Below are 72089 nucleotides of genomic sequence, written 5' to 3' on the forward strand. Positions count from 1 at the left end.
CCTTCTCCAACCTATCTCCTGATTCTGCCTCCTCAACCCTCCTCTCCTCCCTCTCTGCATCCTTTGACTCTCTATGTCCCCTATCCTCCAGGCCGGCTCGGTCCTCCCCTCCCGCTCCGTGGCTCGATGACTCATTGCGAGCTCACAGAACAGGGCTCCGGGCAGCCGAGCGGAAATGGAGGAAAACTCGCCTCCCTGCGGACCTGGCATCCTTTCACTCCCTCCTCTCTACATTTTCCTCCTCTGTCTCTGCTGCTAAAGCCACTTTCTACCACTCTAAATTCCAAGCATCTGCCTCTAACCCTAGGAAGCTCTTTGCCACCTTCTCCTCCCTCCTGAATCCTCCTCCCCCTCCCCCCCTCCTCCCTCTCTGCAGATGACTTCGTCAACCATTTTGAAAAGAAGGTCGACGACATCCGATCCTCGTTTGCTAAGTCAAACGACACCGCTGGTTCTGCTCACACTGCCCTACCCTGTGCTCTGACCTCTTTCTCCCCTCTCTCTCCAGATGAAATCTCGCGTCTTGTGACGGCCGGCCGCCCAACAACCTGCCCGCTTGACCCTATCCCCTCCTCTCTTCTCCAGACCATTTCCGGAGACCTTCTCCCTTACCTTACCTCGCTCATCAACTCATCCCTGACCGCTGGCTACGTCCCTTCCGTCTTCAAGAGAGCGAGAGTTGCACCCCTTCTGAAAAAACCTACACTCGATCCCTCCGATGTCAACAATTACAGACCATTATCCCTTCTTTCTTTTCTCTCCAAAACTCTTGAACGTGCCGTCCTTGGCCAGCTCTCCCGCTATCTCTCTCTGAATGACCTTCTTGATCCAAATCAGTCAGGTTTCAAGACTAGTCATTCAACTGAGACTGTTCTCCTCTGTATCACGGAGGCGCTCCGCACTGCTAAAGCTAACTCTCTCTCCTCTGCTCTCATCCTTCTAGATCTATCGGCTGCCTTCGATACTGTGAACCATCAGATCCTCCTCTCCACCCTCTCCGAGTTGGGCATCTCCGGCGCGGCCCACGCTTGGATTGCGTCCTACCTGACAGGTCGCTCCTACCAGGTGGCGTGGCGAGAATCTGTCTCCTCACCACGCGCTCTCACCACTGGTGTCCCCCAGGGCTCTGTTCTAGGCCCTCTCCTATTCTCGCTATACACCAAGTCACTTGGCTCTGTCATAACCTCACATGGTCTCTCCTATCATTGCTATGCAGACGACACACAATTAATCTTCTCCTTTCCCCCTTCTGATGACCAGGTGGTGAATCGCATCTCTGCATGTCTGGCAGACATATCAGTGTGGATGACGGATCACCACCTCAAGCTGAACCTCGGCAAGACGGAGCTGCTCTTCCTCCCGGGGAAGGACTGCCCGTTCCATGATCTCGCCATCACGGTTGACAACTCCATTGTGTCCTCCTCCCAAAGCGCTAAGAACCGTGGCTTGATCCTGGACAACACCCTGTCGTTCTCAACCAACATCAAGGTGGTGGCCCATTCCTGTAGGTTCATGCTCTACAACATCCGCAGAGTACGACCCTGCCTCACACAGGAAGCGGCGCAGGTCCTAATCCAGGCACTTGTCATCTCCCGTCTGGATTACTGCAACTCGCTGTTGGCTGGGCTCCCTGCCTGTGCCATTAAACCCCTTCAACTCATCCAGAACGCCGCAGCCCGTCTGGTGTTCAACCTTCCCAAGTTCTCTCACGTCACCCCGCTCCTCCGTTCTCTCCACTGGCTTCCAGTTGAAGCTCGCATCCGCTACAAGACCATGGTGCTTGCCTACGGAGCTGTGAGGGGAACGGCACCTCAGTACCTCCAGGCTCTGATCAGGCCCAACACCCAAACAAGGGCACTGCGTTCATCCACCTCTGGCCTGCTCGCCTCCCTACCACTGAGGAAGTACAGCTCCCGCTCAGCCCAGTCAAAACTGTTCACTGCTCTGGCCCCCCAATGGTGGAACAAACTCCCTCACGACGCCAGGACAGCGGAGTCAATCACCACCTTCCGGAGACACCTGAAACCCCACCTCTTTAAGGAATACCTAGGATAGGATAAGTAATCCCTCTCACCCCCCCTTTAAGATTTAGATGCACTATTGTAAAGTGACTGTTCCACTGGATGTCATAAGGTGAATGCACCAATTTGTAAGTCGCTCTGGATAAGAGCGTCTGCTAAATGACTTAAATGTAAATGTAATGTAATGATTTGTGTAAGAGTATTGATAGCCTAGCATAGCATTAAGCCTAGCATTCAGCATGACATTTCTGGCATAATTAATTTTCCAGAAGAAAAAGAAACGCACACCTATTAAGACAAGGTGCTGGCTAGCGGAGTAGAAACTTGAAAATCAAAGAGAGCCGCACACTCTAGGAGCTCAGATGCAAAAATTTAATTAATTTTCCAGACACAGAAAGACCTCATCGGGTCTTCCCTGGTTGACCCTGATGAATATTTTGTTTGCTTGATATCTGGCCGGTCAGGACATTTTTAAAAGTTTACCGACAAATGTTCTGTTCCATCAGCCTGTCGGGATATTTTTTTAAGTTTACAGACAAATGTTAATTTTGGGAAATGTTTTATCCGAATGTACTTTACTTGCTTAAAAAAGTTGGATGGAAACCTGGTTACTGAGGATTCTGATGAAAGGATTCTAGTCCAGTCCTCTTCTGGCTGTGCCGGGTAGAGATTATAACAGAACATGGCCAAGATGTTCAAATGTTCATAAATGACCAGCATGGTCAAATAATAATAATCACAGTAGTTGTCGAGGGTGCAGCAAGTCAGCACCTCAGGAGTAAATGTCAGTTGGCTTTTCATAGCCGATCATTAGGAGTATCTCTACCGCTCCTGCTGTCTCTAGAGAGTTGAAAACAGCAGGTCTGGGACAGGTAGCACGTCCGTTGAACAGGTCAGGGTTCCATAGCCGCAGGCAGAACAGTTGAAACTGGAGCAGCAGCATGGCCAAGTGGACTGGAGACAGCAAGAAGTCAGCTCTGGATAAGAGCGTCTGCTAAATGACTTAAATGTAAATGTAAATCATGCTGGGTAGTCCTGGGGCATGGTCCTAGGCTCAGGGCCACCGGGATTTGAGGGAAAGAATTAGAGGGAACATACTTAAAAGTCCTAGGGCTCAGGTCCTCCGAGAGAGAGAAAGAAAGAGAGAAAGATAAAATTAGAGAGAACATACTTAAATTCACACAGGACACCGGATAAGACAGGAGAAGGACTCCAGATACAACAGACTGACCCTAGCCCCCCGACACATAAACTACTGCAACATAAATACTGGAGGCTGAGACAGGAGTGGTCAGGAGACACTGTGGCCCCATCCGATGATACCTTAGCACAGGGCCAAACAGGAAGGATATAACGCCACCCACTTTGCCAAAGCACAGCCCCCACACCACTAGAGGGATATCTTCAACCACCAACATATCTGGAGCCAACCCAGACAGGAAGATCTCGTCAGTGACTCAACCCACTCGAGTGACGCACCACTCCTAGGGACGGCATGAAAGAGCACCAGTAAGCCAGTGACTCAGCCCCTGTAATAGGGTTAGAGGCAGAGAATCCAAGTGGAGAGAGTGGAACTGGCCAGGCAGAGACAGAAGGGCAGTTCGTTGCTCCAGAGCCTTTCCGTTCATCTTCACACTCCTGGGCCAGACTACACTCAATCATATGACCCACTGAAGAGATGAGTCTTCAGTAAAGACTTAAAGGTTGAGACCGAGTCTGCGTCCCTCACATGGGTAGGCAGACCATTCCATAAAAATGGAGCTCAATAGGAGAAAGCCCTGCCTCCAGCTGTTTGCTTAGAAATTCTAGGGACAATTAGGAGGCCTGCGTCTTGTGACCGTAGCGTACGTGTAGGTATGTACGGCAGGACCAAATCAGAGAGATAGGTAGGAACAAGCCCATGTAATGCTTTGTCAAACCTTGAAATCAGCCCTTGCCTTAACAGGAAGCCAGTGTAGGGAGGCTAGCACTGGAGTAATATGATCACATTTTTGGGTTCTAGTCAGGATCCTAGCAGCCATATTTAGCACTAACTGAAGTTTATTTAGTGCTTTATCCGCGTAGCCAGAAAGTAGAGCATTGCAGTAGTCTAACCTGGAAGTGACAAAAGCATGGATTAATCTTTCTGCATCATTTTTGGACAGAAAGTTTCTGATTTTTGCAGTGTTACGTAGATGGAAAAAATCTGTCCTTGAAACAGTCTTGATATGTTCGTCAAAAGAGAGATCAGGGTCCAGAGTAACACCGAGGCCCTTCACTTATTTGAGATGACTGTACAACCATCAAGATTAATTGTCAGATCCAACAGAAGATCTCTTTGTTTCTTGGGACCTTGAACAAGCATCTCTGTTTTGTCCGAGTTTAAAAGTAGAAAGTTTGCAGCCATCCACTTCCTTATGTCTGAAACTCAGGTTTCTAGCAAGGGCAATTTTGGGGCTTCACCATGTTTCATTGAAACGTACAGCTGTGTGTCATCCGCATAGCAGTGAAAGTTAATATTATGTTTTCGAATGACATCCCCAAGAGGTAAAATATATAGTGAAAACAATAGTGGTCCTAAAACGGAACCTTGAGGAACACCGAAATTTACAGTTGATTTGTCAGAGGACAAACCATTCACAGAGACAAACTGATATCTTTCCTACAGATAAGATCTAAACAAGGCCAGAACATGTCCGTGTAGACCAATTTGGCTTTCTAATCTCTCCAAAAGAATGTGGTGATCGATGGTATCAAAAGCAGCACTAAGGTCTAGGAGCACGAGGACAGATGCAGAACTTCGGTCTGACGCCATTAAAAGGTAATTTATCACCTTGACAAGTGCAGTCTAAGTGTAATGATGGGGTCTAAAACCAGACTGAAGCATTTCATATACATTGTTTGTCTTCGGAAAGGCATTGAGTTGCTGCGCAACAGCTTTATCTAAAATTTTAGTGAGTGCCACTTTTAGTGAGTTTGGTACACATCCGGTGGATATAGAGCCGTTTATTATGTTCAACATAGGAGGGCCAAGCACAGGAAGCAGCTCTTTCAGTAGTTTAGTTGGAATAGGGTCCAGTATGCAGCTTGAAGGTTTAGAGGCCATGATTATTTTCATCATTGTGTGAAGAGATATAAAACACTTGAGTGTCTCGCTTGATCCTAGGTCCTGGCAGAGTTGTGCAGATTCAGGACAAATGAGCTTTGAAGGAATACGCAGATTTAAAGAGGAGCCCGTAATTTGCTTTCTAATAATCATGATCTTTTCCTCAAAGAAGTTCATGAATTTATTACTGCTGAAGTGAAAGCAATCCTCACTTGGGGAATGCTGCTTTTTAGTTAGCTTTGCAACAGTATCAAAAATCAATTTCGGATTGTTCTTATTTTCCTCAATTAAGTTGGAAAAATAGGATGATCGAGCAGCAGTAAGGGCTCTACGATACTGCACGGTACTGTCTTTCCTGTCATGTTTTGTCATTGATTATCATGCCTTGTCCCTGTTCTTCTCCTTCTATTCGTTTCCCTCTGCTGGTCTTATTAGGTTCTTTCCCTCTTTCTATCCCTCTCTCTCCCCCTCCCTCTCTCACTCTCCCGCTCTCTCTTCTCTCTATCGTTCCGTTCCTGCTCCCAGCTGTTCCTATTCCCCTAATCAATCATTTAGTCTTCCCACACCTGTTCCCGATCCTTTTCCCTGATTAGAGTCCCTATTTCTCTCCTTGTTATTCGTTTCTGCCCTGTCGGTTCCTTGTCTAGAATTCACCGTGCTGTGTTTGTGTATCGCCCTGTCGTGTCGTGTTTTCCTCAGATGCTGCGTGGTGAGCAGGTGTCTGAGTCTGTTTGGTTCAAGTGCCTTCCCGAGGCAACCTGCTGTTCACCTGCTGTTCAAGATCGAGTCTCCAGTTTGTCCTCGTCATTTCGAGTGAAAGTTGTGTTTTTTGATTGTATTTACTTTACTGGATTAAAGACTCTGTTTTCGCCAAGTCGCTTTTGGGTCCTCTTTCACCTACATGACAGAAGGAACCGACCAAGGAATGGACCCAGCGACTTCAGACGCTCGTTACACTGCCGTCGAGATCCAAGGAGCCATGCTCGGCAGACACGAGCAGGAATTGTCTGCTGCTCGCCATGCCGTGGAGAACCTGGCCGCTCAGGTTTCCGACCTCTCTGGACAGTTCCAGAGTCTTCGTCTCGTGCCACCTGTTACTTCCTGGCCTGCCGAGCCTCCAGAACCTAGGGTTAATAACCCACCTTGCTACTCCGGGCAGCCCACTGAGTGCCGCTCCTTTCTCACGCAGTGTGAGATTGTGTTCTCTCTCCAACCCAACACATACTCTAGAGAGAGAGCTCGGGTTGCTTACGTCATTTCACTCCTTACTGGCCGGGCTCGAGAATGGGGCACAGCTATCTGGGAGGCAAGGGCTGATTGCTCTAACAAGTACCAGAACTTTAAAGAGGAGATGATTCGGGTTTTTGACCGTTCAGTTTTTGGTAGGGAGGCTTCTAGGGCCCTGGCTTCCCTATGCCAAGGTGAACGGTCCATAACGGATTATTCTATTGAGTTTCGCACTCTTGCTGCCTCTAGTGAGTGGAACGAGCCGGCGCTGCTCGCTCGTTTTCTGGAGGGACTCCACGCAGTGGTTAAGGATGAGATTCTCTCCCGGGAGGTTCCTTCAGATGTGGACTCTTTGATTGCTCTCGCCATCCGCATAGAACGACGGGTAGATCTTCGTCACCGGGCTCGTGGAAGAGAGCTCGCATCAACGGTGTTTCCCTGCTCCGCATCGCAACCATCTCCCTCCTCTGGCTCAGAGACTGAGCCCATGCAGCTGGGAGGGATTCGCATCTCGACTAAGGAGAGGGAACGGAGGATCACCAACCGCCTGTGCCTCTATTGCGGAGTTGCTGGACATTTTGTTAATTCATGTCCAGTAAAAGCCAGAGCTCATCTGTAAGCGGAGGGCTACAGGTGAGCGCAACTACTCAAGTCTCTCCATCAAAATCCTGTACTACTTTGTCGGTCCATCTACGCTGGACCGGTTCGGGTGCTACATGTAGTGCCTTGATAGACTCTGGGGCTGAGGGTTGTTTCATGGACGAAGCATGGGTTCGGAAACATGACATTCCTTTCAGAGAGTTAGAGAAGCCTACGCCCATGTTCGCCTTAGATGTTAGTCATCTTCCCAGTATCAGATTTGAGACACTACCTTTAACCCTCACAGTATCTGGTAACCACAGTGAGACTATTTCTTTTTTGATTTTTCGTTCACCGTTTACACCTGTTGTTTTGGGTCATCCCTGGCTAGTATGTCATAATCCTTCTATTAATTGGTCTAGTAATTCTATCCTATCCTGGAACGTTTCTTGTCATGTGAAGTGTTTAATGTCTGCCATCCCTCCCGTTTCTTCTGTCCCTACTTCTCAGGAGGAACCTGGCGATTTGACAGGAGTGCCGGAGGAATATCATGATCTGCGCACGGTCTTCAGTCGGTCCCGAGCCAACTCCCTTCCTCCTCACCGGTCGTATGATTGTAGTATTGATCTCCTTCCGGGGACCACTCCTCCTCGGGGTAGACTATACTCTCTGTCGGCTCCCGAACGTAAGGCTCTCGAGGATTATTTGTCTGTGTCTCTTGACGCCGGTACCATAGTGCCTTCTTCCTCTCCGGCCGGGGCGGGGTTCTTTTTGTTAAGAAGAAGGACGGTACTCTGCGCCCCTGCGTGGATTATTGAGGGCTGAATGACATAACGGTTAAGAATCGTTATCCGCTTCCCCTTATGTCATCAGCCTTCGAGATTCTGCAGGGAGCCAGGTGCTTTACTAAGTTGGACCTTCGTAACGCTTACCATCTCGTGCGCATCAGAGAGGGGGACGAGTGGAAAACGGCGTTTAACACTCCGTTAGGGCATTTTGAGTACCGGGTTCTGCCGTTTGGTCTCGCCAATGCGCCAGCTGTTTTTCAGGCATTAGTTAATGATGTTCTGAGAGACATGCTGAACATCTTTGTTTTTGTCTATCTTGACGATATCCTGATTTTTTCTCCGTCACTCGAGATTCATGTTCAGCACGTTCGACGTGTTCTACAGCGCCTTTTAGAGAATTGTCTCTACGTAAAGGCTGAGAAGTGCTCTTTTCATGTCTCCTCCGTTACTTTTCTCGGTTCCGTTATTTCCGCTGAAGGCATTCAGATGGATTCCGCTAAGGTCCAAGCTGTCAGTGATTGGCCCGTTCCAAGGTCACGTGTCGAGTTGCAGCGCTTTTTAGGTTTCGCTAATTTCTATCGGCGTTTCATTCGTAATTTCGGTCAAGTTGCTGCCCCTCTCACAGCTCTTACTTCTGTCAAGACGTGTTTTAAGTGGTCCGGTTCCGCCCAGGGAGCTTTTGATCTTCTAAAAGAACGTTTTACGTCCGCTCCTATCCTCGTTACTCCTGACGTCACTAGACAATTCATTGTCGAGGTTGACGCTTCAGAGGTAGGCGTGGGAGCCATTCTATCCCAGCGCTTCCAGTCTGACGATAAGGTTCATCCTTGCGCTTATTTTTCTCATCGCCTGTCGCCATCTGAGCGCAACTATGATGTGGGTAACCGTGAACTGCTCGCCATCCGCTTAGCCCTAGGCGAATGGCGACAGTGGTTGGAGGGGGCGACCGTTCCTTTTGTCGTTTGGACAGACCATAAGAACCTTGAGTACATCCGTTCTGCCAAACGACTTAATGCCCGTCAAGCTCGTTGGGCGTTGTTTTTCGCTCGTTTCGAGTTTGTGATTTCTTACCGTCCGGGTAGCAAGAACACCAAGCCTGATGCCTTATCCCGTCTGTTTAGTTCTTCTGTGGCTTCTACTGATCCCGAGGGGATTCTTCCTTATGGGCGTGTTGTCGGGTTAACAGTCTGGGGAATTGAAAGACAGGTTAAGCAAGCACTCACGCACACTGCGTCGCCGCGCGCTTGTCCTAGTAACCTCCTTTTCGTTCCTGTTTCCACTCGTCTGGCTGTTCTTCAGTGGGCTCACTCTGCCAAGTTAGCTGGTCATCCCGGTGTTCGAGGCACTCTTGCGTCTATTCGCCAGCGCTTTTGGTGGCCGACTCAGGAGCGTGACACGCGCCGTTTCGTGGCTGCTTGTTCGGACTGCGCGCAGACTAAGTCGGGTAACTCTCCTCCTGCCGGTCGTCTCAGACCGCTCCCCATTCCTTCTCGACCATGGTCTCACATCGCCCTAGACTTCATTACCGGTCTGCCTTTGTCTGCGGGGAAGACTGTGATTCTTACGGTTGTCGATAGGTTCTCTAAGGCGGCACATTTCATTCCCCTCGCTAAACTTCCTTCCGCTAAGGAGACGGCACAAATCATTATCGAGAATGTATTCAGAATTCATGGCCTCCCGTTAGACGCCGTTTCAGACAGAGGCCCGCAATTCACGTCACAGTTTTGGAGGGAGTTCTGTCGTTTGATTGGTGCGTCCGTCAGTCTCTCTTCCGGGTTTCATCCCCAGTCTAACGGTCAAGCAGAGAGGGCCAATCAGACGATTGGCGCATACTACGCAGCCTTTCTTTCAGAAACCCTGCGTCTTGGGCAGAACAGCTCCCTGGGCAGAATACGCTCACAATTCGCTTCCTTCGTCTGCTACCGGGTTATCTCCGTTTCAGAGTAGTCTGGGTTACCAGCCTCCTCTGTTCTCATCCCAGCTTGCCGAGTCCAGCGTTCCCTCCGCTCAAGCGTTTGTCCAACGTTGTGAGCGCACCTGGAGGAGGGTGAGGTCTGCACTTTGCCGTTACAGGGCACAGACTGTGAGAGCCGCCAATAAACGCAGGATTAAGAGTCCAAGGTATTGTTGCGGCCAGAGAGTGTGGCTTTCCACTCGCAACCTTCCTCTTACGACAGCTTCTCGTAAGTTGACTCCGCGGTTCATTGGTCCGTTCCGTGTCTCCCAGGTCGTCAATCCTGTCGCTGTGCGACTGCTTCTTCCGCGACATCTTCGTCGCGTCCATCCTGTCTTCCATGTCTCCTGTGTCAAGCCCTTTCTTCGCACTCCCGTTCGTCTTCCCTCCCCCCTCCCGTCCTTGTCGAGAGCGCACCTATTTACAAGGTACATAAGATCATGGACATGCGTTCTCGGGGACGGGGTCACCAATACTTAGTGGATTGGGAGGGTTACGGTCCTGAGGAGAGGAGTTGGGTTCCGTCTCGGGACGTGCTGGACCGTTCACTCATTGATGATTTCCTCCGTTGCCGCCAGGATTCCTCCTCGAGTGCGCCAGGAGGCGCTCGGTGAGTGGGGGGTACTGTCATGTTTTGTCATTGATTATCATGCCTTGTCCCTGTTCTTCTCCTTCTATTCGTTTCCCTCTGCTGGTCTTATTAGGTTCTTTCCCTCTTTCTATCCCTCTCTCTCCCCCTCCCTCTCTCACTCTCCCGCTCTCTCTTCTCTCTATCGTTCCGTTCCTGCTCCCAGCTGTTCCTATTCCCCTAATCAATCATTTAGTCTTCCCACACCTGTTCCCGATCCTTTTCCCTGATTAGAGTCCCTATTTCTCTCCTTGTTATTCGTTTCTGCCCTGTCGGTTCCTTGTCTAGAATTCACCGTGCTGTGTTTGTGTATCGCCCTGTCGTGTCGTGTTTTCCTCAGATGCTGCGTGGTGAGCAGGTGTCTGAGTCTGTTTGGTTCAAGTGCCTTCCCGAGGCAACCTGCTGTTCACCTGCTGTTCAAGATCGAGTCTCCAGTTTGTCCTCGTCATTTCGAGTGAAAGTTGTGTTTTTTGATTGTATTTACTTTACTGGATTAAAGACTCTGTTTTCGCCAAGTCGCTTTTGGGTCCTCTTTCACCTACATGACATTTCCAAGCTAGTCGGAAGACTTTCAGTTTGGTGTGGCACCAATTTTCTGGAATCTTTCATCAGAGCTCAGATATTTTCTGTATACCAAGGAGCTAGTTTCTTATGACAAATGTTTTTAGTTTTTAGGGGTGCAACTGCATCTAGGGTATTGTGCCGGATTAAATTGAGTTCCTCAGTTAGGTGGTTAACTGATTTTTGTCATCTGACGTACTTGGGTAGGCAGAGGGAGTCTGGAAGGGCATCAAGGAATCTTTGTGTTGTCTGAGAATTTATAGCACGACTTTTGATGCTCCTTGGTTGGCGTCTGAGCAGATTATTTGTTGTGATTGCAAACGTAATAAAATGGTGGTCCGATAGTCCAGGATTATGAGAAACATATTAAGATCCACAACATTTATTCCATGGGACAAAACTAGGTCCAGAGTATGACTGTGACAGTGAGTAGGTCCAGAAACATGTTGGACAAAACCCACTGAGTCGATGATGGCTCCGAAAGCCTTTTGGAGTGGGTCTGTGGACTTTTCCATGTGAATATTAAAATCACCAAAAATGTGAATATTATCAGCTATGACTACAAGGTCCGAAAGGAATTCAGGGAACTCAGTGAGGAACGCTGTATTTGGCCCAGGAGGCCTGTAAACAGTAGCTATAAAAAGTGATTGAGTAGGTTGCATACATTTCATGACTAGAAGCTCAAAAGACGAAAACGTCATTTTTTTGTGTAAATTGAAATTTGCTATCGTAAATATTAGCAACACCTCTGCCTTTGCGGGATGCGCGGGGGATATGGTCACTAATATAACCAGGAGGAGAGGCCTCATTTAACACAGTAAATTCATCAGGCTTACGCCATGTTTCAGTCAGGCCAATCACATCAAGATTCTGATCAGTGATTAGTTCATTGACTATAACTGCCTTTGAAGTGAGGGATCTAACATTAAGTAGCTCTATTCGGAGATGTGAGGTATCACGATCTCTTTCAATAATGACAGGAATGGAGGAGGTCTTTATCCTAGTGAGATTGCTAAGGCGAACACCGCCATGTTTAGTTTTGCCCAACCCAGGTCGAGGCACAGACAAAGTCTCAATGGGGATAGCTGAGCTGACTACACTGACTGTGCTAGTGGCAGACTCCACTATGCTGGCAGGCTGGCTAACAGCCTGCTACCTGGCCTGCACCCTATCTCATTGTGGAGCTAGAGGAGTTAGAGCCCTGTCTATGTTGGCAGATAAGATGAGAGCACCCCTCCATCTAGGATGGAGTCCGTCACTCCTCAGCAGGCCAGGCTTGGTCCTGTTTGTGGGTGAGTCCCAGAAAGAGGGCCAATTATCTACAAATTCTATATTTTGAGAGGGACAGAAAACAGTTTTCAACCAGTGATTGAGTTGTGAGACTCCCCCTAACTGGGAGGGGGCCAGAGGATGAAGTACCTGAGGTGGTAGGTGTGGTGAAGATCTCTGATGAAGTACCTGATGTGGCAGGTGTGGTGAAGATCTCTGATGAAGTACCTGAGGTGGTAGGTGTGGTGAAGATCTCTGATGAAGTACCTGAGGTGGTAGGTGTGGTGAAGATCTCTGATGAAGTACCTGAGGTGGTAGGTGTGGTGAAGATCTCTGATGAAGTACCTGATGTGGCAGGTGTGGTGAAGATCTCTGAAGTATGTGAGGTCGCAGGTGTGGTGAAAATCGATGATCAAGATAACAATTAATCTGGTCCAGTAGGAGTGACATTTTTGGAGAAATTGGACCCCTGCCTTTAGGTTGACCCATATGTGGTTTTGGGTGGGGTGAAGAAGGAGTTGGGTACTGTTCAATCAGTGAAAGTAACCCAAAGTGGACTTGTATTTTTTGTGTTTCTTCCGCCCAGAGGGAGCGGGCGCTACGTGCCACGCGACTGGGGAGAAGACCTGTTACTTGCTTTGCTCTCAGGAAGCTAAGCAGGGTTGGTCCTGGTCAGTCCCTGGATGGGAGACCAGATGCTGCTGGAAGTGGTATTGGAGGGCCAGTAGGAGGCACTCTTTCCTCTGGTCACAGGGCAGTGATTGGGGACACTGCCCTGTGTAGGGTGCCGTCTTTCAGATGGGACGTTAAACAGGTGTCCTGACTCTCTGCGGTCATTAAAGATCCCATGGCACTAATCGTAAGAGTAGCTGTGTTAACCCCGGTGTCCTGGCTAAATTCCCAATCTGGCCATTAAACCATCACGGTCTCCTAATAATCCCCAGTTTACAATTGGCTCATTCATCCCCCTCCTCTCCCCTGTAACTATTCCCCAGGTTGTTGCTGCAAATGAGAATGTGTTCTCAGTCAACTTACCTGGTAAAATAACAGATAAATAAACAGGGCACCATTGAAAGGAGTGATTACTGTGGTGGTGGGAAGGGTGGATATGGATCAACTGAAGTTGAAGATTCCCTGTGTCTGTGACGTCTGCCTTCTGGTGCGACTCAGGCCCGGTGGCGAGCATGGTGAAACAGCAGAGTCACTGTCTTTAAAAATGTAAATAAAAAGCAACACAATAAAATAGCAATAACAAGGCTATTGTTAGGATATATCCGTTTTCCTGAAATATCCTAGATCTCTCTTTCTTGTTCCGAACCCACTACCTTGTTTCAGGTGCCAAGCTTATGGTGATGTTGCAACAGTGTGTCGGAGGGGGATTCCTAAATGTGAGAAGTTTCCAGGAGGGCATGAGACAAAGGAATGTGTAGTTTTGGCAAAAGAAGCGGAATGTGTTAACTGTAAGGGTGCCCATGTTGCTGGGGTGTGGTGAGAGAGCGACAGGTTGAGGTTGCCAGTGTCAGAGTAGTACAGAGGGTTTTGTATGTTGAGGCAGTGAAGAAAGTAGAGGAAGGGTGAAGGATCCTAAGAGGCTCCCAGTGAATAGTAGACCTTTTGCATTCATTGCCATGGTTATCAACTGTACCGCAGAAATGGAATATCAATCACAGAAAATAGTTTTGTGGTGGCAGCTGCAGAGAAGTACTTGGGTTTATGGCATTTTACTGCAGAGGAGTGACAGGGAGTGTTGGATTGTAGTGTACAGTCGTCCCAGGCTGTTGACCTGGTGGTGAAGGCTCAGAAAGGGTCAAAGTAGTGGAATGGGGTGGTGTTTTTTCAAATGTATTTATAAGTGAAGGGTTAGTTGGCAGGGTAATTGTTTTCCTTTTTATTTTGTTTCACGGTGTACTGATTTACACTCCAGTGGAAGAAGAAGAAGAAATAAAGGAGACATTGCCCTCTGCTGGGAGCCTTTAACCATAGACTGTAAAAATAACTTTGTAACCCCGCCTCTCACTGGTCACATGAGACTCTAAGGCTGTAGCCTGTCCTATCGACAGTTTGGAACAACTTTGGAAAACTGAGATTTATTACCACGTAAACACCTATTTTTCACCAAATGAAACTATGTAGAGGACTTAATTTCGGACAGTATGCAGAAATCACATTTGGGAGTAGCTGGGACGGTTTTCGAGTCCAGCGGTTGAAGAAAAGCGATCATCAGACGAAGTTTCTGTAGGGGAAAAAAGTTGAGTGCAACTCGTCTGTCTGAGGTTTGTGGGACGGGCCGTCTGGCTGGCTGGATGCGTGTTTTCAGCGCCGAGGAGTTTGGAAATTCACGAAGGAAACTAACATAACTATTTCATTCGATGGTGCAGGATAATAATGTTTTGCCAGTTTATTAAATAACGAATTACACAAAACACTATAAGAACTTTCAAAATTAAAATCCACAAAAACAAATTAAACTACAAAGAATATCCGTTCTTTGTAGTCAGTTTAGGGTTCGTCTTCCATTTAACTCTGAACCATTTCTCGTTTTGGAATCATTCGTTATCATTCATAATTAACTGTTCAGTTGTTTTAATTGGACGCATCACCTCTGGAAGGCAACATGGACGCGCGACAGGGTCAGTGCGCGCCCCCGGTGGGGCAGCAGATCGTGCACGTCCGCGGGGACTCCCAGACGGATCTGGAGGCTCTGTTTAACTCCGTGATGAACCCTAAAACCTCCGCCCTGCCCCCCTCCTCTCTGCCTATGAGGATGAGGAAACTTCCAGACTCCTTCTTCAGACAGCCGGATCCCCGATCACACTCCAGACAGGTAGGTAACCCGCCTCACACACGCACACACACTCCAGACGTGGTAGGTAACACACTATTATGGTATTTAACCAAACAAGAGATGGCTACTAGAGGGCTGCTGCTAGAGGCTACACACAGTTGGGAGGATATGAGGTGTTCAGAGGCTTCAGTGCAGGACAGGCTCATCATGGATGGATGGTGTTGGAGAACAGCCCAACTTTTCCACTGAGGACAGGATTTGATCTGGAAGACAAACAACTAAAGAGCTAAGAATGAGTTTGTTCCCAGCAAGGATTCAAATCACATTGATGTGATTTAAAAAAAAATGTTTATGTGATTGACTACATTCAGTAATGAGGGCAACTTTAGTTTTAGAAGTGGGTGGGAGGGTAAACCAGACAAGGGGTCTTGGGGTCCTCCCCCACAATTTCTTTGGTATCTGAAGCACATTTCCTGCATTTTGCATTTCTATACAATCCATTAAGACCCATGGCTCTTCTAGCTGTCTCTATTTAGAACAAACAAAAGTAAGCAAAAACACCCACAATCATCAAACTAGGTAAGAGATCGTTATTAAATATGTTTAAGTGATTGATAAGACTGAACTAGATCAAAGGAAAGTAATAATCAATATTGTGTCGTACATTTAATCAATAGCCTAACATGTGAACAGCTCTTTAAAAAGTACAAAGATCTTTTATTGTTTGTCTTTATTAAGACATCCTCTATCAAATGCCCCGCCCCCCACCTGCATGCCCCGCCCCCCACCAGTCTAGTCAACCACCTGCATGCCCCGCCCCCCACCAGTCTAGTCAACCACCTGCATGCCCCGCCCCCACCAGTCTAGTCAACCACCTGCATGCCCCGCCCCCACCAGTCTAGTCAACCACCTGCATGCCCCGCCCCCACCAGTCTAGTCAACCACCTGCATGCCCCGCCCCCACCAGTCTAGTCAACCACCTGCATGCCCCGCCCCCACCAGTCTAGTCAACCACCTGCATGCCCCGCCCCCACCAGTCTAGTCAACCACCTGCATGCCCCGCCCCCCACAGGTCTAGTCAACCACCTGCATGCCCCGCCCCCACAGGTCTAGTCAACCACCTGCATGCCCCACCAGTCTAGTCAACCACCTGCATGCCCAACCCCCACCAGTCTAGTCAATAACTACATTCTCTCCCCGCCCCCACCAGTCTAGTCAACCACCTGCATGCCCAACCCCCACCAGTCTAGTCAATAACTACATTCTCTCCCCGCCCCCACTAGTCTAGTCAACCACCTGCATGCCCAACCCCCACCAGTCTAGTCAATAACTACATTCTCTCCCCGCCCCCACCAGTCTAGTCAATACCTACATTCTCTCCCCGACCCCCACCAGTCCAGTCAATACCTACATTCTCTCCCCGACCCCCACCGGTCTAGTCAATACCTACATTCTCTCCCCGACCCCCACCGGTCCAGTCAATACCTACATTCTCTCCCGACCCCCACCAGTCCAGTCAATACCTACATTCTCTCCCCGACCCCCACCGGTCTAGTCAATACCTACATTCTCTCCCCGACCCCCACCAGTCTAGTCAATACCTACATTCTCTCCCCGACCCCCACCAGTCCAGTCAATACCTACATTCTCTCCCCGACCCCCACCAGTCTAGTCAATAACTCAACTTTCTCCCCCACCAGTCTAGTCAATAACTCAACTTTCTCCCCCACCAGTCTAGTCAATAACTCAACTTTCTCCCCGACCAGTCTAGTCAATAACTCAACTTTCTCCCCGACCAGTCTAGTCAATAACTCAACTCCCTCCCCGACCCCCACCAGTCTAGTCAATAACTAAATTCTCTCCCCGACCCCCACCAGTCTAGTCAATAACTAAATCCTCTCCCCGACCAGTCTAGTCAATACCTCAACTCCCTGACCAGTCTAGTCAATAACTAAATTCTCTACCCGACCCCCACCAGTCTGGTCAATAACTCAACTTTCTCCCCCACCAGTCTGGTCAATAACTCAACTTTCTCCCCCACCAGTCTAGTCAATAACTCAACTTTCTCCCCGACCAGTCTAGTCAATACCTCAACTCCCTGACCAGTCTAGTCAATAACTAAATTCTCTCCCCGACCCCCACCAGTCTGGTCAATAACTCAACTTTCTCCCCCACCAGTCTAGTCAATAACTCAACTTTCTCCCCGACCAGTCTAGTCAATACCTCAACTCTCTGACCAGTCTAGTCAATAACTAAATTCTCTCCCCGACCCCCACCAGTCTAGTCAATAACTAAATTCTCTCCCTGACACCCACCAGTCTAGTCAAAACTCAACTTTCTCCCAACACAATTTCTTTCACACTTGATGTATTATTTTATTCCCAAGGGAAATGTTTGGAAACACACAGAAACGCATAGACCTACACATATACAGTACCAGTCAAAAGTGTGGACACACCCACTGGTTGATGCTTATTTATAAAACCCTCTTAGGCCTCACTCCCCTCTATCTGAGATATCTCCTGCAGCCTTCATTCTCCACATACAACACCCGTTCTGCCAGTCACATTCTGTTAAAGGTCCCCAAAGCAAACACATCCCTGGGTCGCTCCTCTTTTCAGTCCGCTGCAGCTAGAGACTGGAACGGGATGCAACAAACACTCAAACTGGACAGTTTTATCTCAATATCTTCATTCAAAGACTCATTCATGGACACTCTTACTGACAATTGACTGTTTTGCGTGATGTACTGTTGTCTCTACCTTCTTGCCCTTTGTGCTGTTGTCTGTGCCCAATAATGTTTGTACCATGTTGTGATGCTACCATGCTGTGTTGTCATGTTGTGTTGCTACCATGTTGTTGTCATGTTGTGTTGCTGCCATGCTATGTTGTTGTCTTAGGTCTCTCTTTATGTAGTGTTGTGTCTCTCTTGTTGTGATGTGTGTTTTGTCCTATATTTATATTGTATTTATTTTTTATGTTAATCCCAGGCCCCCGTCCCCACAGGAGGCCTTTTGGTAGGCTGTCATTGTAAATAATCAATTGTTCTTAACTGGCTTGCCTAGTTAAAAAAAATATTTAAAAAATGTCACTGTAACCTGCAACTTCAATTAAATGGAAGAAAAACCTACTCATTCAAAGGTTTTTCTTTCTTTTTACTATTTTCTACATTTTAGAATAGTAGTGAAGACAAACTATGAAATAACACATGGAATCATGTAGTAACCAAAAAAGTGTTAAACAAAACAAAATATATTTGAGATTCTTCAAATAGCCACCCTTTGCCTTGATGACAGCTTTGCACACTCTTGGCATTCTCTCAAACAGCTTCACCTGGAGTGCTTGTCCAACAGTCTTGAAGGAGTTCCCACATATGCTGAGCACCTGTTGGCTGCTTTTCCTTTACTCTGCGTTCCAACTCATCCCAAACCATCTCAATTGGGTTGAGGTCGGGTGATTGTGGAGGCCAGGTCATCTGATGCAGCACTCCATCACTCCCATCCGGGCGAGGCCGTCATTCACACTGTGACAGTAGTTTTGCTTTTGAATGGAATATTATCATGCACCTTTATCGCAACCGGGACAGCGGGACAAAATACATGTCATCTATGCAGTTAAATAGCGAATGCCAGGCAGGCTATACTCCTGCGGTAAAGATTAGAAATGTGCTTAATATTAGGAAAGTTAAGAAATAAATATAGTAGGCCCAGTGACGACCTAGCAAAAATAATAATAATATAAAATAATTATATACACTGCCGTTCAAAAGTTTGGGGTCACTTTGAAAAGCAACAAAAAAAATCAATTTAAAAACGTCAAATTGATCAGAAATACAGTGTAGACATTGATAATTAGAGGTCGACTGATTAATCGGAATGGCCGATTAATTAGGGCCGATTTGACGTTTTCATAACAATCGGAAATCGGTATATTTGGACACCGACTTGGCCATTTTTTTAAAGATATATTTTTTTACGCCTTTATTTCATCTTTATTTAACTAGGCAAGTCAGTTAAGAGCAGATTTTCACCTTGTCAGCTCAGGGGATCCAATCTTGCAACCTTACAGTTAACTAGTCCAACGCTATAACCACCTGCCTCTCGTTGCACTCCTGTAACTAGAATGCAGTAAGCAAAGGTAAGTTGCTAGCTATCATTAAACTTAACTTATAAAAAACAATCAATCAATAAATCATAATCACTAGTTTAACTACACATGGTTGATGATATTACTAGTTTATCTAGCGTGTCCGGACATTGCATATAATCTGACTGAGCATACAAGCATACAAGTATCTGACTGAGCGGTGGTAGGCAGCAGCAGGCTCGTAAGCATTCATGCAAACAGCACTTTTGTGCATTTTGCCAGCAGCTCTTCGTTGTGCGTCAAGCATTGCGCTGTTTATGACTTCAAGCCTATCAACTCCCGAGATGAGGCTGGTGTAACCAATGTGAAATCGTTAGCAGGGTGCGCGCTAATAGCATTTCAAACGTCACTCGCTCTGAGCCTTGGAGTAGTTGTTCCCCTTGCTCTGCATGGATAACGCTGCTTCGAGGGTGGCTGTTGTCGTTGTGTTCCTGGTTCGAGCCCAGGGAGGAGTGAGGAGAGGGACGGAAGCTATACTGTTACACTGGCAATACTAAAATGCCTATAAGAACATCCAATAGTCAAAGGTATATGAAATACAAATGGTATAGAGGGAAATAGTCCTATAATTCCTATAATAACTACAACCTAAAACTTCTTACCTGGGAATATTGAAGACTCATGTTAAAAGGAACCACCAGCTTTCATATGTTCTCATGTTCTGAGCAAGGAACTTAAGCGTTAGCTTTCTTACATGGCACATATTGCACTTTTACTTTCTTCCCCAACACTTTGTTTTTGCATTATTTAAACCAAATTGAACATGTTTCATTATTTATTTGAGGCTACATTTATTTTATTGATGTATTATATTAAGTTAAAATAAGTGTGCATTCAGTATTGTTGTAATTGTCATTATTACAAATAAGCGTAAAAAATCGTCCGATTAATCGGTATCGGTATCAGCGTTGAAAACTCATAATCGGTTGATAATTTTGTAAATTACTATTGTAGCTAGAAACGGCAGATTTTCAATGGAATATCTACATAGGCGTACAGAGGCCCATTATCAAACCAACACTCCTGTGTTCCAATGGCACGTTGTGTTAGCTAATCCAAGTTTATAATTTTAAAAGGCTAATTGATCATTAGCAAACCCTTTTGAGGCCTCCCGGGTGGCGCAGTGGTTTAGGGCACTGTACTGCAGTGCCAGCTGTGCCACCAGAGACTCTGGATTTGCGCCCAGGCTCTGTTGCGACCGGGAGGTCCGTAGGGCGACGCACAATTGGCCCAGCGTCGTCCGGGTTAGGGAGGGCTTGGCCGGTAGGGATATCCTTGACTCATCGCGCACCAGGCTGACCCTCTTTCCATCGATGGTGATGTCCCCTTTGGCTCTTGCGAGTTGCAGTATCTTCTCTCTGTCTTGGAAACGGAGGAACCTGATCAGGACGGCTCGTGGGGGCTCGTCTGGCCGGGGTTTCGGCGCTGATGTTCTGTAGGCGCGTTCGATTTCCAGCGGCTTGGTGAAGTTGGTTATGCCTAGGACCTCCGGGATCCATTGAGTGAAGAAACGGACCGAGTCACGGCCCTCGCTGTCCTCTTTCAGGTAGGCATTGTCCTTTTGCAGTTGTATCAAGACCTGGTCATGTCTAGCGATGGTATCTTCAACTGTGCTAATGTGCAGCTCTGACTCAGTCGTTCTCAAAAGGAGATAATTCATGGAGGATTTCAGGTAGTCAATGGAAGAATGGAGTTCAGCCGATTTCTTATCAATTTTCAGAGAAAGACCTCTGTTACCATCTTGAATTTCCCGGAGGAGAGTAGCCAGCATGTCGGCAGGCTCGCAAGAGGCTGCTGAGAGCAACAGTCTGGAACTGTCGTCTGAGTTATGAGGGCTAATGCTAATCTTGCTAGCTGTAGCGTTATCGTTATCTTGGGAATTTTATTTTTTATTTTATCTTTATTTAACCAGGCAAGTCAGTTAAGAACAAATTCTTATTTTCAATGACGGCCTAGGAACAGTGGGTTAACTGCCTGTTCAGGGGCAGAACGACAGATTTGTACCTTGTCAGCTCGGGGGTTTGACCTCGCAACCTTCCGGTTACTAGTTCACCGCTCTAACCTCTAGGCTACAACAATGTTTTGGCCGTCCTTCTTGCCTCTCGGTCGGAGGTCCATGGCTCTTTGGGAAGGTAAGTACTTGACAATTTATCAGCCGATGTTAGAATATTGTTTCAACGTTGTTATTTAGGTAAAAATAGAATAGCTTTGAAGAGCTGGGTTTGTCAACGTCTGCTCAGCTCCGCGGCATCACGTGCTCCTCACATGCTGCCCCTCAAACGCCCACTCTGGTCACCAAACGATATATATTTTAGTTTTTTCAACCTCATCTACAATAACTTCCATTTCACACTGGGCAAATTATTATTATTTTTTTTGCCTTTGTCGGGATTCGTCGTCATGCAGTCAGTAAGGATGAATATTAATTAGGGGCATTTCAATGACTTTATAGTTAACTATGGGCGTTAAAAGGGTGAGAGAAAAAAATACACTCGCTCACATGCACCAAATTTTGAGTTGATTGTGATTTATAAAGGGAAACCGACATGGGACATGCGTGTGCACTTTTCTAAATCAGAATATTTTTGTGCATGAGCACTTTCTGTGTTTCCTGAATCCTCCGCACAGTTTTATAAATGAGGCCACAGGTCTGGCAGAATCTGTGCAGAAGATCTAGGTGCTGCTGTAGGCCCTCCTTGGTTGGTGACACAAGCACCAGATCATCAGCAAACAGTAGACATTTCATTTCAGATTCTAGCAGGGTGAGACCGGGTGCTGCAGACTGTTCTAGTGCCCTCGCCAATTCGTTGATGTATACAGTTGAAGTCGGAAGTTTACATACACCTTAGCCAAATACATTTAAACTCAGTTTGTCACAATTCCTGACATTTAATCCCTGTAAAAATTCCATGTTTTAGGTCAGTTAGGATCACCACTTTATTTTAAGAATGTGAAATGTCAGAATAATAGTAGAGAAAGTGATTTATTTCAGCTTTTATTTCTTTCATCACATTCTCAGTGGGGCAGAAGTTTACATGCACTCAATTAGCATTTGGTTGCATTGCCTTTAAATTGTTTAACTTGGGTCAATTGTTTCAGGTAGCCTTCCACAAGCTTCCCACAATAGGCTGGGTGAATTTTGGCCCGTTCCTCCTGACAGAGCTGGTGTAACGGAGTCAGGTTTGTAGGCCTCTTTGCTCACACACGCTTTTTCAGTTCTGCCCACAAATTTTCTATATGATTGAGGTCCGAGCTTTCTGATGGCCACTCCAATACCTTGACTTTGTTGTCCTTAAGCCATTTTGACACAACTTTGGAATTATACTTTGGGTCATTGTCCATTTGGAAGACCCATTTGTGACCAACTTTTAATTTCCTGACTGATGTTGGTTCAATATATCCACATCATTTTCCTGCCTCATGAAGCCATCTATTTTGTGAAGTGCACCAGTCTCTCCTGCAGAAAGCACCCCCACAACATGATGCTGCCACCCCCGTGCTTCACGGTTGGAATAGTGTTCTTCAGCTTGCAAGCCTCCCCCTTTTTCCTCCAAACATAACGATGGTCATTATGGCCAAACAGTTCTATTTTTGTTTCATCAGACCAGAGGACATTTCTCCAAAAGTACGATCTTTGTCGCCTTGTGCAATTGCAAACCGTAGTCTGGCTTTTTTATGGTGGGTTTGGAGCAGTGGCTTCTTCCTTGCTGGGCGGCCTTTCAGGTTATGTCGATATAGAACTCATTTCACTGTGGATATAGATACTTTACCTGTTTCCTCCAGCATCTTCACAAGGTCCTTTGCTGTTGTTCTGGGATTGATTTGTACTTTTCGCACCAAAGTATGTTCATCTCTCGGACACAGAACGCGTCTCCTTCCTGAGCGGGATGACTGCTGCGTGGTCCCATGGTGTTTATACTTGCGTACTATTGTGTGTACAGATGAACGTGGTACCTTCAGGCGTTTGGAAATTGCTCCCAAGGATGAACCAGACTTGTGGAGGTCTCCAATTTGTTTCTGAGGTCTTGCCTGTTTCCTTTTGATTTTCCTATGATGTCAAGCAAAGAGGCACAGAGTTTGAAGGTAGGAAATACATCCACAGGTACACCTCCAATTGACTCAGATGATGTCAATTAGCCTATCAGAAGCTTCTAAAGCCATGACATAATTTTCTGGAATTTTCCAAACTGTTTAAATGCACAGTCAATTTAGTGCATGTCAACTTCTGACCCACTGGAATTGTGATGCAGTGAATTATATAGTGAAATAATCAATTGTTGGAAGAATTGCTTGTGTCATGCTGAAAGTAGCTGTCCTGACCTACTTGACAGAACTATAGTTTGTTAACAAGACATTTGTGGAGTGGTTTAAAAGCGAGTTTCAATGACTCCAACCTAAGTGTATGTAAACTTCCGACTTCAACTGTATGTTGAAGACGGTGGGGCTTAAGCTAAATCCCTGTCTTAACCCACAGCCCTGTGGAAAGAAATGTGTATTCTTTGCCAGTTTTAACCACATACTTGTTTTGTGTACATAGATTTTATAATGTTATGTTTTTCCCCCAACACCACTATCCATCAGTTTGTATAGCAGACCCTCATGCCAGATTGAGTCGAACGCGGCTTTTTTTTAATCAACAAAGCATGAGAAGACTTTACCTTTGTTTTGGTTTGTTTGTTTGTCAATTAGGGTGTGCATTACGTGGTCTTTCGTTCGATAATTTGGTAAAAAGCCAATTTGAGTACAGTACATTTTCACTGAGGAAATGTACAAGTCTGCTGTTAATGATAATGCAGATGATTTCCCCAAGGTTGCTGTTGACGCATGGTAGTCAAGTTTGGCTCCATTTTGTGGATTGGGGTGTTCCAAATATTGGGGATGCCAAAGAGTTTAAGCCAATTGGAATTAATTATTTCATCATTTCATTGTATTTTGTCCTGCTTCTTAAGACCTGGAAGCACCAATGTGTCGGAGGAAGCACTGTGCACCTAGCGACCTGGTCAGCGCAATGAGACACAGATTTATTTTATCCTTATTTAACGAGGCAAGTCAGTTAAGAACAAATTATTATTTTCAATGACGGCCTAGGAACAGTGGGTTAACTGCATGTTCAGCAGAACGACAGATTTGTATCTTGTCAGCTCGGGGGCTTGAACTTGCAACCTACCACTAGGCTACCCTGGATATCCCTACCAGCCAAACCCTCCCTAACCCGGACAACGCTAGGCCAATTGTGCATCGCCCCCATGGACCTCCCGGTCACAGCCGGCTGCGACAGAGCCTGGGCTCGAACCCAGAGTCTCTGGTGGCACAGCTAGCACTGCGATGCAGTGCCTTAGACCACTGCGCCACCCGGGAGGCCATTCATGTGTATGTTTTTGATGTCTGTTCTTTGTTATAGGGACAAAAAGATCGGGAAAGTGGTTTACCCATACATCTCCATTTTGGATAGATAACTCTTCGTGTTGTTGTTTGTTTAGTGTTTTCCAATTTTCTCCATAATTGGTTAGAGGCTATGTATTCTTCATTTACATTGAGCTGATTTCTGACGTGCTGTTCCTTCTTTTTCCGTAGTGTATTTCTGTATTGTTTTAGTGATTCACCATAGTGAAGGCGTAGACTCAGGACTTCTGGGTCTCTCTATTTTTGGTTGGACAGGTTTCTACATTTCTTTCTTAAATTTTTGCATTCTTCTTCAAACCATTTGTCATTGTTGTTCATTTTCTTCAGTTTTCTATTTGAGATTTTTAGATTTGATAGGGAAGCTGAGACGTCAAATATACGGTTTAGGTTTTCTACTGCCAAGTTTACACCTTCACTATTACAGTGAAACATTTTGTTGAGGAAGTTGTCTAAAAGGGATTGAATTTGTTGTTGCTTAATTGTTTTTTGGTGGGTTTCCACACTACATTTCTTCAATCTATTGTATTTCTTAATATTACTCAGTTCCTTTGGCTTTGATTCCTCATGATTGAGTATTGATCTGTTCAAGTAGACTGTGATTTTGCTGTGATCTGATAGGGGTGTCAGTGGGCTGACTGAACGCTCTGAGAGACTCTGGGTTGAGGTCAGTGGGCTGACTGTGGATGCTCTGAGAGACTCTGGGTTGAGGTCAGTGGGCTGACTGTGAATGCTCTGAGAGACTCTGGGTTGAGGTCAGTGGGCTGACTGTGAACGCTCTGAGAGACTCTGGGTTGAGGTCAGTGATAAAGTAGTCTACAGTACGACTGCCAAGAGATGAGCTATAGGTGTACCTACCATAGGAGTCCCCTCGAAGCCTACCGTTGACTATGTACATACCCAGCGTGCGACAGAACTGCATGAGTTGTGACCTGCTTTTGTTGACTATGTTGTCATAGTTGTGCCTAGGGGGGCATATGGGGGAGGGAATGTTGTCACCTCCAGGCAGGTGTTTGTCCCCCTGTGTGCTGAGGGTGTCAGGTTCTTGTCCATTCTGGCATTTAGGTTGCCACAGACTAGTGTTCCACATATTGGACCTATAGACCTCAATCAGTTGAACTTGCCCCTAGACACTGATCTAAATGTGTGCATGTGTGTCTGTCTAGGCCAGTTCAGATGGGACCATCGTTGGGTCTCTGACACCTCATCATGTGCGTGCCCACTCCTCTCCCGCCTCGCTCCCCATCAATGCCCTTTCTGCCCCAGCAACCAGTGCCATGGCAACACAGCCGCTCCCTGACGACGTGCCCCTCCCTCCGGGCTGGGAGATGACCAAGACTCCCTCAGGACAGTGCTACTTCCTCAAGTAGGTATCTCTGTGTGGCAGGTAAAACCAGTCCTAAATCAGCAGGATAAACCAGCTCCTAAACTGCAGCAGACTACGGAAGCCTGTTAGGGAAAAACCTCACGTGGAGAAACAACACTAACCAATCTGACTGGCTAACCAACAACCAATTACATGGCTCAGAAATCTACATCCTCTACTGTCTCCTAACTTTGTGTGTGTGTGTGTGTGTGTGTGTGTGTGTGTGTGTGTGTGTGTGTGTGTGTGTGTGTGTGTGTGTGTGTGTGTGTGTGTGTGTGTGTGTGTGTGTGTGTGTGTGTGTGTGTGTGTGTGTGTGTGTGTAGTCACCTGGACCAGACGACCACATGGCATGACCCCCGTCTCTCCCATCTCCAGACCAACGCAGCGGCCCACCTGCTCTCTGCTCCCCCGCCACACACACACACCCTCGCACACCCTGCACCCAACACACACACACAGAGTAACACCAACTCCAACACAGGTACCACCCTCTTTTCCTCTTTCTCCGTCTGTCACTCTCTCTTTCTATCTGCCTGTCTCTCTCTCGCTGTCTCTCTCTCTCGCTGTCTCTCTCTCTCGCTGTCTCTCTCTCTCGCTGTCTCTCTGTCTGTTTGTTTGTCTTGCTGTCTCTCTCGCTGTCTCTGCTTTTCTGTCTGTCTCTCTGTCTGTTTGTCTTGCTGTCTCTGTCTCTCTTTCTCTATCACTCTGTCTGTTTCTGTCTCTCTGATCTGTCTGTTTCTGTCACTGTGTCTCTCTCTGTCTGTCTCTCTGTCTCTGATCTGTCTGTTTCTGTCTCTGTGTCTCTCTCTGTCTGTCTCTCTGTCTCTGATCTGTCTGTTTCTGTCTCTGTGTCTCTCTGTCTGTCTCTCTGATCTGTCTGTCTCTGTGTCTCTTTCTCTGTCTTTCTGTCTCTGTCTTTTTCTCTCCTTAAATTTTGTATTAATTGATTATATTTCATTCTTGTTGACAGTACCACTAAAAGTAGTGCTCTCCTTTATCTCCATGCCTCCCTCTGTCCTGTGTGTCCACTCCAGGCCCCCTCCCAGAGGGTTGGGAACAGGCAGTGACTCCTGAAGGAGAGGTCTACTACATCAACCACATCACCAAGACCACCTCCTGGTTAGACCCACACCTAGGTAACAGTAATGAGAGAGAGAGAGACACTGAGAGACCCACACCTAGGTCACAGTAGGAAGGCCAACAAAAATTCAGAAATTTCCGTACAACATTTCCCATCAAGACATCTGCTAAAGGGGGCGGAGTTAGCCTGCAGAGTTCTGTCTTACTTTTCAGGTCTGTGCCCAAACATTTACATTTACATTTAAGTCATTTAGCAGACGCTCTTATCCAGAGCGACTTACAAACAGTTTGAGCTTCTACTTTCCATCTCTCTAGAAACAAGTATCTTACTGTTGCCGCTTATCATTATTATTCCCTCTGCCCCCAGCTGTGCCCTGGACACCATATGTGAATTGATTGCCCCCCATCTATCTTCAGAGCTCGTGCTGTTAGGTGACCTAAACTGGGACATGCTTAACCTGTCTAGGACCACTAGCGGAACCCCCCCGCAACAGCCAGTGAAAGTGCAGGGCGCCAAATTCAAAACAACAAAAATCTCATAATTCAAATTCCTCAAACATACAAGTATTTTACACCATTTTAAAGATAACATTCTCGTTAATCCAGACACAGTTCAGTAGAACATGCGGTGATATTGCAGAGAGCCACATCAATTTCCGGAAATAGTCATAATAAACATTGATTAAGATATGACTATTATACATGGAACTTTAGATAAACTTCTCCTTAGTGCAACCATTGTGTCAGACTTCAAAAACAACTTTACGGAGAGCAAACCATACAATAATCTGAGTACAGCCTTTAGACAACAAAGCAGCCAAAAAGATACCCGCCATTACTCAGAAATAGCATTTTAAATATTAACTTACCTTTGATGTTCTTCATAATAATAAATAATATATGCCATTTAGCAGACACTTTTATCCAAAGCGACTTACAGTCATGTGTGCATACATTCTACGTATGGGTGGTCCCGGGGATTGAACCCACTTCCCTGGCGTTACAAGCGCCATGCTCTACCAACTGAGCTACAGGACCACCATCAGAATGCACTCCCAGGAATCCCAGTTCCACCATAAATGTTTGATTTGTTTGATAATGTCCATTAGTTATGTCCAAATATCTTCTTTTGTTAGGGCGTTTGGTAAACAAATCCAAAAGCGCTTTCAGGTTGTGCCGAACGTCAGACGAAAAGTTTAAAAAGTTCCGTTACAGCCCGTAGAAACATGCCAAACTAAGTATGGAATCAATCTTTAGGATGTTTTTAACATAACACTTCATTAATGTTCCAACCGGACAATTCCTTTGTCTGTACAAATGAAGTGGAACGTAGCTACCTTTCACGTGAGCGCGCCAGACCGAGGCTGTGGCACTCTGCCAGACCACTCGCTCAAAGAGCCCTTATGACCCCCTCCTTTAGAGTAGAATCCTCAAAACAGGATCTAAATACTTTTGACATCTAGTGGAAGCCTTGGGAAGTGAAACATACAGTGGGGGAAAAACTATTTAGTCAGCCACCAATTGTGCAAGTTCTCCCACTTAAAAAGATGAGAGGCCTGTCATTTTCATCATAGGTACACTTCAACTATGACAGACAAAATTAGAAAAAAAAATCCAGAAAATCACATTGTAGGATTTTTAATGAATTTATTTGCAAATTATGGTGGAAAATAAGTATTTGGTCAATAACAAAAGTTTATCTCAATACTTTGTTATATACCCTTTGTTGGCAATGACAGAGATCAAACGTTTTCTGTAAGCCTTCACAAGTTTTTCACACACTGTTGCTGGTATTTTGGTCCATTCCTCCATGCAGATCTCCTCTAGAGCAGTGATGTTTTGGGGCTGTTGCCGGGCAACACAGACTTTCAACTCCCTCCAAAGATTTTCTATGAGGTTGAGATCTGGAGACTGGCTAGGCCACTCCAGGACCTTGAAATGCTTCTTACAAAGCCACTCCTTCGTTGCCCGGGCGGTGTGTTTGGGATCATTATCATGCTGAAAGACCCAGCCACGTTTCATCTTCAATGCCCTTGCTGATGGAAGGAGGTTTTCACTCAAAATCTCACGATACATGGCCCCATTCATTCTTTCCTTTACACGGATCAGTCGTCCTGGTCCCTTTGCAGAAAAACATCCCCAAAGCATGATGTTTCCACTCCCATGCTTCACAGTAGGTATGGTGTTCTTTGGATGCAACTCAGCATTCTTTGTCCTCCAAACACGACGAGTTGAGTTTTTACCAAAAAGTTATATTTTGGTTTCATCTGACCATATGACATTCTCCCAATCTTCTTCTGGATCATTCAAATGCTCCCTAGCAAACTTCAGACAGGCCTGCACATGTACTGGCTTAAGCAGGGGGACACGTCTGGCACTGCAAGATTTGAGTTCCTGGCGGCGTAGTGTGTTACTGATGGTAGGCTTTGTTACTTTGGTCCCAGCTCTCTGCAGGTCATTCACTAGGTCCCCCCGTGTGGTTCTGGGATTTTTGCTCACCGTTCTTGTGATCATTTTGACCCCACTGGGTGAGATCTTTCGTGGAGCCCCAGATCGAGGGAGATTATCAGTGGTCTTGTATGTCTTCCATTTCCTAATAATTGCTCCCACAGTTGATTTCTTCAAACCAAGCTGCTTACCTATTGCAGATTCAGTCTTCCCAGCCTGGTGCAGGTCTACAATTTAGTTTCTGGTGTCCTTTGACAGCTCTTTGGTCTTGACCATAGTGGAGTTTAGAGTGTGACTGTTTGAGGTTGTGGACAGGTGTCTTTTATACTGATAACAAGTTCAAACAGGTGCCATTAAAACAGGTAACGAGTGGAGGACAGAGGAGCCTCTTAAAGAAGAAGTTACAGGTCTGTGAGAGCCAGAAATCTTGCTTGTTTGTAGGTGACCAAATACTTATTTTCCAACATAATTTGCAAAATTATCCTACAAATCCTATTTTCTGGATATTTTTTTTCTCATTTTGTCTGTCATCGTTTAAGGCCTCCTATCTTTTTAAGTGGGAGAACTTGCACAATTGGTGGCTGACTAAATACTACTTTGCCCCACTGTAACTACTATCACCCTGTATCTTCAATGGAGGCTGAGTTGAAAAACGACAAACCTCCGATTTTTCTCAGGTTTTCACCTGCCATATGAGTTCTGTTATACTCACAGACATCATTCAAACAGTTTTAGAAACGTCAGAGTGTTTTGTTAACCTGTCTAGGACTGGGGTTCCGCCAACATCCAATGAAATTGCAGGGCGCCAAATACAAATCAACAGAAATCTCATAAATCAAATTTCTCAAACATACAAGTATTAGGCACCATTTTAAACATACAATTCTCGTTAATCCAGCCACAGTGTCTGATTTCAAAAAGGCTTTACAGCGAAAGCTCCACGAGCGATTATGTTAGGTCACCACCAACTCACAACCACAGAGAGAGACAGAGAATCCCAGTGGTTATAGAGGATGTCACAGAGAGAGACAGAGAATCACAGGACACTTGATAAAACAGGAGAATTAAAGCGGATATTACGGACACCCACCCACTCACTCACAGGAACAGTTATGGATGCCCTAGTCTCGTGCAGTGGTTTTCACTCTAGTGTTCCACCAAACATTCCCTAATTCTCTAATCTAGATCTCTTTTAATTGTGAACTACCAAACATTCCCTAATCTAGATCTCTTTTAAATGTGAACTACCAAACATTCCCTAATCTAGATCTCTTTTAAATGTGAACTACCAAACATTCCCTAATCTAGATCTCTTTTAAATGTGAACTACCAAACATTCCCTAATCTAGATCTCTTTTAAATGTGAACTACCAAACATTCTCTAATCTAGATCTCTTTTAAACGTGAACTACCAAACATTCTCTTTTAAATGTGACCTGTGGAATGTTGATTTGGGAGCACCCAAGATTATCACTCAGATCATACATTACGTCTGTATTGTTCTTCCGTCTGCATCTGTCTGCATTGTTTACTCCATCTGCATTGTCTCTCCATTTGTATTGCCCCTCCATCTGCATTGTCCCCTCCGTCTGCATTGTCTATCCATCTGCATTGTATATCCATCTGCATTGCCACTCCGCCTGCATTGTCTCTCAGTCTGCATTGTTTTCGCTGTCTGAATTGTCACCTCGTCTGCATTGTAGTCCGTCTGCATTGTTGTTCCATCTGTCTGCATTGGTTATTCGGTCTGTCTGCATTGTTTCTTCCCTCTGTATTGTTTTTTCCAGTGCACTTTGGCTGTTTTGTATCATTTGAGGGGTGCACATTAGGAGCAAAGATATTTGTATCATTTTACTGATTGTACCTCTGCCATAAAAGCTCGAGCTGCTGCTTTCAAGGAGCGGCACACTAATCCAGACGCTTATAAGAAATCCCGCTATGCCCTCATTCGAACCATCAAACAAGCAGAGCATCAATACAACAGTAAGATTGCAGGACTTGAAAATTATTACGGATTGCAAAGGGAAACCGGAGCTGCCCAGTCACGTGAGCCTACCAGACGAGCTTAAATGCCTTTTATGCTCGCTTTGAGGCAAGCAACACTGAAGCATGCACGAGAGCACCAGCTGTTCTAGATGACTGTGTGATAACACTCTCGGTAGCCGATGTGAGCAAGACCTTTAAATAGGTCAACATTCACAAAGCCGCAGGGCCAGACGGATTACCAGGACGTGTACTCAAAGCAAGCGCAAACCAACTGGAAATTGTCTTCACTGACATTTTCAACCTCTCCCTGACTGAGTCTGTAATACCTACATGTTTCAAGCAGACCACCATAGTCCCTGTGCCCAAGGAAGCGAAGTTAACCTGTCTAAATCATTACCGCCCTGTGGCACTCACGTCTGTAGCCATGAAGTGCTTTGGAAGGCTTGTCATGGCTCACATCAACAGCATCCTTCCGGACACCCTAGACCCATTCCAATTTGCATACCGCCCCAACAGATCCACAGATGACGCAATCTCAATCGCACTCCACACTGCCCTTTCTCACCTGGACAAAAGGAACACCTATGTGAGAATGCTGTTCATTGACTACAGCTCAGCGTCCTACACCATACTGCCCACGAAGCTCATCACTAAGCTAAGGACCCTGGGACTAAACACCTCCATCGGCAACTCATGTTGTGCTTTCGACACAACATGAGATGGCCTATTGGGAGGAGGTCAGATAACTGGCTGTGTGGTGCCAGGACAACAACATCTCCCTCAGTGTGAGCAAGACAATGGAGCTGAGCGTGGACTATAGGAAAAGGCAGCCCGAATATGTCCCCATTCTCATCAACGGGGCTGTAGTAGAGCGGATCGACAATTTCAAGTTCCTTGGTGTCCACATCACCAACGAACTGTCATGGTCCAAACCTACCAAGACAGTTGTGAAGAGGGCACGACAAAACCTATTTCCCCTCAGGAGACTGAAAAGATTTGGCATGGGTCCCCAGATCAAGAAGTTCTACAGCTGCACCATCGAGAGCATCCTGACCTGTTGCATCACTGCCTGGTATGGCAACTGCTCGGCATCTGTAAGGCGCTACAGAGGGTAGTGCGTATGGTCCAGTACATCACTGGGGCCAAGCTTCCTGCCATCCAGGACCTATATAAATATAATAAGCGGTGTCAGAGGAAAGCCCATAAAATTGTCAGTCTCCAGTCACCCAAGTCATAGACAGTATCCTTTGCTACCGCACGGCAAGCAGTACCGGCGAGCCAAATCTAGAACCAAAATGCTCCTTAACCTGTTGAGTGTAGGGGGTAGTATTTGATGTTTGGATGAAAAACGTACCCAAATTAAACTGCTTATTTCTCAGGCCCAGAAGATAGAATATGCATATAATTGTCAGATTAAAATAGAAAACACTCTAAAGTTTCCAAAACGGTCAAAATATTGTGTTTGAGTATAACAGAACTGATATTGCAGGTGAAAACCTGAGGAAAGTCCAACTAGGAAGTGCCTCTTATTTTGAAAGTTCCCTGTTCCATTGCATGCCTTCCCTCCATTTAAAGGGATAGCAACCAGATTCCTTTCCCTATGGCTTCCACATGGTGTAAACAGTCTTTAGACATAGTTTCAGCCTTTTATTCTGATTTTATTCTGATTTTTAGAAATCGCTAACGTTGCGTTATGGTAATGAGCTTGAGGCTGTAGTCACGATCCCGCATGCGGGATGGGGCGGACTAAGAGGTTTAAGGGATGGGTGCGCCAAGAAGTTAACAGCTTCTACCCCCATAGGACTGCTGAACAATTAATCAAATGATCCCTGGACTATTTACATTGACCCGCCCCCCCCATTTGTTTTTTACACTGCTGCTACTCGCTGTTTATTATCTATGCACCCCCACCTACATGTAAAAATTACCTCAACTAACCTGTACCCCCGCACACTGACTCGGTACCTCCTGTAAATAGCCTCCACACTGACTCGGTACCAGTACCTCCTGTAAATAGCCTCCACATTGACTCGGTACCTCCTGTAAATAGCCTCCACACTGACTCGGTACCAGTACCTCCTGTAAATAGCCTCCACATTGACTCGGTACCTCCTGTAAATAGCCTCCACATTGACTCGGTACCTCCTGTAAATAGCCTCCACACTGACTCGGTACCGGTACCTCCTGTAAATAGCCTCCACATTGACTCGGTACCTCCTGTAAATAGCCTCCACATTGACTCGGTACCTCCTGTAAATAGCCTTGTTATTATGCGTTACTTTTTTTTTTTTTTTCTTTTTTTTTGGTAAATATTTTCTTAACTCTTCTTGAACTGCACTGTTGGTTAAGGGCTAAGTAAGCATTTCACAGTAAAGTCTACACTGTTGGTTAAGGGCTTGTAAGTAAGCATTTCACAGTAAAGTCTACACTGTTGGTTAAGGGCTTGTAAGTAAGCATTTCACAGTAAAGTCTACACTGTTGGTTAAGGGCTTGTAAGTAAGCATTTCACAGTAAAGTCTACACTGTTGGTTAAGGGCTTGTAAGTAAGCATTTCACAGTAAAGTCTACACTGTTGGTTAAGGGCTTGTAAGTAAGCATTTCACAGTAAAGTCTACACTGTTGGTTAAGGGCTTGTAAGTAAGCATTTCACAGTAAAGTCTACACTGTTGGTTAAGGGCTTGTAAGTAAGCATTTCACAGTAAAGTCTACACTGTTGGTTAAGGGCTAAGTAAGCATTTCACGCTAAGGTCTATACTTCGGCGCATGTGACAAATAAAGTTTGATTTGGACATGACCAGCAGGGTCACCTGGAGGGATCAGCCAATGAAGGTAAAGCCACCCAGTTGACTACATAAAAATGGTGGAAGCCTGCAATGGCGCTGCCCATGCTAATACGGTCTCATGTTCTATGGGCAACAGTAAACATAAACCCTTCGCCTTGGTTCAGTTAGTGAAAATTATTCAGACTTATGTTGTGTTACTATAACGCCCCCCTTGGGCCAATGAGTGTATTTTTGTAAAAAGAACCCATGTTCTGTCAAAATAGGGCAAGCAGGGCGGCTTGTTCAAAGTCTGCTGGGTGACTAATTAGTAGAACATCTAATGGGCGGTGCTTGTAGGTCCTTATGGGAAACTCGTTGCTTATGAGAGGCTGCATACAGTGCATTTGGAAAGTATTCAGACCCTTTGACTTTTTCCATGTTTTGTTACTTTACAGCCTTATTCTAAAATAGATTTAGTTTTTATCCTCATTTTTGACATTTTTGCAAATGTATTAACAATAAAAAAAACGGATACCTTATTTACATAAGTATTCAAAAACCAAACCATGAGGTCGAAGGAATTGTCCGTAGTGATCCGAGACAGAAGTGTGTCAAGGCACAGATCCGGGGAAGGGTACCAAAACATTTCTGCAGCATTGACGGTCCCCAAGAACACAGTGGCCTCCATCATTCATAAATGGAAGAAGTATGGAATCACCAAGACTCTTCCTAGAGCTGACTGCCCAGCCAAACTGAGCAATCAGGGGAGAAGGGTATTGGTCAGGAAGGTGACTAAGAACCCGATAGTCACTTTGACAGAGCTCCGGAGTTCCTCTGTGGAGATGGTTGTCCTTCTGAAATGTTCTCCCATCTCTGCAGCACTCCACCAATCAGGCATTTATGGTAGAGTGGCCAGACAGAAGCCACTCCTCAGTTAAAGGCACCTGAAGGACTCAGACAATGTGATACAAGATTCTCTGGTCTGATGAAACTAAGATTCAACTCTTTGGCCTGAATGCCAAGCAGCACGTCTGGAGGAAACCTGGCACCATCCCTACGGTGAATCTTGGTGGTAGCAGCATCATGCTGTGGGGATGTTTTTCAGAGGCAGGGATAGGGAGAATAGTCAGGATTGAGGGAAAGATGAACGGAACAAAGAACAGAGAGATCCTTGATGAAAACCTGCTCCAGAGCGCTCAGGACCTCAGACTGGGGTGAAGGTTCATCTTCCAACAGGACAACGACCCTAAACACACATCCAAGACAACGCAGGAGTAGCTTCGGGACAAGTCTCTGATTGTCCTTGAGTGGCCCAGCCATAGCCCAGACTTGAACCTGATCGAACATAAATCGCTGGGCAGCTAAGGTCAACATCCAATCTGACAGCGCTTGAGAGGATCTGAAGAGAATAATGGGAGAAACTCCCTAAATACAGGTGTGCCAAGCTTGTAACGTCAGACCCAAGAAGAGTCGAGGCTGTAATTGCTGCCAAAGGTGCTTTAACAAAGCACTGAGTAAATGGTCTGAATACTTATGTAAATGTAATATTTCTGTTTGTTTTTTTAATACATTTGCTAACATTTCTGAAAAACAGATTTTGCTTTGTCATTATGGGGTATTTTGTGTAGATTGGTGCGGTGAGAAAACAATTGAATACATTTTATAGTAAGGCTAGAACATAACAAATGGTGGAAAAAGTCAACGGGTCTGAATACTTTCCGAATGCTCTGTACAACATGTCATGGGTTAGGGTTAACCCTAACCCTAACCCTAACCCTACAACATGTCATGGGTTAGGGTTAACCATAACCCTAACCCTAACCCTACAACATGTCATGACTGCAGCTCAAACAGCACAGGAGATATGCTTGTTCAAAATGAGACAGAGACAGGGAAGGAGAGACAGACAGGGAAGGAGAGACAGACAGACAGACAGACAGACAGACAGACAGACAGACAGACAGACAGACAGACAGACAGACAGGGAAGGAGAGACACAGACAGACAGACAGACAGACAGACAGACAGACAGACAGACAGACAGGGAAGGACAGACAGACAGACAGACAGGGAAGGACAGACAGACAGACAGACAGGGAAGGAGAGACAGACAGACAGACATGGAAGGAGAGACAGACAGACAGACAGACAGGGAAGGAGAGACAGACAGACAGACAGACAGACAGACAGACAGACAGACAGACAGACAGACAGACAGGGAAGGAGAGACAGACAGACAGACAGACAGGGAAGGAGAGACAGACAGACAGACAGGGAAGGAGAGACAGACAGACATGGAAGGAGAGACAGACAGGGCGGGCGCGAGAGACAGACAGGCAGACAGACAGGGAAGGAGAGACAGACAGACATGGAAGGAGAGACAGACAGGGCGGGCGCGAGAGACAGACAGGCAGACAGACATGGAAGGAGAGACAGACAGGGCGGGCGCGACAGACAGACAGGCAGACAGACAGGGAAGGAGAGACATACAGACATGGAAGGAGAGACATACAGACATGGAAGGAGAGACAGACAGACATGGAAGGAGAGACAGACAGACATGGAGAGACAGACAGGGCGGGCGCGAGAGACAGACAGGCAGACAGACAGGGAAGGAGAGACAGACAGACATGGAAGGAGAGACAGACAGACAGACAGACAGACAGGGAAGGACAGACAGACAGACAGACAGACAGACAGACAGACAGACAGACAGACAGACAGACAGACAGACAGACAGACAGACAGACAGACAGACAGGGAAAGAGAGACAGACAGACAGACAGACAGACAGACAGACAGACAGACAGACAGACAGACAGACAGACAGACAGACAGACAGACAGACAGAGAAGGAGAGACAGACAGACAGACATGGAAGGAGAGACAGACAGACAGACAGACAGACAGACAGACAGACAGACAGACAGACAGACAGACAGACAGACAGACAGACAGACAGACAGACAGACAGACAGACAGACAAAATCAAATCAAATTCATTTATATAGCCCTTCGTACATCAGCTGATATCTCAAAGTGCTGTACAGAAACCCAGCCTAAAACCCCAAACAGCAAACAATGCAGGTGTAAAAGCACGGTGGCTAGGAAAAACTCCCTAGAAAGGCCAAAACCTAGGAAGAAACCTAGAGAGGAACCGGGCTATGTGGGTTGGCCAGTCCTCTTCTGGCTGTGCCGGGTAGAGATTATAACAGAACATGACCAAGATGTTCAAATGTTCATAAATGACCAGCATGGTCAAATAATAATAAGGCAGAACAGTTTAAACTGGAGCAGCAGCACAGTCAGGTGGACTGGGGACAGCAAGGAGCCATCATGTCAGGTAGTCCTGGGGCACGGTCCTAGGGCTCAGGTCCTCCGAGAGAGAGAAAGAAAGAGAGAATTAGAGAGAGCATATGTGGGGTGGCCAGTCCTCTTCTGGCTGTGCCGGGTGGAGATTATAACAGAACGTGGCCAAGATGTTCAAATGTTCATAAATGACCAGCATGGTTGAATAATAGTAAGGCAGAACAGTTGAAACTGGAGCAGGAGCATGGCCAGGTGGACTGGGGACAGCAAGGAGTCCTCATGTCAGGTAGTCCTGGGACATGGTCCTAGGGCTCAGGTCCTCCGAGAGAGAGAAAGAAAGAGAGAAGGAGAGAATTAGAGAACGCACACTTAGATTCACACAGGACACCTGAATAGGACAGGAGAAGTACTCCAGATAAACAAACTGACCCCAGCCCCCGACACATAAACTACTGCAGCATAAATACTGGAGGCTGAGACAGGAGGGGTCAGGAGACACTGTGGCCCCATCCGAGGACACCCCCGGACAGGGCCAAACAGGAAGGATATAACCCCACCCACAGACAGACAGACAGACAGGGAAGGAGAGACAGACAGACAGACAGACAGACAGACAGACAGACAGACAGACAGACAGACAGACAGACAGACAGACAGACAGACAGACAGACAGACAGGGAAGGACAGACAGACAGACAGACAGACAGACAGACAGGGAAGGAGAGACAGACAGACAGACAGACAGACAGGGAAGGAGAGACCGACAGACAGACAGACAGGGAAGGAGAGACAGACAGGGCGGGCGCGAGAGACAGACAGGCAGACAGACAGGGAAGGAGAGACAGACATGGAAGGAGAGACAGACAGACATGGAAGGAGAGACAGACAGGGCGGGCGCGAGAGACAGACAGGCAGACAGACAGGGAAGGAGAGACATACAGACATGGAAGGAGAGACATACAGACATGGAAGGAGAGACAGACAGACATGGAGAGACAGACAGGGCGGGCGCGAGAGACGGACAGGCAGACAGACAGGGAAGGAGAGACAGACAGACATGGAAGGAGAGACAGACAGGGCGGGCGCGAGAGACAGACAGGCAGACAGACAGACAGACAGGGAAGGAGAGGCAGACAAACAGACAGGGAGGGAAGGAGAGACAGACAGGGAGGGAAGGAGAGGCGGAGGGAGGGAGGGCGTAAGAGACGGAGGGAGCGAGAGACTGACGGAGGGAGGGAGGGAGGGCCGGGGAGGGAGGGCCGGGGAGGGAGCGAGAGACCGAAACAGAGAGGGAGAGTTGCCTCAAGGCCAGAGAGAACAGTCTGGTTAAACAGGAACAACTGGTAGATAAGACACTCCCTAACAGTCACACACACCCTGACCCTGTCTCACTCCCTAACATTAATCCCTGACCCTGTCTCCCTCTCTAACATTAACCCCTGACCCTGTCTCCCTCCCTAACAGTCACACACACCCTGACCCTGTCTCCCTCCCTAACATTAACTCCTGACCCTGTCTCCCTCCCTAACATTAACCCCTGACCCTGTCTCCCTCCCTAACATTAATCCCTGACCCGGTCTCCCTCCCTGACCCTGTCTCCCTCCCCAACATTAACCCCTGACCCTGTCTCCCTCCCTAACCCTGTCTCCCTCTCTAACATTAACCCCTGAACCTGTCTCCCTCCCTAACCCTGTCTCCCTCTCTAACATTAACCCCTGACCCTGTCTCCCTCCCTAACATTAACCCCTGACCCTGTCTCCCTCCCTAACCCTGTCTCCCTCTCTAACATTAACCCCTGACCCTGTCTCCCTCCCTAACATTAACCCCTGACCCTGTCTCCCTCCCTAACATTAATCTCTGACCCGGTCTCCCTCCCTGACCCTGTCTCCCTCTCTAACATTAACCCCTGACCCTGTCTCCCTCCCTAACAGTCACACACACCCTGACCCTGTCTCCCTCCCTAACATTAACCCCTGACCCTGTCTCCCTCCCCAACATTAACCCCTGACCCTGTCTCCCTCCCCAACATTAACCCCTGACCCTGTCTCCCTCTCTAACATTAACCCCTGACCCTGTCTCCCTCCCCAACATTAACCCCTGACCCTGTCTCCCTCCCCAACATTAACCCCTGACCCTGTCTCCCTCCCCAACATTAACCCCTGACCCGGTCTCCCTCTCTAACATTAACCCCTGACCCGGTCTCCCCCTCTAACATTAACCCCTGACCCTATCTCCCTCCCTAACAGTCACACACACCCTGACCCTGTCTCCCTCCCTAACATTAACCCCTGACCCTGTCTCCCTCCCTAACATTAACCCCTGACCCTGTCTCCCTCCCTAACATTAACCCCTGACCCTGTCTCCCTCCCTAACATTAACCCCTGACCCTGTCTCCCTCCCTAACATTAACCCCTGACCCTGTCTCCCTCCCTAACATTAACCCCTGACCCTGTCTCCCTCCCTATCATTAATCCTTGACTCGGTCTCCCTCCCTGACCCTGTCTCCCTCTCTAACATTAATCCCTGACCTGGTCTTCTTCCCTACCATTAACCCTGACCTTGTCTCCCTCCCTGACATTAACCTGACCCTCTCTCCCTCCCTGACCCTGTCTCCCTCCCTGACATTATCCTAACCCCTCTCCCTCCCTGACCCTGTCTCCCTCCCTAACCTCTGACCCTGTCCTCCCTCCAGTCCAGAGTGCTGTAGCCCAGGTGAAGCCCTCAACCCTGACCTCTGACCCGGTTGGCATTGCGACAGTGGTAACCAAGCGCAGGCAGCAGCTGCAGGTGGAGAAGGACAGGCTGAGGCGGAAACAACAGGACCTGGCCCGTCCAATCAGAGTACAGGTCAGGGGTCAAACACACTGGAATATATATGGATATTATGTTTTATACTGTGCCTTTAGAAAGTATTCACACCCCTTGACTTACCACATTTTATTACAAAGTGGGTTTAAAATGCATTTCATTGTCTTTAAAAAAAAAGTTATGTCAACAATTTACACAAAATACTCTGTCAAAGTGGAACAAAAATGTGAACAAGGCGGTTAACCCACTGTTCCTAGACCAGTTAACCCACTGATCCTAGACCAGTTAACCCACTGATCCTAGGCCAGTTAACCCACTGATCCTAGACCAGTTAACCCACTGATCCTAGGCCAGTTAACCCACTGATCCTAGGCCAGTTAACCCACTGATCCTAGACCAGTTAACCCACTGTTCCTAGACCAGTTAACCCACTGATCCTAGACCAGTTAACCCACTGATCCTAGACCAGTTAACCCACTGTTCCTAGGCCATCATTGAAAATAAGAATTTGTTCTTAACTGACTTGCCTAGTTAAATAAAGGTATACACAATCGACACAATCCAGTCTCAGAGCTCTACATACAATTCCTTCCACCTCATGGCTTGGTTTTTGCTCTGACATGCACTGTCAACTGTGGGATCTTAAATAGACAGGTGTGTGTCTTTCCAAATCATGTCCAATTAATTGAATTTACCACAAGTAGACTCCAATCAAGTTGTAGAAACATCTCAAGATAATCAATGGAAACAGGATGCACCTGAACTCAATTTCGTGTCTGATAGCAAAGGGTCTGAATACTTATATGTAAATAAGTAATACATTTGCAAAAATCTCTTAAAACCTGTTTTCACTTTGTCATTATGGAGGTATTGTGGGTAGATTGATGAAGGAAAATAATGATTATAATCAATTTTAGAATTTAGCTGTAACAACAAAATGAATACTTTTCGAATGCACTGTATCTGTGTGTGTAAATATGTTGGGTGTTATTTATTTCAAATGTATGTTTTTATTGTAACAGCAAACTACCAGCAGAGTTTTTAATATTCATTGTTTTTACAGAACCAATAATAATAATGCTGGAAGTCAAATAAAGTAAACTAGTAATAAATAATCAATAAATAGTGTAACCCGTGTCAGGATGTGGCGGTGAGGAGTGGACTGGAGCATGATGGGAAAATGAGGAACAACCATGTAGACCCCGCCCTCAACGGGTGAGCCTGTCTGTCTTCGTGTCTGTGTGCATGTGGAGGTCTGTGTGTGTTTTAGCCAATATTACAACTGTGTTGGTCACTGCTTGTAGGGCCCACTCCCGTAACCAGAGTACTGACAGTGGTCTGAGTGTCAGCAGCTTCACACGGACACCTGATGACCTGCTGAACACTGTGGAACTCATGGATACAGGTAACACCTTGGTTTAAATTGGACTATTTTAAAGGGAAAATAACCTAATCAAATGTTATTTGTCATTTCGTAAACAACAGGTGTGGACTAACAGTGAAATGCTTGGTAACAACAGGTGTGGACTAACAGTGAAATGCTTGGTAACAACAGGTGTGGACTAACAGTGAAATGCTTGGTAACAACAGGTGTGGACTAACAGTGAAATGCTTGGTAAACAACAGGTGTAGACTAACAGTGAAATGCTTGGTAACAACAGGTGTGGACTAACAACAACAGGTGTAGACTAACAGTGAAATGCTTGGTAAACAACAGGTGTAGACTAACAGTGAAATGCTTGGTAAACAACAGGTGTAGACTAACAACAACAGGTGTAGACTAACAGTGAAATGCTTGGTAACAACAGGTGTGGACTAACAACAACAGGTGTAGACTAACAGTGAAATGCTTGGTAAACAACAGGTGTAGACTAACAGTGAAATGCTTGGTAAACAACAGGTGTAGACTAACAACAACAGGTGTAGACTAACAGTGAAATGCTTGGTAAACAACAGGTGTAGACTAACAACAACAGGTGTAGACTAACAGTGAAATGCTTGGTAAACAACAGGTGTGGACTAACAACAACAGGTGTAGACTAACAGTGAAATGCTTGGTAAACAACAGGTGTAGACTAACAGTGAAATGCTTGGTAAACAACAGGTGTAGACTAACAACAACAGGTGTAGACTAACAGTGAAATGCTTGGTAAACAACAGGTGTAGACTAACAGTGAAATGCTTGGTAACAACAGGTGTGGACTAACAGTGAAATGCTTGGTAAACAACAGGTGTAGACTAACAGTGAAATGCTTGGTAACAACAGGTGTGGACTAACAGTGAAATGCTTGGTAACAACAGGTGTGGACTAACAGTGAAATGCTTGGTAAACAACAGGTGTAGACTAACAGTGAAATGCTTGGTAAACAACAGGTGTGGACTAACAGTGAAATGCTTGGTAACAACAGGTGTGGACTAACAACAACAGGTGTAGACTAACAGTGAAATGCTTGGTAAACAACAGGTGTAGACTAACAGTGAAATGCTTGGTAACAACAGGTGTAGACTAACAGTGAAATGCTTGGTAACAACAGGTGTGGACTAACAACAACAGGTGTAGACTAACAGTGAAATGCTTGGTAAACAACAGGTGTAGACTAACAGTGAAATGCTTGGTAAACAACAGGTGTAGACTAACAACAACAGGTGTAGACTAACAGTGAAATGCTTGGTAAACAACAGGTGTAGACTAACAGTGAAATGCTTGGTAACAACAGGTGTGGACTAACAGTGAAATGCTTGGTAAACAACAGGTGTAGACTAACAGTGAAATGCTTGGTAAACAACAGGTGTAGACTAACAGTGAAATGCTTGGTAACAACAGGTGTGGACTAACAGTGAAATGCTTGGTAAACAACAGGTGTAGACTAACAGTGAAATGCTTGGTAAACAACAGGTGTGGACTAACAGTGAAATGCTTGGTAACAACGGGTGTGGACTAACAGTGAAATGCTTGGTAAACAACAGGTGTAGACTAACAGTGAAATGCTTGGTAAACAACAGGTGTGGACTAACAACAACAGGTGTAGACTAACAGTGAAATGCTTGGTAAACAACAGGTGTAGACTAACAGTGAAATGCTTGGTAAACAACAGGTGTAGACTAACAACAACAGGTGTAGACTAACAACAACAGGTGTAGACTAACAACAACAGGTGTAGACTAACAGTGAAATGCTTGGTAAACAACAGGTGTAGACTAACAGTGAAATGCTTGGTAAACAACAGGTGTGGACTAACAACAACAGGTGTAGACTAACAACAACAGGTGTAGACTAACAACAACAGGTGTAGACTAACAACAACAGGTGTAGACTAACAGTGAAATGCTTGGTAAACAACAGGTGTAGACTAACAGTGAAATGCTTGGTAAACATGTATATATACTAATAGGTTACCACAGTCACATTAATATACACTGACCGGTTACCATAGTCACATTAATATACACTGACCGGTTACCATAGTCACATTAATATACACTGACAGGTTACCATAGTCACATTAATATACACTGATAGGTTACCATAGTCACATTAATATACACTGATAGGTTACCATAGTCACATTAATATACACTGATAGGTTACCATAGTTACATTAATATACACTGATAGGTTACCATAGTCATATTAATATATACTGACAGGTTACAATAGTCACATTAATATATACTGACAGGTTACCATAGTCACATTAATATATACTGACACCTGGAGGTTACCATAGTCACATTAATATACACTGACAGGTTACCATAGTTACATTAATATATACTGACAGGTTACCATAGTCACATTAATATATACTGACAGGTTACCATAGTCACATTAATATATACTGACAGGTTACCATAGTCACATTAATATATACTGACACCTGGAGGTTACCATAGTCACATTGATATACACTGACAGGTTACCATAGTCACATTAATATATACTGACACCTGGAGGTTACCATAGTCACATTGATATACACTGACAGGTTACCATAGTTACATTAATATATACTGACAGGTTACCATAGCCACATTAATATACACTGACAGGTTACCATAGTCACATTAATATATACTGGCAGGTTACCATAGTCACATTAATATACACTGACAGGTTACCATAGTTACATTAATATACACTGACCGGTTACCATAGTCACATTAATATATACTGACACCTGGAGGGTACCATAGTCACATTAATATACACTGACAGGTTACCATAGTCACATTAATATATACTGACAGGTTACCATAGTCACATTAATATATACTGACAGGTTACCATAGTCACATTAATATATACTGACAGGTTACCATAGTCACATTAATATATACTGACAGGTTACCATAGTCACATTAATATATACTGACAGGTTACCATAGTCACATTAATATATACTGACAGGTTACCATAGTCACATTAATATATACTGATAGGTTACCATAGTTACATTAATATATACTGATAGGTTACCATAGTTACATTAATATACACTGACAGGTTACCATAGTTACATTAATATACACTGATAGGTTACCATAGTCACATTAATATACACTGATAGGTTACCATAGTCATATTAATATATACTGACAGGTTACCATAGTCACATTAATATACACTGATAGGTTACCATAGTCACATTAATATATACTGACACCTGGAGGTTACCATAGTTACATTAATATACACTGACAGGTTACCATAGTCACATTAATATACACTGACAGGTTACCATAGTCACATTAATATATACTGACAGGTTACCATAGTCATATTAATATATACTGACAGGTTACCATAGTCACATTAATATATACTGACAGGTTACCATAGTCACATTAATATACACTGACAGGTTACCATAGTCACATTAATATACACTGACAGGTTACCATAGTCACATTAATATACACTGATAGGTTACCATAGTCACATTAATATATACTGACACCTGGAGGTTACCATAGTCACATTAATATACACTGACAGGTTACCATAGTTACATTAATATATACTGACAGGTTACCATAGTCACATTAATATATACTGACAGGTTACCATAGTCACATTAATATATACTGACACCTGGAGGTTACCATAGTCACATTAATATACACTGACAGGTTACCATAGTTACATTAATATATACTGACAGGTTACCATAGTCACATTAATATATACTGACAGGTTACCATAGTCACATTAATATATACTGACAGGTTACCATAGTCACATTAATATATACTGACAGGTTACCATAGTCACATTAATATATACTGACACCTGGAGGTTACCATAGTCACATTGATATACACTGACAGGTTACCATAGTTACATTAATATATACTGACAGGTTACCATAGCCACATTAATATACACTGACAGGTTACCATAGTCACATTAATATATACTGGCAGGTTACCATAGTCACATTAATATACACTGAGAGGTTACCATAGTTACATTAATATACACTGACCGGTTACCATAGTCACATTAATATATACTGACACCTGGAGGGTACCATAGTCACATTAATATACACTGATAGGTTACCATAGTCACATTAATATATACTGACAGGTTACCATAGTCACATTAATATATACTGACAGGTTACCATAGTCACATTAATATATACTGACAGGTTACCATAGTCACATTAATATATACTGACACCTGGAGGTTACCATAGTCACATTAATATACACTGACAGGTTACCATAGTTACATTAATATATACTGACAGGTTACCATAGTCACATTAATATATACTGACAGGTTACCATAGTCACATTAATATATACTGACAGGTTACCATAGTCACATTAATATATACTGACAGGTTACCATAGTCACATTAATATATACTGACACCTGGAGGTTACCATAGTCACATTGATATACACTGACAGGTTACCATAGCCACATTAATATACACTGACAGGTTACCATAGTCACATTAATATATACTGGCAGGTTACCATAGTCACATTAATATACACTGACAGGTTACCATAGTTACATTAATATACACTGACCGGTTACCATAGTCACATTAATATATACTGACACCTGGAGGGTACCATAGTCACATTAATATACACTGACAGGTTACCATAGTCACATTAATATATACTGACAGGTTACCATAGTCACATTAATATATACTGACAGGTTACCATAGTCACATTAATATATACTGACAGGTTACCATAGTCACATTAATATATACTGACAGGTTACCATAGTCACATTAATATACACTGACAGGTTACCATAGTCACATTAATATACACTGACAGGTTACCATAGTCACATTAATATATACTGACAGGTTACCATAGTCACATTAATATACACTGACAGGTTACCATAGTCACATTAATATATACTGACAGGTTACCATAGTCACATTAATATATACTGACAGGTTACCATAGTCACATTAATATACACTGATAGGTTACCATAGTCACATTAATATATACTGACAGGTTACCATAGTTACATTAATATACACTGATAGGTTACCATAGTCACATTAATATACACTGATAGGTTACCATAGTCACATTAATATACACTGATAGGTTACCATAGTCACATTAATATACACTGATAGGTTACCATAGTCACATTAATATACACTGATAGGTTACCATAGTCACATTAATATACACTGACAGGTTACCATAGTCACATTAATATATACTGACAGGTTACCATAGTCATATTAATATATACTGACAGGTTACCATAGTCACATTAATATATACTGACAGGTTACCATAGTCACATTAATATATACTGACACCTGGAGGTTACCATAGTCACATTAATATACACTGACAGGTTACCATAGTCACATTAATATATACTGACAGGTTACCATAGTCACATTAATATATACTGACAGGTTACCATAGTCACATTAATATATACTGACCGGTTACCATAGTCACATTAATATACACTGATAGGTTACCATAGTCACATTAATATACACTGACAGGTTACCATAGTCACATTAATATATACTGACAGGTTACCATAGTCACATTAATATATACTGACACCTGGAGGTTACCATAGTCACATTAATATACACTGACAGGTTACCATAGTTACATTAATATATACTGACAGGTTACCATAGTCACATTAATATATACTGACAGGTTACCATAGTCACATTAATATATACTGACAGGTTACCATAGTCACATTAATATACACTGATAGGTTACCATAGTCACATTAATATACACTGATAGGTTACCATAGTCATATTAATATATACTGACAGGTTACCATAGTCATATTAATATATACTGACAGGTTACCATAGTCACATTAATATATACTGACAGGTTACCATAGTCACATTAATATATACTGACACCTGGAGGTTACCATAGTCACATTGATATACACTGACAGGTTACCATAGTTACATTAATATATACTGACAGGTTACCATAGCCACATTAATATACACTGACAGGTTACCATAGTCACATTAATATATACTGGCAGGTTACCATAGTCACATTAATATACACTGACAGGTTACCATAGTTACATTAATATACACTGACCGGTTACCATAGTCACATTAATATATACTGACACCTGGAGGGTACCATAGTCACATTAATATACACTGACAGGTTACCATAGTCACATTAATATATACTGACAGGTTACCATAGTCACATTAATATATACTGACAGGTTACCATAGTTACATTAATATATACTGACAGGTTACCATAGCCACATTAATATACACTGACAGGTTACCATAGTCACATTAATATATACTGGCAGGTTACCATAGTCACATTAATATACACTGACAGGTTACCATAGTTACATTAATATACACTGACCGGTTACCATAGTCACATTAATATATACTGACACCTGGAGGGTACCATAGTCACATTAATATACACTGACAGGTTACCATAGTCACATTAATATATACTGACAGGTTACCATAGTCACATTAATATATACTGACAGGTTACCATAGTCACATTAATATATACTGACAGGTTACCATAGTCACATTAATATATACTGACAGGTTACCATAGTCACATTAATATATACTGACAGGTTACCATAGTCACATTAATATACACTGACAGGTTACCATAGTCACATTAATATATACTGACAGGTTACCATAGTCACATTAATATATACTGACAGGTTACCATAGTCACATTAATATATACTGACAGGTTACCATAGTCACATTAATATACACTGACAGGTTACCATAGTCACATTAATATACACTGACAGGTTACCATAGTCACATTAATATATACTGACAGGTTACCATAGTCACATTAATATATACTGACAGGTTACCATAGTCACATTAATATACACTGATAGGTTACCATAGTCACATTAATATATACTGACAGGTTACCATAGTTACATTAATATACACTGATAGGTTACCATAGTCACATTAATATACACTGATAGGTTACCATAGTCACATTAATATACACTGATAGGTTACCATAGTCACATTAATATACACTGATAGGTTACCATAGTCACATTAATATACACTGATAGGTTACCATAGTCACATTAATATACACTGATAGGTTACCATAGTCACATTAATATACACTGATAGGTTACCATAGTCACATTAATATACACTGACAGGTTACCATAGTCACATTAATATATACTGACACCTGGAGGGTACCATAGTCACATTAATATACACTGATAGGTTACCATAGTCACATTAATATACACTGACAGGTTACCATAGTCACATTAATATATACTGACAGGTTACCATAGTCATATTAATATATACTGACAGGTTACCATAGTCACATTAATATATACTGACAGGTTACCATAGTCACATTAATATACACTGACAGGTTACCATAGTCACATTAATATATACTGGCAGGTTACCATAGTCACATTAATATACACTGATAGGTTACCATAGTCACATTAATATACACTGATAGGTTACCATAGTCACATTAATATACACTGATAGGTTACCATAGTTACATTAATATACACTGATAGGTTACCATAGTCACATTAATATATACTGACAGGTTACCATAGTCACATTAATATACACTGACAGGTTACCATAGTCACATTAATATACACTGATAGGTTACCATAGTCACATTAATATACACTGATAGGTTACCATAGTCACATTAATATACACTGATAGGTTACCATAGTCACATTAATATACACTGACAGGTTACCATAGTCACATTAATATACACTGATAGGTTACCATAGTCACATTAATATACACTGATAGGTTACCATAGTCACATTAATATACACTGATAGGTTACCATAGTCACATTAATATACACTGATAGGTTACCATAGTCACATTAATATACACTGATAGGTTACCATAGTCACATTAATATACACTGATAGGTTACCATAGTCACATTAATATACACTGATAGGTTACCATAGTCACATTAATATACACTGATAGGTTACCATAGTCACATTAATATACACTGACAGGTTACCATAGTCACATTAATATATACTGACACCTGGAGGGTACCATAGTCACATTAATATACACTGATAGGTTACCATAGTCACATTAATATACACTGACAGGTTACCATAGTCACATTAATATATACTGACAGGTTACCATAGTCATATTAATATATACTGACAGGTTACCATAGTCACATTAATATATACTGACAGGTTACCATAGTCACATTAATATACACTGACAGGTTACCATAGTCACATTAATATATACTGGCAGGTTACCATAGTCACATTAATATACACTGATAGGTTACCATAGTCACATTAATATACACTGATAGGTTACCATAGTCACATTAATATACACTGATAGGTTACCATAGTTACATTAATATACACTGATAGGTTACCATAGTCACATTAATATATACTGACAGGTTACCATAGTCACATTAATATACACTGACAGGTTACCATAGTCACATTAATATACACTGATAGGTTACCATAGTCACATTAATATACACTGATAGGTTACCATAGTCACATTAATATACACTGATAGGTTACCATAGTCACATTAATATACACTGACAGGTTACCATAGTCACATTAATATACACTGATAGGTTACCATAGTCACATTAATATACACTGATAGGTTACCATAGTCACATTAATATACACTGATAGGTTACCATAGTCACATTAATATACACTGATAGGTTACCATAGTCACATTAATATACACTGATAGGTTACCATAGTCACATTAATATACACTGATAGGTTACCATAGTCACATTAATATACACTGATAGGTTACCATAGTCACATTAATATACACTGATAGGTTACCATAGTCACATTAATATACACTGACAGGTTACCATAGTCACATTAATATACACTGACAGGTTACCATAGTCACATTAATATACACTGACAGGTTACCATAGTCACATTAATATACACTGACCGGTTACCATAGTCACATTAATATACACTGACAGGTTACCATAGTCACAAGAATATACACTGACAGGTTACCATAGTTACATTAATATACACTGACAGGTTACCATAGTTACATTAATATATACTGACAGGTTACCATAGTTACATTAATATATACTGACAGGTTACCATAGTCACATTAATATATACTGACAGGTTACCATAGTTACATTAATATACACTGACAGGTTACCATAGTCACAAGAATATACACTGACAGGTTACCATAGTCACATTAATATATACTGACAGGTTACCATAGTCACAAGAATATACACTGACAGGTTACCATAGTCACATTAATATATACTGACAGGTTACCATAGTCACAAGAATATACACTGACAGGTTACCATAGTCACATGAATATACACTGAGTGTACAAAACATTAAGAACACTCTTTCCATGACAGACTGACCAGGTGAAAACTATGATCCCTTATTGATGTCACTTGTTAAATCCACTTCAATCAGTGTAGATGAAGGGGGGGAGACAGGTTAAAGGAGGATTTTTAAGCCTTAAGACAATTGAGACAATGATTGTGTATGTGTGACATTCAGAGGGTGAATGGGCAAGACTAAATATTTAAGTGCCTTAGAAAAGGGTATGGTAGTAGGTGCCAGGCTGGGTTTTCCACACTCAACCGTTTCCTGTGTGTATCAAGAATGGTCCACCACCCATCGGACATCCAGCCAACCTCACACAACTGTGGGAAGCATTTGTAGTCAACATAGGCCAGCATCCCCGTGGAAGGCTTTCCACACCTTGTAGTGTCCATTCCCCGACGATTTGAAGCTTTTTTGAGGGCAAAAGGGGGCTGCAACTCACTATTAGGAAGGTGTTGTTCATTTGTTGTACTCTGTGTAAATGAATGCACTCAATCTCTGGGGTTACATCTTGGAGCTCTAGCAACATCCACAACATCCTAATGACTGTATTATGTGCTGTGATAGGTGACTCTGGAGCAGGCCAGCCAATTGCATTCCTGGAGGCAGGCCCAGGGGTGTGCATGGCTACCGATGGGGAGGAGCTAATGCCCAGCATCCAGGAAGCCCTGAGCTCAGACCTCCTGAGTGACATGGATACTGTTCTCTGGTTATAGACACACACTATAGATACACACACACACACACACACACACACACACACACACACACACACACACACACACACACACACACACACACACACACACACACACACACACACACACACACACACACACACACACTGTAGACACACACACACATACACTGTAGACACACACACACATACACTCTAGACACATGCACACACAATATAGACACACACACACACACTATAGACACACACACGCACACTATAGACACACCTACCTGGCTATAGACTCTACACAACAGTAGTACATAATGAACTGACTTGATGGGTTATAGACTACACAACAGGGAACGAGACTCAGACTCTGCCCCTCCACTTCCTCTCCTGGCTGTTACCTGTCTTCCTTGAACTTAGCTGGCCACTGATTGGCTGGTTTCCCAGGATGTAACCCAGTAGACACTGTGGCCCTTGACGACAGGAGATATAGCGATACATGATGTGGTACTGAGGAGACACTGTGGCCCTTGACAACAGGAGATAGAGCGATACATGATGTGGTACTGAGGAGACACTGTGGCCCTTGATGACAGGAGATAGAGCGATACATTATGTGGTACTGAGGAATGTGGCTAGTGTTTTCTTCCTCGATCTCTCCCTCTCTCCTCCCCTCTCCTCTTTATCCCTCTCTCCTTCCCCCTCTCCTCTCCCTCTCTCCTTCCCTTTCACAGGAGAGAGAATCTTCAGTTTGCCTTTCATCCCTGTATACCTCACACCTGCCTTTCCCTTCCCATAAGTATGTATCTTTGTTAGTTATGCCTACATATATCAACAAACAATCTTCTTTATAAGTGGTACAATTTCTCAACGTGTTGTTTAACTTGCAGGCTGCTAAATTGTGAGGCATGAGAGATTAACAGAATATTCCTCCACATCAGCAGTTGTAATAGAATTTACCAGTTATAACGTACATCCAGAGCCTTCATAAAGTATTCACACCCCTTGACTTATTCCACATTTTGTTGTGTTGTCATGTGGGATTAAAATGCATTTAATTGTCAACGATCTACACAACATACTCAGTAATGTCAAAGTGGAAGATTTTTACATTAGGTACATTTGAAGTTGGAAGTTTACATAACCTTAGGTTGGAGTCATTAAAACTTGTTTTTCAACCACTCCACAAATGTATTTTTAACAAACTATAGTTTTGGCAAGTCGGTTAGGACATCTACTTTGTGCATGACACAAGTACTTTTTCCAACAATTGCTTACAGACAGATTATTTCACTTATAACTCACTGTGTCACAATTCCAGTGGGTCAGAAGTTTACATACACTAAGTTGACTGTGCTTTTAAACAGCTTGGAAAATTCCAGAAAATGATGTCATGGCTTTAGAAGCTTCTGATAGGCTAATTGACATCATTTGAGTCAATTGGAGGTGTACCTGTGGATGTATTTCAAGGCCTACTTCAAACTCAGTGCGTCTTTGCTTGACATCATGGGAAAATGTAAATAAATCAGCCAAGACCTCAGAAAAAAAATTGTAGACCTTCACAAGTCTGGTTCCCGCTCAGGAAGGAGACGCGTTCTGTCTCCTAGAGAGTAATGTACTTTGGTGCAAAATGTGCAAATCAATCCCAGAACAACAGCAAAGGACCTTGTGAAGATGCTGGAGGAAACAGGTACAAAGTATCTATCCACAGTAAAATGAGTCCTATGGACAAGTTTTCCTCTAGACCTTTGCCTGTGCTTAGCTCTATTCTGTTTCAGTTACCTTAAAAAAACTCCCTAGTCCTTGCCGATGACAAGCATACCCATAAGATGATGCAGCCACCGTCATGCTTGAAAATATTAAGTGCTGGATTTACCCCAAACATAACACTTTGTATTCAGCACTTAAAGTTAATTTCTTTGCCATATTTATATTTACAGTTTTACTTTAGTGCCTTATTGTAAACGATGCATGTTTGGAATATTTTTATTCTGTACAGGCTTCCTTCCTTTCACTCTGTCATTTATGTTAATATTGTGGAGTAACTACAATTGTTGATCCATCCTCAGTCAGGGACATCCGTCCTCCATCCTCAGTCAGGGACATCCGTCCTCCATCCTCAGTCAGGGACATCCGTCCTCCATCCTCCTATTACAGCTATTCAACTCTAATTGTTTTAAAGTCACCATTGGCCTCATGGTGAAATCTCTGAGTGCTTTGCTCCCTCTCTGGCAACTGAGTTCAGAAGGGCGCCTGTATCTTTGTAGTGACTGGATGTATTGATACACCATCCAAAATGTAATTAATAACTTCACTATGCTCAAAGGGATTTTCAATGTCTGCTTTTTAAAATTTGGGGTGGCAGGGTAGCCGGGTAGCCTAGTGGTTAGAGTGTTGGACTAGTAACTGAAAGGTTGCAAGTTCAAATCCCCGAGTTGACAAGGTACAAATCTGTCATCCTGCCCCTGAACAGGCAGTTAACCCACTGTTCCTAGGCCGTCATTGAAAATAAGAATTTGTTCTTAACTGACTTGCCTAGTAAAATAAAGGTAAAATAAGTTTTTAAAATGTTTTTTACCCATCTACCAATAGGAGCCCTTCTATGCGAGGCATTGGAAAACCTCCCTGGTCTTTGTGGTTAAATCTATGTTTGAAATGCACTGCTCGACTGAGGGACTTTACAAATAACTGTGTGTGAGGTACAGAGATTGGCTAGTCATTTACAAATCATGTTAAACACTATTATTGTACACAGAGTGAGTCCATGCAACTTATTTTGTGACTTGTTAAGAACATTTTTAATACTGAACATATGTAGGCTTGCCATAACAAAAGAGTTGAATACTTATTGACCTTTCAGCTTTTTATTTTGTATTCATTTGAAAAACATGCTAAAAACACAATTCCACTTTGATGTTATGGGATATTGTGTGTAGACCAGTGACAAAACATTACATTTGAATCCATTTAGAATTCAGTCTGTAAAACAAGAAAATGTGGAGAAAGTCAAGAGGTGTCAATACTCGTATGTAGCTATAATAATGGGACAGGATGTTACATCAGTCTGGGACAAGATGTTACATCAGTCTGGGACAAGATGTTACATCAGTCTGGGACAGGATGTTACATCAGTCTGGGACAGGATATTACATCAGTCTGGGACAGGATGTTACATCAGTCTGGGACAGGATGTTACATCAGTCTGGGACAGGATGTTACATCAGTCTGGGACAGTTAGGCTGCTTTTACACAGCGTTTCTGATACTTTTTCCACTAATTGGTCTTTTGACCAATCACACCTGATGTTATCACAGATTTTTTTCAGAGATCTGATTGGTCAAAAGACCAATTAGTGAAAAACAATATCAGAAATGGGCTGCCTGTGAAAACACTGCCTTAACACACAACCCTACAGAACACACACACACCATGTAAATTAAAGCAAACCTATTATGCATGATGCTATGTGTTTTATAATACAGTATTGATGCTATGTGTTTTATAATACAGTATTGATGCTATGTGTTTTATAATACAGTATTGATACTATGTGTTTTATACTATAGTATTGATACTAGGTGTATGGAACCCTATTTCCTGTCTGTTGTTCTGTTTCTCTGCCTGTAGTCTGTCTGCCTGTAGTCTGTCTGTCTGCATGTAGGTTCTGGCTGTCTGCCTGTAGTCTGTCCATAGTATGTCTGTCCATCGTATGTTTGTCTGTCTAGTCTGTCTGTCTGTCTGCCTGTAGTCTGTGTATCACCTTAGAACAACTCAATAATAACTGATACTCAGAACTATTATTTAGTATTTTGATCATGTTTATATATGCATGTGTTTTCAAATGCAGTTTATCTTTATATTTGTGTAATCATTTTTAAACCAAGCTATAGTATAATAAACTTTGACAATCTGTTCTTGTTGATATTCATGCTTTTATTGGCAGGAGCCTAATCCTCAGACACTTTGGTAACCCTTCAAGTTGTTGTTGTTTTGTGTGTATTTTTATTGGGTGAACAGCCAGATCAGACATCAGTATATCCCAAGTGGCATAATGAATGGTTCACTGCAGCTCAATGACTCAATCTACAAGGCTTCATAATGAATGGTTCACTGCAGCTCAATGACTCAATCTACAAGGCTTCATAATGAATGGTTCACTGCAGCTCAATGACTCAATCTACAAGGCGTCATAATGAATGGTTCACTGCAGCTCAATGACTCAATCTACAAGGCTTCATAATGAATGGTTCACTGCAGCTCAATGACTCAATCTACAAGGCTTCATAATGAATAGTTCACTGCAGCTCAATGACTCAATCTACAAGGCTTCATAATGAATAGTTCACTGCAGCTCAATGACTCAATCTACAAGGCTTCATAATGAATGGTTCATTTACACAACATGCCAGCTACTTTGAAGATGCAAAATATTTTAAGAGATAAGACAAAAAAACAGAAGTTGAGCGTGTATAACTGTTCACCCCCCCAAAGTCAATACTTTGTAGAGACACCTTTGGCAGCAATTACAGCTGCAAGTCTCTTGGGGTATGTGTCTATAAGCTTGGCACATTTAGCCACTGGGATTTTTGCCCATTCTTCAAGGCAAAACTGCTCCAGCTCCTTCAAGTTGGATGGGTTCCGCTGGTGTACAGCAATCTTTAAGTCATACCACAGATTCTCAATTGGATTGAGGTCTGAGCTTTGACTAGGCTATTCCAAGACAAATAAATGTTTCCCCTTAAACCACTCGTGTGTTGCTTTAGCAGTATGCTTAGGGTCATTGTCATGCTGAAAGGTGAACCTCCTTCCCAGTCTCAAATCTCTGGAAGACTGAAACAGGATTTCCCTGTATTTAGCCCCATCCATCATTCCTTCAATTCTGACCAGTTTCCCAGTTCCTGCCGATGAAAAACATCCCCACAGCATGATGCTGCCACCACCATGCTTCACTGTGGGGATGGTGTTCTCGGGTTGATGAGAGGTGCTAGGTCTGCACCAGACATAGTGTTTTCCTTCATGGCCAAAAAGCTCCATTTTAGTCTCATCTGTCCAGAGTACCTTCTTTCATATGTTTGGGGAGTCTCCCACATGCCTTTTGGGGAACACCAAACATGTTTTCTTATTTCTTTCCTCAAGCAATGGCTTTTTTTCTGCCCACTCTTCCATAAAGCCCAGCTCTATGGAGGGTACGGCTTAAAGTGGTCCTATGGACAGATACTCCAATCTCTGCTGTGGAGCTTTGCAGCTCCTTCAGGATTATCTTTGTTGCCTCTCTGATTAATGCCTTCCTTGCCTGGTCTGTGAGTTTTGGTGGGCAGCCCTTTCTTGGCAGGTTTGTTGTGGTGCCATATTCTTTCCATTTTTTAATATTGGTTTTAATGGTGCTCCGTTTTTGATTTTTTTTTATATAACCCGTTTTGCATATTTTTTTATAACCAAACCCTGATCTGTACTTCTCCACAACTTTGTCCCTGACCTGTTTGTAGAGCTCCTTGGTCTTCATGGTGCTGCTTGCTTAGTGGTGTTGCAGACTCTGGGGCCTTTCAGAACAGGTGAAAATATACTGAGATCATGTGACAGATCATGTGACACTTAGATTGCACACAGGTGGACATTATTTAACTAATAATGTGACTTCTGAAGGTAATTGGTTACACCAGATCTTATTTAGGGGCTTCGTAGCAAAGGGGGTGAATATATATACACCACCTTTCCTTTTTTTTGTGATTTTTTTGTTTGTTTTTGAAACAAGTAATTTTTTTCATTTCACTTCACCAATTTGGAGTATTTAGTGTATGTCCACTACATAAAAATCTATTTAAATTACAGGTTGTAATACAACAAAATAGAAAAAATGCCAAGGGGGATGAATACTTTCACAAGGCACTGTATGTGTGTGTGGACGAGGCTTTGTGTGAAAGTGGGTGGGTGGGGCTTTGTGTGAAGGTGGGTGGGTGGGGCTTTGTGTGAATGTGGGTGGGTGGGGCTTTGTGTGAAGGTGGGTGGGTGGGGCTTTGTGTGAAGGTGGGTGGGTGGGGCTTTGTATAAAGGTGGGTGGGAGGGGCTTGGAGCATATTACAACTTTTGTTTTTGCACATCCATCTCTATACCAGAAAATTATAATCTATTGGATCATTTGGACATGTTCACACTAAAAGTATATATATTCATATCACCATTTTATAAATAGTGTAAATGCATGACATGACCCCGCTTCCCCAGTCACCCCAAGATCAATTGTTTTGAACACTAAAGTTTTGAATCACAAAACTCGGCTCCACTGCTGTGGTTCGTGCAGCGTTTTAACCTTTATTTCAGTCAGTTAAGAACAAATTATTATTGACAATGACGGCCTAAACCGCCGAAACCCGGACGACGCTGGGCCAATTGTGCGCCGCCCTATGGGACTCCCAATCACAGCCAGATGATGACAGGCAGTTAACCCACTGTTCCTAGGCCGTCATTGAAAATAAGAATTAGTTCTTAACTGACTTGCCTAGTGAAATAAAGGTAAAATAAAAAAATACAGCTAATTAAGGAGCAACAATAAAATATCAATGTGGAGGCTATATACAGGGTATTACAGTACATTTACATTACATTTAAGTCATTTAGCAGACGCTCTTATCCAGAGCGACTTACAAATTGGTGCATTCACCTTATGACATCCAGTGGAACAGTCACTTTACAATAGTGCATCTAAATCTTAAAGGGGGGGGGGTGAGAGGGATTACTTATCCTATCCTAGGTATTCCTTAAAGAGGTGGGGTTTCAGGTGTCTCCGACAGAGTCAATGTGGAGGTTATATACAGGGGGTACCGGTACAGAGTCAATGTGGAGGCTATATACAGGGTATTACAGTACAGAGTCAACGTGGAGGCTATATACAGGGTGTACCGGTACAGAGTCAATGTGGAGGCTATATACAGGGGGTTCCGGTGCAGAGTAAATGTGGAGGCTATATACAGGGGGTTCCGGTGCAGAGTCAATGTGGAGGCTATATACAGGGGGTACCGGTACAGAGTCAATGTGGAGGCTATATACAGGGGGTTCCGGTGCAGAGTCAATGTGGAGGCTATATACAGGGGGTACCGGTACAGAGTCAATGTGGAGGCTATATACAGGGGGTTCCGGTGCAGAGTCAATGTGGAGGATATATACAGGGGGTACCGGTACATAGTCAATGTGGAGGCTATATACAGGGGGTTCCGGTGCAGAGTCAATGTGGAGGCTAAATACAGGAGGTTCCGGTGCAGAGTCAATGTGGAGGCTATATACAGGGGTTACCAGTACAGAGTCAATGTGGAGGCTATAGACAGGGTATTACGGTACAGAGTCAATGTGGAGGCTATATACAGGGGGTACCAGTATAGAGTCAATGTGGAGGCTATATACAGGGGGTTCCGGTGCAGAGTCAATGTGGAGGCTATATACAGGGGGTTCCGGTGCAGAGTCAATGTGGAGGATATATACAGGGGGTTCCGGTGCAGAGTCAATGTGGAGGTTATATACAGGGGGTTCCGGTACAGAGTCAATGTGGAGGATATATACAGGGAGTTCCGGTGCAGAGTCAATGTACAGGGGCACCGGTTAGTCAAGGTAATTGAGGTAATATGCACATGTAGGTAGAGTTAAAGTGACTATGCATGGATGATCGAGAGAGAGCAGCAGCAGTGTAAAAATGGGAGGTGGGGTGGGACAATGCTAATAGTCCGAGTAGCCATTTGATTAACTGTTCAAGAGTCTTATGGCTTGGGCTTAGAAGCTGTTACGAAGCCTTTTTGATCTAGACCTGGCGCTCCGGTACCGCATGCCATGTGGAGTCCTTGGAATTTTTTTGGGCCTTCCTCTGACACCGCCTGGTATAGAGGTCCTGGCTGGCAGGAAGGTTTGCCCCAGTGATGTACTGGGCAGTACGCACTACCCTCTGTAGTGCCTTGAAGTCGGAGGCCGAGCAGTTGCCATACCAGGCGGTGATGCAACCAGTCGGGATGCTCTCGATGGTGCAGCTGTGGAACGTTTTGAGGATCTGAGGACCCATGCCATATCTTTTCAGTCTTCTGAGGGGGAATAGGCGTTGTCGTGCCCTCTTCACGACTGTCTTGGTGTGTTTGGACCATGATAGTTTGGTGATGTGGACACCAAGGAAGCTCTCAACTTGCTCCATTGTTTGGAGGATATATTGTCTAAATATCCTCAACACCGGTTTTATCACTTAAATATGTTATACAATGACATTGTTGAATACTTGTTTCTGATTGGCTGGAAGGGCATTCTAGAGTGCATTATTTCCTTATAATGCACTGTATATTTGCACAGTAGAATTTAATGGCTATAGAGGGCTTGCAGTTTTGCCACAAATCACCTAGCCACCGAACCAGGCGCTATGTTGGAAGATCAAAGTCAGTCTGTGTTTTGCTACCACCAGTAACTTCGGGAAGATTGCCCATTATTTCGTTTTTCTAAGGACCCAGAAAATGGAGGAAGTTGGAGAACCTATCCAAGTAAGTAAATATATTTAGAAAATTATCAACAACAATGTATTATTAGCTAGCTAGCTTGCTACAGAAACTTAGTGTGCAGGCTAACTCAAATGAGCTGCTAAAGTAATGTTCGTTAGTTGGCTAACTTTACATACTGTATAACGTAAACTCACGTGAACTCGTACATCGCCTTGGTCCGTACAATTGCCCTTATTTTAGCGCCCCAAAAACTTAATATTTCCAGATCAACTGTAATATCAATACCACTGTAAAGCACAATTTCTCCCCTTTCCAACAGAATCAATTTCATGACCTAAACACTGCCCGTGTCTGCATAATTCAAGCAGGCAATGAGCCCCGTCGGGTCTTTAAAAAAATGGCGGGTGGGGAAATGAAACTAATGCGTGACAGTGAGAAGGAGAAATGTTGTGTGGGAAAATAACTTTTTCACTCGATCTGTCCAACTTAGATTTATTTCACCTTTATTTAACCAGGTAGGCAAGTTGAGAACAAGTTCTCATTTACAATTGCGTCCTGGCCAAGATAAAGCAAAGCAGTTCGACACATACAACAACACAGAGTTACACATGGAGTAAAACAAACATACAGTCAATAATACAGTAGAAAAAATAAGTCTATATACAATGTGAGCAAGTGAGGTGAGAAGGGATGTAAAGGCAAAAAAGGCCATGGTGGCGAAGTAAATACAATATAGCAAGTAAAACACTGGAATGGTTGTTTTGCAGTGGAAGAATGTGCAAAGTAGAGCGAGAAATAATGGGGTACAAAGGAGCAAAATAAATAAAGTAGGGAAAGAGGTAGTTAACTAACTAACTCACCCTCCAAATACACCTCTGCTGTTTTCAGTCAAGATCTCAGCGTTCCCTGCCTCATTGCCTGCATCCGTAATGGGTCAGCGGTCAAACGGCCTCCACTCATCACTGTCAAACGCTCCTTAAAACACTTTAGTGAGCAGGCATTTCTAATCGACCTGGCCAGGATATCCTGGAATGACATTGACCTCATCCCGTTAGTAGATGATGCCTGGTTATTCTTTAAAAGTGCCTTCCTCACCATCTTAAATAAGCATGCCCCATTCAACATTTTTAGAACAAGGAATAGATAGGAACCTGTCTGCCCTTGACCAGCACAAAAACGTCCGGTGGCGTTCTGCATTAGCATCGAATAGCCCCCGTGATATGCAAATTTACAGGAAAGTTAGGAACAAATATACACAGGCAGTTAGGAAAGCTAAGGCTAACTTTTTCAATCAGAAATGTGCATTCTGTAGTACTAACTCAAAAAGGTTCTGGGACACTGTAAAGTCCATGGAGAATAAGAGCACCTCCTCCCAGCTGCCCACTGCTCTGAGGCTAGGAAACACTGTCACCACTGATAAATCCACTATAATTGAGAATTTCAATAAGCATTTCTCTATGGCTGGCCATGCTTTCCACATAGCTACCCCTACCCCGGTCAACTGCCCGGCACCCTCCACAGCAATCCGCCAAAGCCCCCTCCATTTCTCCTTTACCCAAATCCAGATAGCTGAGGTTCTGAAAGAGCTGCAAAATCTGGACCCCTACAAATCAGCCGGGCTAGACAATCTGACCCTCTCTTTCTAAAATTATCTGCCGAAATTGTTGCAACTCCTATTACTAGCCTGTTCAACCTCTCTTTCGTATCATCTGAGATTCCCAAAGATTGGAAAGCTGCCGCGGTCATCCCCCTCTTCAAAGGGGGTGACACTCTAGACCCAAACAGACCTATATCTATCCTACACTGTCTTTCTTTGGTCTTCGAAAGCAAAGTTAACAAACAGAATACCGACCATTTCGAATCCCACCACCTTCGAATCCCACCTTCTCCGCTATGCAAACTGGTTTCAGAGCTGGTCATGGGTGCACCTCAGCCACACTCAAGGTCCTAAACGACATCATAACCGCCATCGATAAGAGACATTACTGTACAGCCGTATTCATCAACCTAGCCAAGGCTTTCGACTATGTCAATCACCACATTCTTATTGGAAGACTCGACAGCCTTGGTTCATCAAATGATTGCCTCGCCTGGTTTACCAACTACTTCTCTGATCGAGTTCAGTGTGTCGAATTGGAGGGCCTATTGTCCAGACCTCTGGCAGTCTCCATGGGGGTGCCACAGGGTTCAATCCTCGGGCCGACTCTCTTCCCTGTATACATCAATGATGTTGCTCTTGCTGCTGGTGATTCTCTGATACACCTCTACGCAGACTACACCATTCTGTATACTTCTGGCCCCTCTTTGGACACTGTGTTAACTAACCTCCAGACGAGCTTCAATGCCATACAACTCTCCTTCCGTGGCCTCCAACTGCTCTTAAACGCAGGGAAAACTAAATGCATGCTATTCAACCGATCACTGCCCGTACTTGCTCGCCTATCCAGCATCAACACTCTGGACAGCTCTGACTTAGAATACGTGGACAACTACAAATACCTAGGTGTCTGGTTAGACTGTAAACTCTCCTTCCAGACTCACATGAAGCATCTCCAATCCAAAATTAAATCTAGAATTGGCTTCCTATAGCGCAAAAAAACATCCTTCACTCATGAAAAAAAAAGTATCTATCAAACATACCCTCGTAAAACTGACCATCCTACCGATCCTCGACTTCGGTGATGTCATCTATAAAATAGCCTCCAACACTCTACTCAACATACTGGATGCAGTCTATCACAGTGCCATCCGTTTTGTCATCAAAGCCCCATACACTACCCGCCATTGCCACCTGTACGCTCTCGTTGGTTGGCCCTCGCTTCATACGCATCGCCAAACCCAGTGGCTACAGGTTATCTACAAGTCTCTTCTAGGTAAAGCCCCGCCTTAGCTCAGCTCACTGGTCACCATAGCAGCACTCACTCGTAGCACGCGCTCCAGCAGGTATATCTCACTGGTCACCCCCAATGCCAATTCCTCCTTTGGTCGTCTTTCCTTCCAGTTATCTGCTGCCAATGACTGGAACGAACTGCAAAAATCTCTGAAGCTGGAGACTCATATCTCCCTCACCTAGCTATAAGCACCAGCTGTCAATATCACCAGCATGCTAACATAGCTAGCTATCTTGGTGTATTTATCATTGTAACTCCAAATACATTTGTAGCTAGGTAGCTAGCTAACAGCCATGTAAGATGGTGAAAGGATTAGCTAGCAATTCCAGCTGTCAGAGAAGGGCAACACTGAATATGGCAGGTACCTTTGTGGGAGGAAATTATGAAAATATTCTCCAGTTCCCTAGTGAGAAAAAGTGAACACAGAGATATGGCAACATAATATTCAGGGCAGTCTAACTTGAGTATAATGCAGCCTGTTTCTTTGTGATATTTTTTGTCCTCCGATACAGAGAGCTGTCAAACCCTGTCTGCAGTTGAAGAGGTCCCAAATGAATGTCCCAAGAGAAAAAGGGTACATCCTTGTATACCATGGATTATAAACAAAAAAAGAAACATCCTCTCATTGTCAACTGTGTTTATTTTCAGCAAACTTAACATGTGTAAATATTTGTATGAAAATATGATTCAACAACTGAGACATAAACTGAACAAGTTCCACAGACATGTGCCTATCAGGAATCGAATAATGTGTCCCTGAACAAAGGGAGGGGGGTCAAAATCAAAAGTAACAATCAGTATCTGGTGTGGCCACCAGCTGCATTAAGTACTGCAGTGCATCTCCTCCTCATGGACTGCACCAGATGTTCTTGCTGTGAGATGTTACCCCACTCTTCCACCAAGGCACCTGCAAGTTCCCGGACATTTCTGGGGGGGAATGGCCCTAGCCCCTCACCCTCCGATCCAACAGGTCCCAGACTTGCTCAATGGGATTGAGATACGGGCTCTTCGCTGGCCATGGCAGAACACTGACATTCCTGTCTTGCAGGAAATGACGCATAGAACGAGCAGTATGGCTGGTGGCATTGTCATGCTGGAGGGTCATGTCAGGATGAGCCTGCAGAAAGGGTACCACATGAGGGAGGAGGATGTCTTCCCTGTAACGCACAGCGTTGAGATTGCCTGCAATGACAACAAGCTCAGTCTGATGATGCTGTGACACACCACCCCAGACCATGACAGACCCTCCACCTCCAAATTGATCAGCCCAACTCCAGTCCTCCAGTATCCCCAACAGCCCAACTCCAGTTCTTGTGTATCCCCAACAGCCCAACTCCAGTTCTTGATTACCCCCAACAGCCCAACTCCAGTCCTCCAGTATCCACAACAGCCCAACTCCAGTCCTCCAGTATCCCCAACAGCACATATTGTCCTCAATTTAAAAACCATACCAGTAGACATTGTATATGAGGCTAATCATTATACTAGATGTTGTCCATGCCTTGTGCTGCCATTAAATTGTTTAGTGCAAATCCAACCCTTGTAATCTAAGTGGTCAAATGTTTGGAAGCAAGAGATGGGATCCTTCTCTTCAAACATTCACACAACTCCTATCAATTTCAATACCGACCGCTGCAGCTGAACACAGCCCATCTGTAAATAGCCCATCAAACCAACTACCTACCTCATCCCCATATTTGTTTTTTTGCTGCTCTTTTGCACACCAGTATTTCTACTTGCACATCATCATCTGCACATCTATCACTTCAGTTTGCTCAATTGTAAATACTTCGCCACTATGGCCTATTTATTGCCTGACTTCCTTACTTAATTTGCACACACTGTATATATAGATGTTCTATTGTGTTATTGACTGTACGCTTGTTTAAATGCATATATATTTATCCCATGAGTAACTCTGTGTTGTTGTTTGTGTCGCACTGCTTTGCTTTATCTTGGCCAGGTCGCAGTTGTACATGAGAACTTGTTCTCAACAGGCCACCTGGATAAATAAAGGTGAAATAAAATGCCGGATACTTTTCTCCCAGAAGGTGGAGGTGCTACTGTGAACATTGACATGGTTTGCCTAATAATAATATTATAATAATATGCCATTTAGCAGACGCTTTTATCCAAAGCGACTTACAGTCATGTGTGCATACATTCTACGTATGGGTGGTCCCGGGAATCGAACCCACTACCCTGGCGTTACAAGCGCCATGCTCTACCAACTGAGCTACAGAAGGACCACAACTAAGACTACCACAACAATTACATTGTTTATGCTAAATGTGTTTAAATTGATTAAAAAAATATAATAATTGGGCTATAAGAAATACTTTCTATTCAATGGGGCAAAGCAGAGATTGCAATACTATAACCTATTAAAGTACAGAATGTTTACAATATCATAAACAATAATCTATTACATGTTCCAAATGACATGTTATACAGTCAAAGTCAGAAGTTTACATACACTTTAGTCAAATACATTTAAACTGTTTTCACAATTCCTGACATTTAATCCTAGTAAAAATTCCCTGTCTTAGGTCAGTTAGGATCATCACTTTATTTTAAGAATGTGAAATGTCAGAATAACAGAGAGAATAATTTATTTCAGCTTTTATTTCTTTCATCACTTTCGTCGTGGGTCAGACGTTTACATTCACTCAATTAGTATTTGGTAGCATTGCCTTTAAATTGTTTAACTTTGGTCAAACTTTTGGGTAGCATTCCGCAAGCTTCCCACAATAAGTTGGGTGAATTTTGGCCCATTCCTCATGACAGAGCTGGTGCAACTGAGTGTGGTTTGTAGGCCTCCTTGCTCGCACACACTGTTTCAGTTGAGCCCACACATTTTCAATAGGATTGAGGTCAGGGCTTTCTATGGAATTGAGTTCAGGCCTTTGTGATGGCCACTCTAATACCTTGACTTTGTTGTGCTTAAGCCATTTTGCCACAACTTTGGCAGTAGCATTGCTCATCTTCACAGTGGGAATCTGATGCTGCTGCAGCGTTGCTCATCTTCACAGTGGGAATCTGATGCTGCTGCAGCGTTGCTCATCTTCACAGTGGGAATCTGGTGCTGCTGCAGCGTTGCTCATCTTCACAGTGGGAATCTGATGCTGCTGCAGCGTTGCTCATCTTCACAGTGGGAATCTGGTGCTGCTGCAGCGTTGCTCATCTTCACAGTGGGAATCTGGTGCTGCTGCAGCGTTGCTCATCTTCACAGTGGGAATCTGGTGCTGCTGCAGCATTGCTCACTTTCACAGTGGGAATCTGATGCTGCTGCAGCGTTGCTCATCTTCACAGTGGGAATCTGATGCTGCTGCAGCGTTGCTCATCTTCACAGTGGGAATCTGGTGCTGCTGCAGCATTGCTCACTTTCACAGTGGGAATCTGATGCTGCTGCAGCGTTGCTCATCTTCACAGTGGGAATCTGATGCTGCTGCAGCGTTGCTCATCTTCACAGTGGGAATCCGGTCGACATGGGTGTCTTGATAGAGGTCAGCTGGTGAACCTACAGCAGTACATAAACAAATGAAAAGCACTCCTGATATTAGAATAGCACTTCTTTAGGTCACCTATAGCATTGGGGCACTTAATTGTTTGGTTGTGTTAAATTCATTCAGGTGTTTTAGTGTCATATAAAGATGAAATGTATTGTTGGTCTGGAACACAAAATAGTCAACACAGCAGGTTGTCCTATCCCATTGAGGCCTTTGTCCTATTCTGTAATGTCCATACAGTTTCCCTCATTAATTTTTATTTTATTTTGTAATTTAACTAGGCAAGTCAGTTACGAACACATTTTTATTTATTTTTTTAACCTTTATTTAACGAGGCAAGTCAGTTAAGAACACATTTTTATTTTCAATGACAGGAAGAGTGGATTAACTGCCTGTTCAGGGGCAGAACGACAGATTTGTACCTTGTCAGCTCGGGGATTCGAACTTGCAACCGTTACTAGTCCAACGCTCTAACCACTAGGCTACCCTGCTGCCTCAACAAATGATCATTGGATTATCATATGATATATAATAACCACTGGAGTTTTTTGGGACAAGATTGTCCTCCAGGCTGTATGGACGTCACACTACCATTTGCGTCTCCCTTTTTCATGGTCATGGCTAGAAGGGATACAGTTTTTGTCAAATTTAGGTAATATTCTAGATTACATAGTTGCATTCAAGACACGGTGTTTTTTCTGATATGTTGTTAGTAGAGTAATGTGGCGTATTTAGCCAATGTCTCGTCATATAACGTGTTGTAGAATTGCATCAAATGTTTATCAAACGCCACATGTTTCCTGTGCAAAGGAATGAAACGTCTCTGATATAGCCTATAAACCTATGCCACTACGTGCTTATTAATAGCCTAAAATATGACTATCCAATCTACTCATCACATTAGGAATAGTAGCTAGGCAGCTAGGCTTACATTAGTCTGCAAATGCGATGATAGAGGCATGCAATCATTTGTTATATGCCTTTTTATGGTGACAAAAAAATGTCTTCCCCAAAACTCACTCGACTATAAACTATCTAGCTAATTTAGTGTTGTTAACACCTGGTAAGCATAACAGCTAAACTCTAAATGGATCAGACTTGATTCAGCAGTGATGAAATGATCGTAGCAGACCCTGTACTGACAGCTGTCTGGGTTCAGGTCTTAACGGGCAAAAAGGTTTCTGCGCTTTTCTGACAGTTCTTCAGTCTTATCTCGGTGTTTCATGATAGCGGGGAATCTGTAATGTGTTTTCTCCGTTGTCTTTCTTCCCTTGTTAGAGCACACAGGGAATGACAGTGGTGAAGATGCAACTCGTTTTCGGTACCGTTCTCATACAGTTTGGGGAAGCAACTGCGCTGGTCTTCCAACATGGCGGCCAGGAGGCGTCGTGTGTTAACTGCGAGCACTCTATAGTTAATCTTCTATGTTTGAGCTGCTTTTCAAAGCTAAAGTCGAATTGAAAACATTATTGACATTGTTAAATTCCATTTTCATAATGGCAAGCTAGGAATGATGGTTTGGTAAGCTAAACTAGCGAGTCTGTTTGGTTACCACGGCTCCTACTGTAGCTTTCTATCCAACTTAAACCCATTTCAAGTGGTACATGAACCCATTTCTAGCGGATGTTGAACCCAGTTCTAGTGGTAAATGAACCCATTTCTAGCGGATGTTGAACCCAGTTAGAGTGGTAAATGTGTTAAATTATAGGCATGGTATGTAAGGGCTAATCAACCAGGGGCTGCGTCCCATGACGCGGTAGCGGAGCGACTTTCCGCGGTGTTGATTTCTTTTCCATAGAGCCCCGAGTTGATTATCCCTTTTTTAGTGTTGGTATGAAATGGGATGGATATCTTCTCACATTGATGACTCTTTCATCATAGATAAGAAGAGACAGTGAAATGTCTAACCTATCATCAGATCGACCCGAACGGAAGTGGCAGCTGCGGTGTATTAGTTACGGAAACGTAAACGTCACCACAGAAGCGAACAGAGCAAAACGAGAGTTTCTATTGGACAAATCAGGAAGGTCCATCCCTGTTTCGTATCCGGAATGTTATGCCACATAATTGGCGTAATGAAAACGCCCCTGAATAGCCAACAGCAGACATACAGTAGGGTTTTTTTCCAGACCAGACTCGGCAGGGCAGACGTCTCTAAGGGTGAGTTGTAGCCTGGTAGAACAGGACCTTTAAGGTTGTATCGACACAAAGGTTCTCCTTCTGACCTCTGTCTTGTTGTAATGTTTTCTAGCTACACGTCCAGGTGTCCGCTATGGATGACAACAGATGACGCAATTTACAGACACTATCTAGCAATATTAGTTTTATTAAATGTGTCACCATCTCAGACAACTTTTATTTTAAAAGCACCACATTTAAAAGGTCTAATTCCAGCAGCCCAGGAAGTTCATCACGTAAATAAAATCGTTGCATAACGTAATATGGCCATACTACTGTTTTTTTATGACTTGCGCCATATCCTCTGCCATTTTGAGCCTAGCGGTTTGAATTACGTAGTTTACGTTAACGGACTGTAACTAGCTGCCATTTCAGAAAAGTCAACATGATAATGTGCATGTTGGCAACTTAACCCATCGGAGGTAACACTGTATATAAACGATAATGGAACAGTTTCGCTGTGCATGTGTCCTTGTTTAGGACTGATCCATTTCCTCCTATTCAAAATCAGGAAGTGTTATTTATTTCACTTTTTAAATTGATTTTTAAAATTTACAAATCAATACAAGTACATGGGGTGTGTGTGTGTGTACAAAGGACCTCATACACACGTTTATAATTTTAACAGTTTTTTTTAGTTGCCAGAGTATTTAATTGTCTTAAAATAAATATTATTTTTGCAAGTTAATAAAATGTGGTGTTTTGTTTGTAAATGTATATTTGTGAAACGAAATTTGGGCAAAAGAATAATATAATCAATTACATAATTGTTTCAATTTATTTCAATCGTAGGTAAAGAATCCAAGTAATATTATTATTATTATTATTATAAGTAGTACATCTCTACAAAATAGTGTAAAATATTAATAAATGTGCTCAAATATAAATCTACTAATGTCTTGCCACAGATTCCTTATATGAATACAATGCCCAAAAAATGCAACACTGTTTCTGGGTGGTCATTACAAAAGGTACAATTTGAATATATGTTCTTTTTTCTTTTTCATATAGTGATTGGCAGCATAATATATGTGAATAATTTAAAAATAAACATCCTTAATTTTGTTAACAAGTAGGTATGTGTGTAGCAACATCCAACCATTTTCCCAACAGATATTATCAATAAAAGTGTTCCAATAAGGCATGACAAGGTATAGATACAACATCCTGTTGAAACAAGGTTCCTATAGCTCTAAAACAATTGCAATACCTTTAGCTGTTACAGGGATCTTGTAAAATGATAAGAATTCCTTATAATGAAGTAAAATACCCTCTGCATTTACCAGTTGGCTCACCAATAGGATATTATTTCAGAACCAATATTCTAAAAACGAAGAGGTATTTTTATACAATAAGTCTGATTTGATAGAGCAGTCTGACTGAGCAGCAGCAGGCCCGTAATCATTCATTCAAACAGCACTTTTGTGCGTTTTGCCAGCAGCTCTTCGCAAGCACAGCGCTGTTTATGACTTCAAGCCTATCAGCCTAATGGCTGGTGTAACCAATGTGAAATGGCTAGCTAGTTAGCTGGGTGTGCGCTAATACTGTTTCAAACGTCACTCCCTTTTAGATTTGGAGTAGTTATTCCCCTTGCGCTGCAAGGGCCGCGGCTTTTGTGGAGTGATGGGTAACGATGCTTCGAGTGTGGCTGTTGTCGATGTATTCCTGGTTCGAGCCCAGGTAGGGGCGAGGAGGGGGACGGAAGCTATACTGTTACACTGGTAATACTATAGTGCCTATAAGATTATCCAATAGTCAAAGGTATATGAAATACAAATGGTATAGAGAGAAATAGTCCTATAAATACTATATTAACTACAACCTAAAACGTCTTACTTGGAATATTGAAGTCTCATGTTAAAAGGAACCACCAGCTTTCATATGTTCTCATGTTCTGAGCAAGGAACTGAAACGTTAGATTTTTACATGGCACATATTTGACATGGCACATATTTGACATGGCACACATATTACATGGCACACATATTACATGGCACACATATTACATTTACATTTAAGTCATTTAGCAGACGCTCTTATCCAGAGCGACTTACAAATTGGTGCATTCACCTTATGACATCCAGTGGAACAGCCACTTTACAATAGTGCATCTAAATCTTTTAAGGGCAGGGGGGGGTGAGAAGGATTACTTTATCCTATTTTACATGGCACACATATCACATGGCACACATATTTTACATGGCACATATTTTACATGGCACACATATTTTACATGGCACACATATTTTACATGGCACATATTTTACATGGCACACATATTTTACATGGCACACATATTACACGGCACATATTTTACATGGCACATATTTTACATGGCACATATTTTACATGGCACATATTACTTTCTTCTCCAACACTGTGTTTTTGCATTATTTAAACCAAATTCAACATGTTTCATTATTTATTTGAGGCTAAATTGATTTTATTGATGTTTTATATTAAGTTAGTGTTAATTCAGTATTGTTGTAATTGTCATTATTAGAAATACCGATTAAATCGGCCGATTTTTATTTACCGGCTTTTTTTGGTCCTCCAATAATTGGTATCGGCGTTGAAAAATCATAATCTGTCGACCTCTAGAAGATACTGGAAGAAACGGGTGCAAAAGTATCTATATCCACAGTTAAACGAGTCTTACATCAACATAACCTGAAAGGCCGCTCAGCAAGGAAGAAGCCACTGCTCCAAAACTGCCATAAAAAAGCCAGAGTACGGTTTGCAACTGCACATGGGGACAAAGATTGTAATTTTTGGAGAAATGTCCTCTGGTCTGATGAAACAAAAATAGAACTGTTTGGCCATACTGACCATCGTTATGTTTGGAGGAAAAAGGGGGAGGCTTGCAAGCTGTAGAACACCATCACAACGTGAAGCATGGGGGTGGCAGCATCATGTTGTGGGGGTGCTTTCTGCAGGAGGGACTGGTGCACTTCACAAAATAGGTGGCATCATGAGGAAGGACAATTATGTGGATATATTGAAGCAACCTCTCAAGAAATCAGTCAGGAAGTTAAAGCTTGGTCGCAAATGGGTCTTCTAAATGGACAATGACCCCAAGCATACTTCCAAAGTTGTGTCAAAATGGCTCAAGGACAACAACGTCAAGGTATTGGAGTGGCCATCACAAAGGCCTGACCTCAATTCTATAGAAAATTTGTGGGCAGAACTTAAA

At 43.5% G+C, this 72089-nt stretch overlaps 2 protein-coding genes across 6 annotated transcripts in view; both read left to right on the forward strand.

Annotated features, from left to right (window-relative positions):
* The first annotated feature begins 14115 nt into the window (after window positions 1-14115).
* Window positions 14116-52010, forward strand: LOC124015724 (transcriptional coactivator YAP1-like). Of its 2 annotated transcripts, none has more exons than XM_046331150.1 (8): window positions 14116-14936; window positions 25610-25809; window positions 26133-26290; window positions 26844-26945; window positions 40087-40241; window positions 41329-41417; window positions 41507-41607; window positions 51739-52010. In XM_046331150.1, exons 1-8 carry the CDS (start codon window positions 14727-14729, stop codon window positions 51885-51887), a joined length of 1164 nt encoding a protein of 387 aa, XP_046187106.1. In that variant the 5' UTR covers window positions 14116-14726; the 3' UTR covers window positions 51888-52010. The 2 variants fall into 2 exon arrangements, with proteins under 2 accessions (XP_046187106.1, XP_046187117.1); XM_046331161.1 differs by having other exon boundaries at window positions 14118-14936; window positions 41344-41417.
* Window positions 52011-67217: 15207 nt separating this feature from the next.
* LOC124015734 (inhibitor of apoptosis protein-like) overlaps window positions 67218-72089 on the forward strand; it is a 90502-nt gene continuing 85630 nt past the window's right edge. The window contains exon 1 of one of the 4 annotated variants that reach the window (XM_046331172.1): window positions 67218-67370. The gene's annotated coding sequence lies outside the window, so the exon portion shown is untranslated. Of the gene's footprint in view, window positions 67371-68697; window positions 68879-72089 lie in introns of those variants that run through there. The other 3 variants (XM_046331198.1, XM_046331190.1, XM_046331182.1) reach the window with 3 other exon arrangements.

This window comes from Oncorhynchus gorbuscha, linkage group LG02, assembly GCF_021184085.1.
Source record: "Oncorhynchus gorbuscha isolate QuinsamMale2020 ecotype Even-year linkage group LG02, OgorEven_v1.0, whole genome shotgun sequence".
Classification (NCBI taxonomy): Eukaryota; Metazoa; Chordata; class Actinopteri; order Salmoniformes; family Salmonidae; genus Oncorhynchus; species Oncorhynchus gorbuscha.

What these genes read in the sequence shown, in the direction of transcription:
- LOC124015724 (XM_046331150.1), top strand. Translation starts at nt 14,727, where the DNA reads ATGGACGCGCGACAGGGTCAGTGCGCGCCCCCGGTGGGGCAGCAGATC. An exon ending in CCCGATCACACTCCAGACAG is followed by an intron (nt 14,937 to 25,609) that starts GTAGGTAACCCG and finishes GTGTCTGTCTAG; the next exon opens with GCCAGTTCAGATGGGACCAT. An exon ending in GTAGACCCCGCCCTCAACGG is followed by an intron (nt 41,418 to 41,506) that starts GTGAGCCTGTCT and finishes CACTGCTTGTAG; the next exon opens with GGCCCACTCCCGTAACCAGA.